Raw genomic sequence first — 69,000 nt, 5'->3', positions numbered from 1 at the left:
CTGGCTATGACAAACAAAGCTGCTATGAACATAGTTGAGCACATGTCCTTGTGGCACAATTGAGCAATCTTTGGATGTAGTGAGAGCTGTGGGCTGCTTTCCGCCTGACTCCCGGGCACCGGCTAGCTTATGCCCCAAAATAACAACACACAAACTGTATTCATTTAAACACTGCCTGGCCCATTAGTTTCAGCCTCTTACTCACATCTTGATTAACCCATATCTAATAATCTGTGTAACACCACTAAGTGGTGCTTTACCGGGAAGATTCTAGCATACGTCCATCTTGGGCCAGAGTTTCATCGCGTCTGGCTCAAAGAGGAGAGGTATGGCGATTTATTAACTTCCCTTCCCAGCATTCTGTTCTGTCTACTCTGCCCACCTAAGGGCTGGGCAATCAAATGGGCCAGGCAGTTTCTTTATGAACCAATGAAGTCAACTCAAACAGAAGACCCTCCCACATCATTTGGATATATACCCAAAAGTGGTATTGCTGGGTCTTGAGGAAGGTTGTTTCCTAATTTTCTGAGAAATCACCACACTGACATCCAAAGGGCTTGTACCAGCTTGCATTCCCACCAGCAATGCAGGAGTGTTCCCTTTCCCCACAACCTCTCCAGCATAAGTTGTCATCAGTGTTTTTGATCTTGGCCATTCTTACAGGTGTAAGATGGAATCTCAGAGTTATTTTGATTTGCATTTCTCTGATGCCTAAGGATGGTGAACATTTCCTTAAGTGTCTTTCAGCCATTTTAGATTCCTCTGTTGAGAGTTCTCTGTTTGGGTCTGTACTCCATTTTTTTTATTGGATTATGTGATCTTTTGGTGACCAATTTTTTAAGTTCTTTTTTTTTAAAGTTTATTTATTTATTATGTATACAACATTCCTTCCATGTATACCTGCAGGCTAGAAGAGGGCACCAGACCTCATTATAGATGGCTGTGAGCCACCATGTGGTTGCTGGGAATTGAACTCTGGACCTCTGGAAGAGCAGTCAGTGCTCTTAACCTCTGAGCCATCTCTCCAGCCCTTCTTAAGTTCTTTGTATATTTTGGAGATCAGACCTCTGTCTGATGTGGGTTTAGTGAAGATTCTTTCCCATTCTGTAGGCTGTGGTTTTGTCTTGTTGACCGTGTCCTTTGCTTTACAGAAGCTTTTCAGTTCCAGGAGGTCCCATTTATTAATTGTTTCTCTCAGTGTCTGTGTTGCTGGGGTTATTATTTAGGAAGTGGTCTCCTGTGCCAATGTGTTCAAGTGTACTTCCCACTTTCTCATCTATAAGATGGCTGGCTTTATGTTGAGGTCTTTGATCCATTTGGACTTGAGCTTTGTGTATGGTGATAGATAATGGGTCTATTTTCATTTTTCTGCATGTTGATATCCAGCTATGCAAGCACCACTTGTTAAATATGCTTTCCTTTATTCCATTTGATATTTTTTGTTTCTTTGTCAAAAATCAGGTGTTCAAAGGTGTATGGATTAATATCTGGGCCTTCGATTTGGTTCCATTGGTCCTTTTGTCTGTTTTTATGCCAATACCAGGCTGTTTTCAGTACTGTAGCTCTGTAGTAGAATTTGAAGTAAGGGATTGTGATGACTCCAGAAGTTCTTTTATTACCCAGGACTGTTTTGGCTATCCTGGATTTTTTGCTTTTCAGAATGAACTTGAGTATCATTCTTTCAAGGTCTGTGAAGAATTTTGCTGGGCATTGCATTGAATCGGTAGATTGCTTTCAGTAAGATTGCCATTTTTACTATGTTCATTCTGCCTACCCAAGAGCATGGGAGATCTTTCCATTTTCTGGTGTCTTCTTCAATTTCTTTTTTCAAAGATTTAAAGTTCTTGTCAAAGAAGTCTTTCACTTGTTTGGTTAGAATTATTCTGAGAGGGCTGGAGAGATGGCTCAGTGGTTAAGAGCATTGCCTGCTCTTCCAAAGGTCCTGAGTTCAATTCCCGGTAACCACATGGTGGCTCACAACCATCTGTAATGAGGTCTGGTGCACTCTTCTGGCCTGCAGACATACACACAGACAGAATATTGTATACATAATAAATAAATAAATATTTAAAAAAAGAATTATTCTGAGATATTTTATGTTAGTTGTGGCTATTGTGAAGGGTGTTATTTCTCTGATTTCTTTCCCAGCCCTTTTATCATCTGTGTACAGGAGGGCTACTGATTTTTTTTAGTTAAGCTTGTATCCTGCTACATTGCTGAAAGTGTTTATGAGTTGTATGATTTCCTTGGTAGAATTTTTGAGATCACTTATGTAAACTTATGTAAACAGCGAGAGTTTGACTTCTTCTTTTCCAATTTGTATCCCCTTGATCTCTTTTTGGTGTCTTATTGCTCTAGAACTATATTGAATAGATATGGAGAGAGTGGACAACCTTGTCTTGTTCCTGATTTCAGTGGAATCGCTGGGAGTTTCTCTCCATTTAGTTTGATGTTGGCTGTTGGCTTGCTGTATATTGCCTTCATTATGTTTAGGTATGTTCCTTGTATCCCTGCTCTCTCCAAGACCTTTATCATGAAGAGATGTTGTATTTTGTCAAATGCTTTTTTGGTATCTAATGAGTTGATTATGTGGTTTTTATTTTTCATCTTGTTTATATGGTGGATTACGTTGACAGATTTTCATATGTTGAACCATCCCTGCATCTGTGGGATGAAGCCAACTTGAACATGGTGGATGATGGTTCTGATGTGTTCTTGGATTTGATTTGCCAGTATTTTGTTGAGTATTTTTGCATTGATGTTCATGAGTGAGATTAGTTTATAATTCTCTTTCTTTGTAATGTCTTTCTATGGTTTGAGTATCATGGTAATTGTAGCCTCATAAAAAGAGTTTGGCAGGGCTGGAGAGATGGCTCAGAGGTTAAGAACACTGGTTATTCTTCCAGAGGACCTGAAATGACTGGCATTCACATGGTGGCTCACAACCATCTGTAATAAGATCTGGTGCCCTCTTCTGGCCTGCAGGCATACATGCAGACAGTACACTGTATACATAATAAATAAAGCTTTAAAAATATTTTAAAAATATTTTTTAAAAAAGAGTTTGGCAGTGTTCCTTCTGTTTCTATTGTGTGGAATAATTTGAGGAGTATTGGTATTAGTTCTTCTTTGAAAGTCCTGTAGAATTCTGAGCTGAAACCATCTGGTCCTGGGATTTTTTGGTTGGGAGACTTTTGATGACTGTTTCTATTTCTTCAGCAGTTCTGGGTCTGCTTAATTTGTTTATCTTATCTTTATTTAATTTTGGTAAGTGATATTTATCCAGAAAGTTGTCCATTTCCTTTAAGTTTTCCAATTTTGTGAAGTACAGGTTTTTGAAATATGACCTGATGATTCTCTGGATTTCCTCCGTGCTGTTGTTATGTCCCCCTTTTCATTTCTGATTTTGTTAATTTGGATATTCTCTCTCTGCCTTTTGGTTAGTTTGGATAAAGGTTTGTCTATTTTGTTGATTTTTCTCGAAGAACCAACTCTTTGTCTCATTGATTATTTTTGTATTGTTTTCTTTGTTTCTATTTTGTTGATTTCAGCTCTCAATTTGATTATTTCCTTCCATCTAGTTCTCTTAGGTGAGTTTGCTTCTTTTTGTTCTAAAGTTTTCAAATGTTCTGTTAATATACTAGTGTGAGATTCTTCCAGCTTCCTTATGTGGGCATTTAATGCTATGAGCTTTTCTCTTAACACTGATTTCATTGTGTCCCATAAATTTGGGTATTTTGTGTGGTCATTTTTATTGAATTTTAGGAAGTCTTTAATTTTCCCCTTTATTTCTTCCTTGACTCATTGATGATTCAGGTGAGCATTGTTTAGTTTCTATGTGATTGTGGGTTTTCTGGAATTAGTATTGCTGTTGACTTTGTAGTTTTAAATCATGGTGATCTGATAAGGTACATTGGTTTATTCCAAGTTTTTTGTATTTGTTGAGGTTTGTTTTGTTAACTGAGTATGTAGTCAGTTTTTGAGAAGGTTCCATGAGGTGCTGAGAAGAAGGTATATTCTTTCCTGTTTGGATGGAATATTCTATAGATGTCTGTTAAGTCCATTTGACTCATAACATCCATTAGTTCCCTTATTTCTCTGTTCATTTTTTGTCTGACTGACCTGTCCAGTGGTGAGATGGGAGTATTGAAGTCTCCCATTATTAGTGTGTGGGGTTTAATGTTTTATTTAAGCTTTAGAAGTGTTTTTTTTTTTTGACATATGAGGATGCCCTTGTATTTGGGGCATAGATGTTTAGTAGTGAGATTTCCTCTTGATGGATTTTTCCTTTGACTAATATGAAATGACCTTCTTAGTCTCTTTTGACTGATTTTAGCTTGAAGTCTATTTTGCTAGATATTAGGATAGCTACACCCACATTTTTCTTAGGTCCTTTGATTGGAATATTTTTTCCCAACACTTTACTTTGAGATGATATCTGTCTTTGAGGTTGAGATGTGTTTCTTGTATGCAGAAGGATGGATTCTGTTTTTGTATCCAATCTGTTAGCCTGTGCCTTTTTATAGGTGAGTTGAGTCCATTTATATTAATGGATATTAATGACCAGTGATTGCTATCTCCTGTTAATTTAGCTGTCACTGTTGGTGATGTTAATTTGTGCGTTTTTCCCTTCTTTGGGATTTGCTGCTATGAGACCATCAATTGTCTGTGTTTTGTTAGTGTAGCCAACTTCTTTGGGTTGGAGTTTTCCTTCTAGTATTTTGTGTAGGGCTGGGTTTGTGGCTAGGTATTGATTAAATCTAGTTTTATCGTGGAATATCTTGTTTTGTCCTTCTATGGTGATTGAAAGTTTTGGTGGGTATAGTAGTCTGGACTGCCATCCGTGGTCTCTTCATGTCTGTCTGCATTAACACTTGACCATGACCTTCTGGCTTTCATTGTCTCCAATTAGAAGTCAGATGTAATTCTGATAGGTCTACCTTTATATGGTAATTGGCCTTTTTCCTTTGCAGCTCTTAACATTCTTTTTTTACCCTCTATGTTTAGTATTTTGATTATTATTATTATTATAGGGGGACTTTTTTGCATCCAGTCTATTTGGTGTTCTGTAAGCTTCTTGTATCTTCATAGGCATATCTTTCTTTAGGTTGGAAAAGTTTTCTTCTATGGTTTTGCTAAATATATTTTCTGTGCTTTTGAGTTGAACTTTTCCTTCTTCTATACCTATTATTCTAAGATTTGGCCTTTTCATGGTGTTCCATATTTCCTGGATATTTTGGGTTAAGTTTTTGTTAGATTTAATGTTTTCTTTACCTGATGCGTCTATTTCCTGTATTGTATCTTCAGCGCTTGAGATTCTCCCTTCCATCTCTTGTATTCTGTGTTTATGCTTGTGTTTGTGGTTCCTAATCATTTTTTCATGATTTCGGTTTCTATGATTCCCTTGGCTTGTGTTTTCTTTATTGTCTATATTTCCGTTTTCAAGTCTGAATAGTTTCTTTAAAATGTTTGACTTCTTTTTCTTGGTTTTCTTTAAGGGATTTGCTGATGTCTTCTAATTTTTTGTTTGTTTTTTCTTCCATTTCTTTGAGAGAATTTTTTATTTCCTCTTTAAAAGTTTCAAACATACTCCTGAAGTTATTTTTTAGGTCAATTTCTTCTGCTTCATCTATATTTGGTTGTTTAGGTCTTGCTATTGTAGGGTCTTTAGATTTTACTTGTGTTGTGTTGCTCTTTGTGGTGTAGCGTGTGTTCTTACCTTTTCTACTCATCTTTTCCTCTAATAGGTGTGGCTGGTGCTGTCTGAGATTCTGTTGAATAATCATCTAGGTGCCAGTGAATCCAAAGCTCAGATGGTTGTTCCTCGTGGTATAGTCAGTGTCACAGTTCTAGTTACCCCGTTGGTTACTCCGTGTTCCTGGAGGTAGCCCAGTGCTCCTGGGCTATGCTCCACTCCCTTGGAGTTTGCTGTCTCGGGCCTACTTTGGTCTAGGTTACAGGCTTTGCCCTGTTTCTCTAAATCCTGGTCTGGATCCCCTCCTGCAGAGGTCCCTGGCTTGGAGTTGGTACTGCAAAGGTCTCTGGCTCTGGTCTACTGCTTCGGAGTTCCCAAGCTCGGGTGCGCCCAAAACCCCAGAGGACCTGGCTTAGCCTTACTCCCTCAGATGTCTCAGACTCGTGCTCGGACCGCAGAGGTTTCAGGTTCCTGCCTATTCCCTTTGATGTCCCAGACCAATGCCCAGACCCACAGAGGTCCTGGCTCAGACCTACTCCCTCTGTGGTCCCAGACTCACGCCTGGCCCTGCAGTGATCTCTGGTTCCTGTCTTTCCCTCAGAGGTCCCAGATTCATGCCCATACTCACAGGGGTCCTGGCTTAGGTTGATTCCCATGAAGGTCCCAGATTCACGTCTGGACCCTCAGCGGTCTCTGGCTCTGGCTCACTCGCTCAGCTGTTACTCGCCTGTACCTGTATGCTGTCTCCTGTCTGCTCTGGACCAGGTCGCTGGCTCAGTCCTTGGGTGTTTCATTTTGTAGTGCTGGGGCCTAAACCTAGTGTTTCATTCTTGTTAGGCAAGTGCTCACCCGTGCTAAATGTTTTTATTTCAGACTTGAGTAAAGTAGATACCATGTTTATAAGATTTATATATCATGAAAAGACTGAGAGATCTTGGGCTGGAGAGATGGCTCAGAGGTTAAGAGCATTGCCTGTTCCTTCAAAGGTCCTGAGTTCAATTCCCAGCAACCACATGGTGGCTCACAACCACCTATAATGAGGTCTGGTGCCCTCTTCTGGCCTGCAGTCATACACACAGACAGAATATTGTATACATAATAAATAAATAAATATATATATATATAAAAAAAAGACTGAGAGATCTTGATAGAGTAGGAGGGAAATTACTAGGTCTAGTGATATATCTGTAATCCCAGTACACAAAGAGTTCAGTCAGGAGGTCAAGATGTCAAAAACATGGCTGGAGAGATGGCTCAGCAGTTAAAAACACTGACTAAAACCCCACACTTTTAGCCAGGCATGGGGGTGAATGGGGGTGAACATCTTTTTTGGGGGGGGTTTCTCTGTGTAGCCCTGGCTGTCTTGGACTAAGCTGGCCTTGAACTCAGAGATCTGCCTGCCCCTGCCTCCAGAGTGCTGGGATCTGCTGTGCTTGTGGTGCACATCTTGAATTCCAGCACTCAGCTGAGGCAGGAGGATCTCTCTGTATTTGATGTCATCCTGGTCTACAGAGTGACTTCCAGAGCAGCCAGGGCTACACAGAGAAACCCTGTCTCGGAAAACTATGAAAAGAAAAAAAATAGTTTAAGGGCAACCTGGGCTGTGTAGTGACACAGAATTCAGAGCCAACCAGGCTGCTAGGTAGACAAGTCAATAAATAATAACAGATGGTACTTACACTCAACGTCTGCACCACATCGTAATTTATGCTGTGGATGCGTGTGTTAGAGAGTGCATGTGGAGGTCAGAGGACAATTTCAGGATGGGCACTCATCCTACCATGGGTTCCAGGGTTTAAACTCGGTGTTGACTGGCTTGGTAGCAGGTGCCTGTCCTCCCTGAAACATCTTGCAGACTCCCAGATGGATTTAATTGAGACAAAATGTAAAATTTTGCTTTAGTTTTTAAAAGTCAATCACAAAAGAGAGGAAAAGTACAGAGGAGGGGAAAGAAGAACAGCTCTAGTGAAGAGCTAGAATTGTAGGGGACAGTCCAATCTCACACGGGAAAGTGGCTCTCTAAACTGAAGAAGAGCGTAGATTATACAAGATACCCACATAGAGACGCTGACGTTCTCTTCACACTGAGTATGGCTCGGGACACTGTAAGGAAAGGTCTGAATGGCAAGGTTGCATCCCAGATGAAGATGACCAGGGGGGAACTTGGAATAATGTTTAATGGCTGAATCAAGTGTGTCTCAGGGCTGTGGCCAAACTCTAGACCTGAATATAGTGGCCACCAAGTACCATACATACTGTCCTGATTAGATTGTTTGTTTGCTTGGGGGGGTTGTTTGTTTGTTTTTATTGTTAGTTTTATTTGGTTAAGTTGACACAAGGATCATCTAGTAAGAAGGAATGAGGAATTACCTCCATCGGATTGGCCTGTAGGCAAGTCTGTGAGGGCAATTTCTATTCTTTGTTTTATTTTTGAGGCAGATCTTGCTATATAGCCATGGTTGAGCTGGAACTCACTATGTAGTCCAGGATCCAACTGCCTCTGCCAAGTGCTAGGATTTAAAGTGTGGCCCACAGAGGAGAGTGCCACACCTGGGCAGGTGATCCTGCGTTGTATAAAAAGGCAGCTAAGTGAGCCACGAGGAAGCAAGCCAGTAAGCAGTGGTCCTCCATGGCCTCTACTTCAATTCCTGCTTTGAATTTCTGCCCTGACTTTCCTCAGTGATGGAGCGAGACCTGGGAGTTATAAGATGAAATAACCCTTTCCTTTCCAAGTTGCTTTCTATGGTGGTTTGAAAGCAAGTGGCCCCCAAAGGGAGTGGCATTGTCAGGAAGTGTGACTTTGTTGGAGTAGATATGGCCTTGTTGGAAGAAATGTGTCACTGTGGGGGTGGGCTTTGAGGCCTCTTATCTGCTCAAGCTACATCCAGTACACAATCACTTCTGTTGCCTGTGGGTCAAGATATAGAACTCTCAGTTCCTTCTCCAGCACCATGTCTGCCTGCATGCCACCATGAAAACAATGGACTGAACCTCTGAACTGTAAGCCAGTCCCAATAAATGTTTTCCTTTATAAGAGTTGCTGTTGTCATGGTGTCTCTTCACAGCAACAGAGACCCTAACTAAGACGGTTATGGTGTGTAACAGAAACCTCACTAGGACGAACACCCTCAAAGAAGTTTCAGGCACATGAGGGAAGACTGGAAGCGTGAAGGGCCCGCAGTAGTGGCGCTGGGGCACAGAGTGACCGCTGGGTCAGGGGTCAAGGGTAGGCCAGCTATTGCTTTCCACACCTGCCCATAGGGTAGTGGAAAAAAAAAGAGAGTGGGCAATCTCCTATGGAAGGATTTCTCAGGCAGGCTGGTCTGGAGGACTCAAAGGCACAGGCTTGCTTCCCTGCCCCCTGGGCCTCACATCCCAAGAGAGAAGACTGCAGAGCAAGGGCCTCAACCCAGGAGGACTGCAGCCAAGAGAGACCAACCATAGTGTCAGGAGGGGGGAGGACCACCAAAGGGTAGTCAAAAGGCAGGAGAACCCTTCACAGAGTGAACCCAGCATTTACTCTGCCATCTCTTTCCCGGGGCCCAAGCCTTGACTAGAAAATAAAGAACTTTCTTTTATTTGTTTTATTTTTGAGACAAACTAACCTCTAACTCACTGTCCTCCTGCCTCAGCGTCCCTAGGGCTGGAACTACAAGGGTGCACATCACACCTGACTCTTGGGAAAGTGCTTCTGAATGGGACTGGAGACCGAGGGAGTTCTCTACATTTGTAGTGCGGGGAGCTCACACATGCTAAACCACTACACATTACTTTTCTATATTCCAAAGTGTCCAGAACGTTCTGAAAAATGCCAAGAATGATATCATGAGACAAGAGAAGGCAAAATAGCAGGGCATTATTGCAGGCAGTGAGAAGAGATGTCTGAACCTGGTATGACCTTATCCCTCCCCAGTGTTCAATCTCTCCACCTAAAAGTTACAGGGCTGGGGGCTCAGGAGAGGTGGCTGGTTCTTAAGAGCACTTGCTGCTTGGATTCAGTTCTCAGCACCCATGTAGCAATTCACAACTACCTGTAACTCCAGTGTCTCTAGAATTTGACTTGCAGGTAATTGTGAGCCAGTCACTATCTGGGGTGCTGGGAGTAGGACCCAAGAAGAGCAGCCAGGGCTCTTAACTGCTCCATCCCAGTTGATCTTTTTTAATTTGTTAGTATACAAAGAAATAGGTTTTGTTGAGAGATTTTGAAAAATATATATCATTATATTTTGTTCTCATTTGTGTGTTACACACACACACACACACACACACACACACACACACACACACTGCTCTCCTCCCTCTTGCCAGTGCTAACTTCATTAGCTTGATAGATGCTTGGGAATTAACTAACGCACTCTTCCAGGTGTGTCTGGGAAGAGGCTTGTACAAGAAAAGGACTGGGGCCAGGTGGTGGTGGCACACACCTTTAAACCCAGGCAGAGGCGGATGGATCTCTGTGAGTTCAAGGCCAGCCTCACCTACAAGAGCTAGTTCCAGGACAGGCTCCAAAGCTACAGAAAAACAAAGCTGTCTTGAAAAACAGAAAACAAAACAAAAAGACTGGGGGCTAGATGAGACAAAATGGGAAGGAGAAGGAAGCCTACTGAGCACTAAGTTCTATCATTTCTGTGTGGGTACCTTGGCTACACCTGTCACTCAAGTACATCAGCCTAGCTCCTCCTACCGTTCAACCTGGACGGTACCTACCATCTCTCTCTCTCTCTCTCTCTCTCTCTCTCTCTCTCTCTCTCTCTCTCTCTCTCTCTCTCTCTAGCTCTCTCTCTCTCTCGCTCTGTGTGTGTGTGTGTGTGTGTAATTTTTTCATGTGTATGAGTGTTTTGCCTGTATGTATGTCTGTGAACTATAAGCATGCCTGATGTCTGAGAGACCAGAAGAAGGCATTAGATCTGCTGGAACTGGAGTTGCAGATGGCCTTGAAACATCATGTGGAACCTGGAAATCCAACCCAAGTCTTCCGGAAGAGCAGCAAGTGCTCTTAACCAATGCGGCATTGATACTGGCCCTCTCTCACTGGTTTTTGTTTGTTCTTAGACTTGTTTGTTTGTTTGTATTTTGAGACAGGATCTCTGAGTTCCAGGGCAGCCAGACTACATCTAGCTCCCAGCTTTTTGGATAGTGCCTCCTTCCAGACAGACACACCTGGAAGTGTGCTTTAGTTAACTCCGAAGCATCTCTCAAGTTAAGGAATAGGGCTGGCAAGAGGGAGCAGTGGAGGTGGGGGCACGACAAATGAGAACAAAGTATAACGATATATCTGTGTTAAAATTCTCAATGAAACCTATTTCTTTGTATACTAACAAATTTAAAAAACAAAACAAAACAAAACAAAAACAAACAAACAAAAACCCAACTGTGCTTTAGAGAGCTGCCACCAGAGGGAGGGAGAAGCCTGTTTGGGAATCGGCTCAGGGAGCATGCATCTATCACGCCGGAAGACTGGAGATACTCTATTCTCTCTCTGTCCTGGTCCCGCCCTGGGCAATCCTCAGAGCGGGCTTTAGACCCCAGCAAGACTGGAAGCTGCAGAAAAAAAGCGGGCGGATAGCGAGGGATGAGCCGAGGGCTGCAGCCCGCACCCACCGGCCCCCAAGTCCCGGTGGTTTACTCTGTGGGCCTGCAGAGCCTAGCTCTATCTACTAGCTGGGAGACCCGAGGGCCGCTGGGTGCCGAGCAGCTGCGGAGAAGGGGTGTCCTAGTTACTTCCCGAGCTAATGGCATTTGGAATAAGTGAGGCCATGAGAAACCTAAACTCACGACTTTCCAGGCCCGGGAGGGGCCAGCAGTTGGGACTGTGCCCTAACCCGCAGCGGCTGTTGTGGGTCCCCACCGCGGGGTGGGAAGAAGGAGGGAAGACCGGAGTCGGCAGGAACAATGCTGGCTCTCTGCCAGGAGCAGTGAATTGAAGGGGGATTAAGGAAAGAGCAGGGCTGGGAAAGAGAAGACAAAGAGAAAAGGGAAAGTGGAGAAAATAATCGTCTGCACGCCTTTCTTCCCGGTCCTCCCTTCATCCCGCTGAGGAGCTGAACCTTTGAACTAAAGTTAGCCTTTAGAAAGGACTGCAAATTTTTTTGGAAATTTCAAAAACTTTGGAAGGCGGTGGAAAGTCCTAGGCATCGGCTGAGCTATGGGGCTTGTTCTTGCCCCAAGATGGAGTGCTAGGCCTGACTGGGCCTTTCCGTCTGATTCCACAGTTCTTGCTCATCTCGGAGAGTCCGGGTCTGTTAATGAGAAAGATTCCTGAAGAATGGTCTCAGTGAAAGACTTAGCCTCTATCCGCCGCTGTGAGGAAGGGGCAGAACGAGAGTCAGGCAAGCATGGCACGGGGAACTTATCAGAGGCTGGCAGCGCAGAGAGGGGGCTCTCCCTTCAGCAGCACCAGGTGCACGCCCAGCAGGCCCTCGGGAGCCATTATTTCACGGGGTAGAGAGGAAGCCGAGTCAGCAGGTACCCGATCTGACACCAGAGCGTCAGGCTAGTCTTCCCCAGTCGTCCCTCTCAGGCAGGGCCAGGGAAAGGTGGCCTTTGCTTAGCAGAAGTCAGTGCCAGCTTCAGAGTCCTGAATCATCGGCTGGGTGATTTCCACTTCAGCACAGGACCTGCTGAGAATGGAAAGGACCTGGGAGTGACCAACATGCCTTTCCACCCCACAAAAAAAGTCCTCCCCTTGTTGGAGGGAAAGGAGATGGAGGGGGGTGAACACTGCATCTTTGGACCAAGCTGATTTGTTCTGAACCATGTAATATCCCATGTGACCCAGGGTTTCCCTGACATCTGAGTGACCCCACCACACACTGGCTGTCTCCTTACTCTTTTTTTTTTTTTTTTTTTTTTTTCCACATAAAGGAAAAGTAGAATCCCGGGATCCCTTTCTTCTGGGACTCTGTTCTCTGGTTCTATGACCCCACTGCTGGGAACAGGATCAGCCCAGGACAGCCCAACTGTGGGCTGCTGGGATCTGAGTCACCAGCTGGAGCCCTAGCCTAGCCTGACACACTGGCTTACCTCAAGGGGTGGAGTTGGGACCTGGCTAGTCACTCTGCTCAACACCTAACACCCCCAGATGCTTCCAGAGCATCCTCTGTCTGCTGCTCTAGTACTCCCCCCCCCCCATGATGGTCAGATCCCTAAGGGAAGTTGGGAGAGGAACAAGGGAGGGTTTCAGGTGCCTGACAAAGTCAGGGGCTAGAGAGATTTTTGACGAGGAAGAAGAAAACTGGAGCTGACCTTTAGTCTTTTCCCTGAGGAGTGAGGGGTGGTGTTCCAAAGGCTAAGAGGCCAGGGTGTCATGGGAAATGAATGGCTCATGAAGAGACTGGGGGGGGGGGGGGAGGCGGGGGTTAAGTGAGGTCAACTCTTCAGGCCAGCGGCTGTGCAAGGCACCCTGCCTGCTCAGGAGAGCAGTTGATTGGAGCAGCTGTGGGGAGCTGGGACGGGGCTATAAGGAGGTCAAGCAGCTAATGAGGAAAAGGGTAGCCAGAAGCAGTGCCAGAAGCAGCTTCTGGGCATTCAAGGGAAAGCCGAGGGAGGGTGCTGCCTTTTTCCACCTGCTGGAAGAGGCTAGGTAGACACCAGGAGGTACTTTTACCCTGAGCAGGGCACTGTGGGTAAGGTGAAGTAAGAGAGCCACTGTTGGGTGGAGTGTGGGGTTCTCTCAGCTGTAGGGTGCTGTCACAGGTGTAGTTGACCTGACTGGTTTCCGTGGTGGCCTGGGGAGCCAAGATCCTTATCCAGGCAGGAACAGAACTGGTTTCTCGACTAGCAGCGCCAACAGGGAAAAAGCAAGAGGAAGCCAGGAGGTCAGAAGGGCAGTGCCAGGCCCAAAGGAGGCTGAGAAGACCTGTACAGGGCACCCTTTCCAGTAGCCTCTGCAGGGGCCTCTCTCTGCCTTGTTGGCCCCTGCTTCCTATAATTGAATACTTTCTCTGTGGCCACACCCTCCACCCTGTCCCATCTGTCCTGCTCAAGCAGAACAGCTGGCCCAGCCTGGAGAAATACCTGGTTGGACTCAGCCCATTCCCCAATTCTCACCAACACTAAAGCACCTTCAGAGAAAGAAAGAACACCTCCACCTCCACCCCTTCTGGACCTCCTGAGAGCAGTGCCCTTTCTTCTATACCACAAAGGCTCTGGCATCCAGGCCCATCCATCTTGGCTAATAAGGGCCATAAGCTCTTTGTCAGCCCTGGGGTCATAGGACCTGGCCCTTTCTTCCCCCGCCTGCCCCTCTGAAAAGTCTCAGGTCTCTGCAGGCCACATCCACTACTTTCTCTCACCCTCATCTTCCTGTCAAATCTTCTCTCTTATTCTTTGTCTTTTTCTCCCTCTCCTTCTATTTTCTGCTTCCCCTTCTAGGTCATGTGTACATGTATGTGTGTATATGTGCATGTGTATGTGTGCATGTGTGTGTATGTGCACACTATTCTTCCTATACTTCTCCCACCCTGTAGTGTGAGCTGCGGGCAGGCCTGTTTCTCATCCCGCCCGGCTTCCGCACGGCTAGCTTTACACTGGAAATAACAACACACAAACTGTATTCATTTAAACACTGCCTGGCCCATTAGTTTCAGCCTTTTACTCACATCTTGATTAACCCATATCTAATAATCTGTGTAGCACCACGAAGTGGTACCTTACCGGGAAGATTCTAGGGTATGTCTGTAGTGTGAAGCGGCGGGGCTGTGTTCCCGCCGCCCAGTTCCCAGCAACCAGCTAATCCGCCGCCGGCTAGCTTTACCCAAAATAATTACACGGAAACTTTATTCTTTTAAATACTGCCTGGCCCATTATCTGTAGCCTCTTATTAGTTAATTCTCACATCTTCCTTTAACCCATATTTAGTAATTTGGGTAGCACCACGAGTTGTGGCTTACCAGGAGAGATCTTAACCTGCGTCCATCTCGGAGAGGAGCAGCATGGAGACTCACCACGCGACTGCCTGAAGCGTCTCTCCAACTCTACTTCCTTGTTCCCACAATTCTGTTCTGTCTACTCCACCTACCTAACTCTCTGTCTCTTAAAGGGCCAAGGCAGTTTTCTTTATTAATTAACCAATGAAAGAAACATAGACAGATAACTCTCCTCCATCATTTCCCCTTTTTCTGTTTTAACAAAAAAGGCTTCAACTTTAACATAGCAAAATTACATATAACAAAACAGTTATCAAGCAAGTATTACAGTTACAATATTTAAATCTATTTTATCTTTTATCATAACTAAGGAAAGCTATAACTATCTATTTATTCTTCAACTCCATCAAAGACTCCAGAAGGATATAATGCTACCTAAGTAAATAAGAAATAAGTAACTTATAAAACTCTAGAAATGACAGAGACAACTCGCTGCCTGGACAGTCACCCAAAGTTCCTCTGTACCGTTGGGGCATCCATCTTCAGCCTTCAGGCCCATAGTGTCCAGCAGACTTTTTCATGAAGCAGGAAATTCCAAAGACAGTTCAGTCACTTTCTGCTGTGTCCTGCAGAACGTCTCGCAGACTCTTTCATGAATCAGGAACCCCGAAAGACCATCTCACCTTTAGGCAAGTTCAGCAGTCCTCTTTCTGTGGGTTCCTTGTGTCCAGTTTATGCAACAGTCCAGGCAAGAGCATTTTCTTGCCCAAATGGCTAACAAACTCCATAAGTAGCCTCTTCGATGCCCATCTTCCTCTCGAAGTAGATTGGTGCTGCCGGGAGCAGACGTGTCTCATTGTCATGAAAAACCCTAAGTTATTAAAACATTAAATGCCATATTCTGCAGTCTTTGAAAGATATGAAGAATATCTATCTAACTGAAATATATCTCTACATATCTAGAAAATCTAATAACATGACTACAAGCTTAACTATTATCAATGATTATCCATTAACAACCTATATTTCCTAATTATACATTACAATTTTTAAAATGAACTACACAATCAAAATAGCTTAATCAAAATCAGAAATACATATACATATAACAAATTGACCTTAAAATCCATACCAATGCAAATTATTCATATCTATATCATATCCCCCTTTAAATGTAAAAGAACATTTATAAACAATATTTGGGAATGTGGGCGCAGTTATTTCTCTCCAAACTGCTTCCTGCTGAGTGGGGGCATTGTTATTTAGGTCTTTCATGGTATAACCTGTGTGCTAGGTTCCTCTCAGTTGGCAGTTGAGTGAAGTAATTTTTTGAAGATGTTCACAGCAACCTTTCAGGAGGGCGTGGTCTATCATACCATATTGGGATAGAAGCAATCCACAGAGTCTCGTCCTCTGTGAAAACAAAAGAAGAAACTCTTTTCCAAAGCATCATGTTCTTAGATACAAATCCTGAAGTCATACCATTAAAATGTCCATTCTGGTCTAGACTGGCAGCCCATATAATGAAATGTCTCTCTGTATTTAGCTCCTTTACAGTCAAAAAAATCAAAGAAAACACAACAAAATACATAATCCAGACTCTCTGTGAATTTTCCATTTTTACGTGGCTTATTTTTACTCTATCACTTTACTTCTTTTAATCTATAACTATCTGTACTCTGTCTCTTTAAAGACTTTAACCTTTTTTTTTTAAGCATTAACTTTATTTTTTATATTTTCTTCTCTCTCTCTCAAGCCTACATACATTCATCCAACACTGTGACTCATTTAAAAGTCTTTTATGTCTGAATCTGTCCTATTGTGAATCTGTAATTTTTTTACTGTCGAGAAACTTGTTTGATTTGAGCCTTTACATTGCTAAGCGCTTAAGACTCTAAGCTGTGACATTCCTAGGTCAAAAAACAGGTACTGTGAGCTTGCCACGCCCAGTCCAACATAGCTGAGCCGCTTGTGACTCTGAATCGGTTGCAGCTCTGAGCTGCAGAGCTGCGGGCTGCTCCGGATGTTGGCTCCACCTCTCTCCAATTTCAAAATGGAGAATGTACCATTTTCTACTAGCTCTGGGGCCGCCAGGTAGGAGCCGCACTCAGCACTTTAACTCTGAGACTGAGCGTGCAGCACAAAAACTCTTTTAATCCAAGTTACAGCCAAATCAGATGCGCAGAGCACTGCGCAGACTGAAAACACCTCTCTCTCTATGGCGGCGGCAGGAATCCGCAAACGCTGTCCCGCTCGCCTAAGCCTGATTCCGCCATCTGCCCAGGTGCAGGCAGGGAGCAGTGAGCCATTGGCATGGTCTCAGAGAACTTTCTTTCCGATACCAAGCGGGCAAGGTTTTTAAGTGGATTTAGTGACCACGTTGGAGCGCCAATCTGTAGTGTGAAGCGGCGGGGCTGTGTTCCCGCCGCCCAGTTCCCAGCAACCAGCTAATCCGCCGCCGGCTAGCTTTACCCAAAATAATTACACGGAAACTTTATTCTTTTAAATACTGCCTGGCCCATTATCTGTAGCCTCTTATTAGTTAATTCTCACATCTTCCTTTAACCCATATTTAGTAATTTGGGTAGCACCACGAGTTGTGGCTTACCAGGAGAGATCTTAACCTGCGTCCATCTCGGAGAGGAGCAGCATGGAGACTCACCACGCGACTGCCTGAAGCGTCTCTCCAACTCTACTTCCTTGTTCCCACAATTCTGTTCTGTCTACTCCACCTACCTAACTCTCTGTCTCTTAAAGGGCCAAGGCAGTTTTCTTTATTAATTAACCAATGAAAGAAACATAGACAGATAACTCTCCTCCATCATATGTCCATCTTGGGCCGGAGCTTCATCGCGTCTGTCTCAGAGAGGAGAGGCATGGCATCTGACTAACTTCCCAGCATTCTGTTCTGTCTACTCCACCCACCTAAGGGCAGGCCTATCAAATGAGCCAGGCAGTTTCTTTATTAACCAATGAAATCAACTCAAACAGAAGACCCTCCCACATCACCACCCTACCACTTTTTTTTTTTTTTTTTTTTTTTTTTTTTTTTTTTTTTTTTTTTGGTTTTTCGAGACAGGGTTTCTCTTATAGCTTTGGAGCCTGTCCTGGAACTAGCTCTTGTAGACCAGGCTGGTCTCAAACTCACAGAGATCCACCTACCTCTGCCTCCCAAGTGCTGGGCTTAAAGGCGTGCGCCACAACTGCCCGGCAGCCTGCCACTCTTTATTTCTCATGACTCCCTGACTCTAGCTCCGCTTTCCTGCCTGCGGGCTTGTCTACCTTGGTCATCAATATCACATGTGATATTGGTGTCTGGTGTTGTATGGTGCTGGGGACCTAAGAGGCCCCCCAAGCCCTGTTCTGGATCTTCATCTGTGTCCACGATCTCCGAGTTTTGTCATTAATGGAGCCCTTCCTTAATTTCAAGCTCCTGTCTCTTGGAGGGCAGAAATAAGAAGGGTTTGGTTCCACTTCTCGCCTGACTGCCAGTGCCCGGCAGTACCCCTGCCATCTTCTTTCCCTTCCCTTGTCTCTGTCCATTCTCTTTCTGGCTTCCTGGATGCCATTTTGTTTGAGGCACTCTGCTATCTTGGTCCTCCTATGGTTAAAGTCTTGGAAATTTGGGGTTCAGAGAGAAAAGGCCCTACCAGAATCTCATCTCAGGGATGTGGTAGTGGAGGGCCCCTTTGAGGGCCTTGTTCCCAGCAGCTCTGTTGACTAAGGAAGACTTATTTAGGTAAGGTGGAGAAAAGAGGCTCTGCAGCTGCAGCAGGGCAGGAAGCTGGAGCCTCAGGGGGAACACCCTAACCAGGACTGTAACTTCCCTGTGTCCCTAGCTATGACAGAGCCCAGGGAAGGGGCCAGAGGGACAAACTGCATAGCTCTCAGTAAGTACATGACCCTGAGGAGCCTATAATCAGACTGAGGAGCTCAAATCCACTGAGCTCCAGACCCCGGAACCAATGACAGGCAGAGGAGAGGCCATGTTGAAGGCTGAGGACAGACAAGGTAGGAAGAAAGAAAGAAACTAAAGCTTGGAGCTGAGCTGTGAACTCCAGCAAGAAACCAGAGGGAGAAGGACCCTGTTTATTTATTTATTTATTTAGGTTGGTTGGTTGGTTGGTTGGTTGGTTGGTTTTTGAGACAGGGTTTCTCTGTACAGTCCTGGCTGTCTTGGAACTCACTCTGTAGACCAAGCTGGCCTCGAGCTCACAGAGATCCCCCTGCATCTACCTCCTGAGTGCTGGGAGAGAAAAACCCTTTTTGCAGCCAGTCCTCAACAGAATTTTTTTTTTCAATTTGGGAAAACACCAAAGGCAGGTGTCCCAAGGCCAACTCAGTAAACACACCTCTCCAGTTCATCCCGTCTGCAGAGAGGATCCACATTCTCTACCATACTTTCCTCTACCTTGGGCCCAAACATCGCACTAGGCTCCTGCCTGCCCTTCAATTACTCTTCCATTTCTCTAACCCAATTCCTCCTAGGAGCCAAATCAAACACCTAAAACCCCTTTCAAAGCCTGTACCTGGCCCCAAATCACCCTGACCTTCTAGGAAAGGAAGCAATGGAGATTAAAATGACAATACCAACTGAGAGGAAGGCTGTTGTACTACCCAGAGCCAAGCTAGGGAGACACACAGAGGGATTACAGGTGGATAAGATTACAAGCCTTCTTGAAGGAGCTGAATGCAGAAAGGGTAAGGGCCACTTAAAGGTCATCTAATACTGGTTTATATTTCCTTTTGGACATGAAGAGGTAGCTACGGTAATTATTGTTTTATTTTGTCTGATTTGTTTCTGGCTCTGGAATGCTGGTGATGGAAACCTAGGCTTTGTTTTTTTTAATATTTATTTATTTATTATGTATACAATATTCTGTCTGCGTGTATTCCTGCAGGCCAGAAGAGGGCACCAGGCCTAATTACAAATGGTTGTGAGCCACCATGTGGTTGCTGGGAATTGAACTCAGGACCTTTGGAAGAGCAGGCAATGCTCTTAACCACTGAGCCATCTCTCCAGCCCGAAACCTAGGCTTTGTACATGCTGAATATGTGCTCTGTTGCTGACCTGCATCCACCCAAACCCTTGCTAAAATAATAACTTTTGAAGATTTCCATAGAATTATGCAGAGTGAATCAGAGAAGTAGAAACCCCCTCTTTTGATGTTCTGAAAAATATGATATACTTCATTTCAGTGTTAGTGTATGGGTTGGCCAAAAGAGCAGTTTTTGGTGTATTTATTATTGTGTATAGTGTGAGCGAGGGTTTGAGCATCCCATGACACACATATGAAGGTCAGAGGACAACATTCAGAAGTTGATTCTTCCACTGTGGGTTCCAGGGACCAAACTCGGGTTGCCAAGTCTTCACAGCGATCGTTTTCACCTGTTGAGCTTTCTCATTAGCTATTTTTGTTTTGGAACGTTTTTGAGACAGAGTCATTCTGTGTAGCCCCGGCTGTTCTGGAATTCCCAATGTAGACTGCTGGCCTTGAACTCACAGAAGTCAACCTGTCCCTTCTTCCTAAGCATTGGGATTAAAGGTGTAGACCAACATGCCTGGCCTTTTTTTTCCCCCAGTGTTTTTGAGCCAAGTTTCCCTATGTAGAGCAGGATGGCCTCTGACTTGGAGTCATTGCTTCTGCCTTAGCTTCCCATATGCCAGGAACTCAGGTGTGCATTGTTAAGCTTAGCTGAACTCATCATTTTTGGTTTAGTTTTATTATGGCCGAGTTTCAAGTATCCTAAGCTGGCTTCAAACCCCTGATCTTCCTGCCGGCATCTCCAGCACCATCAGGCCCAGCTCTAAACCATCAATTTTTTTAAAACTTCCCATTGCTAAGTGCTTCATGAGATTTTTTTTATACATTTTATTGATATTTATTGAGCTTTACATTTTTCTCTGCTCCCCTCCCCCCTTCAACCCTCCCCCAAGGTCCCCATGCTCCCAGTTTACTCAGGAGATCTTGTCTTTTTCTACTTTCTACTTCCCATACAGATTAGATCTATGTAAGTCTCTCTTAGTGTCCTCATTGTTGTCTAGGTTCTCTGGTATTGTCGTTTGTAGGCTGGTTTTCTTTGCTTTATGTTTAAAAACCATCTATGAGTGAGTACATGTGATAATTGTCTTTCTGTGTCTGGGTTACCTCACTCAAAATAATGTTTTTTAGCTCCATCCATTTTCCTGTAAAATTCAAGCTGCCGTTATTTTTTTCTGCTGTGTAGTACTCCATTGTGTAAATGTACCACATTTTCCTTATTCATTCTCCAGTCGAAGGGCATTTAGGTTGTTTCCAGTTTCTGGCTATGACAAACAAAGCTGCTATGAACCTAGTTGAGCACATGTCCTTGTGGCACAATTGAGCATCCTTTGGATATATACCCAAAAGTGATATGGCTGGGTCTTGAGGAAGGTTGTTTCCTAATTTTCTGAGAAATTGCCATACTGATATCCAAAGGGGCTGTACCAGCTTGCATTCCCACCAGCAATGCAGAAGTGTTCCCTTTCCCCCACAACCTCTCTAGCATAAGTTGTCATCAGTGTTTTTGATTTTGGCCATTCTTACAGGTGTAAGATGGAATCTCAGAGTTGTTTTGATTTTCTTTAACTTTAGCACCTTGTGAGTGTTTATAAACACTGCTTTGTGAATTAAAAACTGTGGAATCATAGTGACCTTCTTCATTGAAAAAAAATGCCTTTCTACCCTTCGGGTTTCTGAGGAATGATCAGTGTTCCACCTGTTCCTTGGCCGTGTGTGATTCGGGTCCAGCTATGACCCACACTAGACCTGTGCCCTGTTGAGAGCGACTGCCCCAGGACAGTCCTGCAGTCTAATCAGAGCCTCAAGGCTTCCGATGTGAAGAGATGAACCCAGGTAGAGAATGTCTCTGTCGGTGTCCCAGGCTGTAACTTTGTAAGCTTGGCTGCATAGGGAGCTCATTTTGATGAGGACAGGTGCATGATGAGGTCAAGGTTGAATGTGGACAGTGCAAAAACTCAAGAGATGAGCAAGATGAGCAAGGGATAAGAGGCAGTGACAGTCTTTGAGACTTTGGACCCAGGAAGAATTTACTAGTACATAAGCCAGACATCATGCGAGTTTGTGGGGTTTGGTTTGGGTTTGTGGTGGTAGGGGTGGAACTCCAGGCCTAGCACATGCTAGCCAAGTGTTCTGCCACTAAACTACAGCACCAACCTCAAGTGTACTGGGGATAAAACTCAGGGCATACACACTATGCAAGCTATGTCCAGTCCTGAGTTGTTTTTGTTTTGGTGGCGGTGGTGATATATGTTTGTTTGTGTTTGAGCATGTGTGTCTGCACACGTGTGTATGAAAACAGACACATACCATGTCACAAGTGGAGGTCAGAAGATAACCTCAGGTGTCGGTTCTTGCCTTCCGCTTTGTTTGAAATAGGTTCTCTTGTTCATCACTCTGTCCACCAGTCTAGCCCATGAGCTTCCAGGGAAGCTTTTGTCTCTGCCTCCTACCTCCCTGAAGGAATGCTACTACATCTAGCTATACCATCCCCAGCTATGCCATGTGAGTTCTAAGGATCCAAACTTGAGTACCCATGCTTGCATAGCAAGCACTTACCCACTAAGCCATCTCCCCAGCTCTGTTATTGTTCTTTTGAGATGGGAGTCACACTGTATACTAGGCTGGCTTTGAACTCACTGACTGCTCCAGTCTCCCACATGCTGGGATTAAAAGTACAAGCCACCATGCTTTAAGATAGTTTTGTGTTCTAAAAACAAAAGAGGCCCACAGATGTTTGAGTAACTTGCTTATGACCACACTTTTGGAACACTTGAGTATGTACTCTGCAGGCTCAGGAACACCTAAGGAGATTGGGAGATGGGGAAGCCAGGAGCAGAAAGGGTATGTGGGATATCTGGAGGTGTAGAGGAAGGACACTGGCAGATACAGGGTGCTGACTGGCAGGAGAGCCCTCTCTGAGAGATGTAGGCAAGAGCAAGGTCAGCCTGGATGTTAATTGGCTCATCTGAAACCATGTGGGAAGCCGGTGCATGTTGCCACTATGAAAAACAGGTGGAGAGAGTGGGAGTCAGTGCCCTAGAAGTCTGATTAGGAAACCAGGGCTGGGGAAGAGAACAGAGGAGACAGGCAAGTGAGACACACTGCACATGGCTGACCTGCTGGGACAGCACCCTCTCCCTCTGCACTTCAGAAAGGGAAACAGGGCCCCTTGTTGCCACTGCCCAGGGAACCACCGGATTTTACTTTTTAAAACAGTTTAATAAAATCAACAAATAAATATTCTAAACCATACAGACTACAAGGATAAAGAGCAGAGGCCAGAGAGACGGTCTTCTCCAGGAAGGACCCTGGATGGAACTGAGCCTGCTGACCTGGGAAGGCCACAGGCGGTGGAAGGGGTTTCGAGCTTTTGTAGTCAACTCCGCTCTGGCACAGAGGAGGCAGAGGACAAAAGCCTGGAGGAAGGGAGGAAGAGTGACCTTCAGGAGTAAGGGGAGAGCTAGCTGGTAAGATAGACAAGGGAGGGAGCTTAGCGACCTGTGGAGGGAGGGGAAGAAGTTTCTGGCAGCTCTTGGACGATAGGCACTCACTCTCGGACATAGACCCTGGTGCACACAACGTCTTCTGCCGTCATGGTCTGGAAGGATAGAGGTAGTTAGCTGGTGAGGCACCTGGAGTCTTGGTTTTGTAAGGGAGGGTTGAGAAGTGGACAGCTTTACTTCCAAGCCCAAACAGGTAAGAGCAGATGCAAGAATGCTTGGGCATCATTGCTAGGGATCAAGCAGAAACCCACTTCCTCCTGAGTCTAGAAGCAGTCAGGATAGCCTGTTGGAAAACTGTGAACTCCCGTGGGCACACCTTTGTTGTACAAAAAGGGTTAGCATTTCCAAACAGCCCCATCAGGGGGCTGAGGAAAGTGACCATGGTCACTTTTGAACCAGCTGCAGTGTGGAGCCTGACAGAGAAGGCTGAAGGCAGCAGGGGTCTTCCAGGGGATGGGTGGGGTGGGGCTCACCAGGATCAGCTCTCCATCATTGGTCAGTTCTCTGGTCCAGGAGGTCTTGGGGCCCTCTCCCTTCAGAAGTCTCTGGTCACACACCATTTTGTTTTCACTCTCCCATTTTACCAAACTCTGGAAGGGATCAGAGGCCAAATGAGTTGAGCTCACAGTAAGTGCTAATGCAAATGAAAGGGAGACTAGAGACCCCTTTCCAGTACCCTACACTTCCTAGAGACTCTCTGAGGAGAGTCTAGGGAAACTGGACACTGAGAAGCATAAGTAGGTACTGGGATGGGGGGCAGGGCTCCCTCTTCCTCACCTTACAGGCTCTCCCATCCACAGTCTGCTCCTCGAATTCCTCCCCAATCTTGAAGTTAATCTCTGTGGTTCGTACAGTGGTGGAGGTTTTGATGTAGAAAGAGTCACCCTCCTGTTTGATTTCTACTGTTGGCTTGGATGCTGCAGCCACGGCAATCTTCCGCAGCATGACGTTCACCCCTGCAGGGAGAGAAGAGTGGCCCCGTCACACCCTGCCCGAGACAGTGAGCCCTGATGGTGTGGGGGAGGTAGGTGAGGGGGTTGGGGATGGTGATAGAGGTGGCAGTGGTGAGAGGCTAGAGGTTGAGGAGAGGGAGGAGAGGTAGAGAATACTACCTGGGCTATGGCCAGTAGTGGATGGGACTCACCAAGTCCCAGCATCCTTAGGGCAGCTTCCCCCATGGGCTTTCTGACAAGAATTCAACTTACCACACTCTGCCTTTCACCACCAGGCTCGAGAGACCGGCCAAGGTCGTCTGATCAGAGTTACTAAATGCCCTGTGCCCACTTGCAGGGTAAACTAGGCAAGCAAGGTTACTTTCCTCTCTGTCCCAGCTGTCCACCCTGTTTGGCATGAGGTTAGGTCCTCATTTGTACAGTCTCTACCCCTCCCAAAAATGAGGAACAGATTCTCAACTGAGAAAGATACTTCTCTCTGTAGAAAGTCAGAGGCTTGAGGAGTAAGTTCCAGAAGCTGAGATACTCCCCACTCCAAGCTGAGTGACTTTGAGCAGAGAGCTTAACTTTCTTCAGCTTCACACCCCTTAGCTATCAAATGGAGACAGCAGCTTCTTCAAAAGGTCCTATGGCTCCGTGTTTAAGAATTTAGGATTCACAAGGTCAGGTACACATTCATGTTTTCTGATAATATTATTGTATATAAAAGCAAATAAAATGAAAAAAATCAAGACAAAGGTGGTGATGACACACGTCTTTGATCCTGGCACTTGGAAGGCAGAGCAAGGCCTCAGTCTCTGAGACTGAGACCAGCCTGGTCTCCAGAGAAAGAAGACAGCCAAGGCTATACAGAGAAACCCTGTTCCAAAAGAAAGAAAGAAAGAAAGAAAAAAAGAAAGAAAGAAAGAAGCCAGAACATAGTGAAACCCATTATTTTGTGCAAGTAATATATGCAAACAAACAAAAAGTCGAAACTAGGCTTGGACAAGGGTCCCTGCGCCAGACAGCCTCTGGGGCTTCTGTGACATTTCCAGGTCTTCAAAGGAATACTCTGCTGTCTTGAGAAGAGGAAGGGGGAAGAAAAGGGTAGTGTCCCCTTCCTCACTCTGCGGTCTCAAGCCCCATGATCCTCTAGGCCTTCCCACTTGGCTTCTGTATATTCAGGGTCTCTGTGTTTTCTTTTCTTTTCTTTTTTTAAAAGATTTTATTTATTACATATACAATACAGTGTTCTGTCTCCATGTCAGAAGAGGGCACCATATGTCATTGTAGATGGTTGTGAGCCACCATGTGGTTGTTGGGAATTGAACTCAGGACCTCTGGAAGAGCAGTCAATGTCCTTAACCTCTGAGCCATCTCTCCAGCCCCTCTCTGTGTCTTCATATACTGTCCCTTCCTTGTCCCCAGTTATGAAGAGGCCTGTGTAGATGGAGAATACCCCTCTGCAGACACAACCAGAAGGTAGGGGCACCAACACAAGGCTCTACCCCAACCTCTCCAACTCTGTTGGTGAAGGAGAACCAGCCCTTCAAGGGTAGACCATTGCTATCACACACATACTCATGCATTCCATAGCTCTGCAATAGTTTCTTTTTTTAAAAAAAAGATTTATTTTATATACAACATTCCTTCAGAAGAGAGCACCAGATTTCATTACAGATGACTATGAGCCACCATGTGGTTGCTGGGAATTGAACTCAGGATCTCTGGAAGAGCAGTCAGTGCTCTTAACCTCTCAGCCATCTCTCCAGCCCCTCTGCAACAGTTTCTGAGCGGAAAGCTGACCCTGCACTCAGTCCCAAGGCCAATTCACAAGTCTTAACACAAGACCTGCTGTGTTGCCCTGACTACCATGGTGAACCAGGAGCCTCCTCCATAATATCCACTATTGAATAGAATTGCCAGGTGGTGGTGGCACACGTCTTTAATCCCAGCACTGGGAGGCAGAGGCAGTTGGATCTCTATGAGTTCCAGGCCAGCATGGTCTGAAGAGCAAGTTCCAGGACAGGCTCCATAGCTGCTGAGAAACCCTGTCTGGAAAAACCAAAGCGGGGAACAAAAGAGCAGAAACTGGGGAGTCTGCAGAGCCTGGGTTCAGAAGACACGGCCCTCCACCCAATCCTTGGTGCCTGCAGAGCTGGGGGCCTGGCTCAGATGACCTGGGCTGACACAGGACAGTTTGTATAACAGGTCTGTTTTCAATCTGCCCCCTAGCAAGTCGCGTGGCTCTAAGAGACCCTACAGGGAGGACAAACAATCTGAAGGCAGATAACAGGGTTGGGTCTTTCTCTCTGCTGGAACCTGGGGGTGATGCCAGGCTCCCACATCCACCAGGGAGGGGGTCCAGAATTCAAAGCAAATGGGGAGGAAATGGAAATAGATTTTCTGAAAAGAAAATTTCTGTCCTTTGATCTTTAATTCCAGCAAAGGAGGAGCAAGAAAAATGGGTATGACTCTAAGAAACATTGCGGTTAGCTGACACAAAGAGCTGACTAACAGTAAAGAAAGACGAGAACTGGGGCCCTGCTGCCCTCCCCTCCCCTCCCCTCCCTCGCGACATTCCTTTTAGCCCCAGACTTGCTCTTGTATAGTCCCTAACTCTTCAAAGGGTGTCGTGTCCTACCCCCCCCCCCCCCCCCCCGCTTCCCAGCCCAACCGGGATTCCTCTCCAGTCCAGAAATGGAAGGCTCTGGAGCTGTTTCCACTCCCTGGGGTGGCTAACTCCATCTCCCCTCAGAAGCCTCTCCTTTCCTTCACCTTCCAGGCCAGTCCCATCCTGGAGGGCAGCAGAAGTGGGCAGGTTAGGTCCGAAGGGCCGGTCTAGTGGAGTCTGTGTTCCCACCCTTGGCTAACAGCCCAGCTGCTCGGGGTACAGCTGGTCCCTGACTAAGAGGAACTTTCGGAAATGGGGATTGGTGTTTCACACGATGACATTTGTTGAAATCTAAGAAAGTGGTAATTGTCCAGAGCGATTTTAGGGCTTTGGAGCCGTTTGCTGTAGGAAAATATTTGTCTCACAGGTGGGGGTGGGGTCGGGAAAATAGTGGAAAGTGCAAGCAAGTGGGGGAGGGTCAGGGAGCTTGAGCGGTGGACCACCTGGTGGGCGGGGCCAAGTGTTGGGAGTCAGGGACCTGTCGCGGGGATTGGGTTACTGTTAGAGGACGTGGAAAGAGCTTGGAATGTCTCCTAGGGCTCCCTGCCTGTATACCGGATTCTCAGAGCTGGGCCAGGTGCCCTCCCTAGTCAGCAGGTCAAGGCGGCGAGACTAGCCATCGCCCCTCCCCAACACAATCTAATCTCGTGCTTCTGGTTTCTACTTGATTCACAGCCTCTGAGTCACTGTTGAAGCTGGCACTGGTGGGCGCCCAGCCTCAGAAAATAGGATTTCAGAGTCCCGGGCCTGATGCCCCAGACCCTGGGTATCCGACACGCCCCTTTTCTGGGACGCAGACTCCCAAGCACCCACCTCTGATTAGTCCTCCTTTTCTTTGAGGCCTTCACTTCCTCAGCTTCAAGGACTCCAACGCCCTTCTTGCCCCTTTCCCAGCGCTCGAAAACCTCCTTACCCAGAGCTTTGAGTAATTCCTCAAAGTTTTCCGATCGGATGATCTTCCAGTTGCCAGAAAAGTTAGGCATAGTGGCAGCAAGGTGGCTTTCTCTTTAGATCCTCAGCTGGAATACTGGACGCTGCGTTCTTTAGCCCAAAGATACTTCTCTGTCCCCTTTACAAAATTAATCCTCCCACTCGGGGTCCGAGCCGCGCGGAAGACAATCGCACAGCCGCTGGGCGCGGGCGCTCTAGGCTTTTATACCCAGCTGGTGCATAAGGCGGCCCCGCCCCCGTCCCGCCCTCCACCCCACCTGGGGGCCCTGCTCTGTGGCCACCTCATCCCCATCCATTCCCGAATCCGCCTGTTTCTAGAACTGTGGGTGGGTCTGTGGTTCTCTAAGGGCCAAGATACCCTTCTCCCTCATCAGTAGGCGGACGGGGAAGCGTCAGAAGACAAGCACAGGGTTTATGCTATGGCAAGAACAGGGAACGCCTCGCCTAGTCATGGATGCTCCGCTCTCACGGCCTGAAGGACAAACACGGGTCCCGTTTTGCCAGTTCCTATTAGCCCTCTACAAACTCGGTGCTCTGGACAGTTCGGCGCCAGACATCTGGAGACCCCACTTGAGCAGAAACTGGGGCCCAGCAACTGGCAGTCAAACTTGGACCCCACTGAAGCCTGAACTGGATCAGGCTTAGAATTCAGGCGTTCCTTTGGGTGACTGGGAGGTGCCGCTCTCTCCTCCACCCCGACTCAGCTCTGGGTTCGAGTAGTACCTGGTAACGCCTGAAGTGAGCACAAGGCAATTCATTCATTCCTCCTCAAGCACTGGGCGGACAACGAAGGGTTAAACTGGAGCCCCCGGGCGCGAGGCTAGGAGGGCAGAGGTCACAGCCAATCACTTGACACGACTTTTTATTAAGGAGCTTTCTCTATGGCTCCGCTCCCCCGGCCCCCTGGACCACGAGGAGGCGGAGGAGGACGCGGAGGCGCCTGTGCTCGGAGATGCCACTGGGGTTGGGGGAAGGCTGGCTGCGCAGGGAGGGGGTGGGTCTCGGTGTGCAACGTCCCCACACTGAACTGAAAGCGAGGCGGGCCTGGCCCCTCTGCGGGTGGTTATTAAGTGGGTGAAGCCCCAGTGGAAAGGCCTAGAGATCAGGAAGCAGAGACAGGCAGGGCCTGGAGGCATTCGGGAAGCTCTCGCCATTGCTTCAGAGTCAGTCCACTATTAGCCTCCCGGGATCCTTCCTACATGCACCCCCTGCCCCCAGGATCTTAAACAAGGTCCCTGCCTGGCCCCTCCTTGTCAGCGTGGCCAAGACTGGACCCGGTGAACCGGAGACTAGCAGACTTTCGAGGGAATCAAATTGAGCTTTGTACTGGGCCTGGAGGATTAACCTCAAAGCCAGGCCAGACGGTGTCAAGCCACTCAGGCCCACATCGAGACAATCCCCCAAATAATGGTGTTGAAAACTTGGGAGGACGAGGAAGAGAGGCTGCCTCTCAGAAGGGCTTCTGGACCGCCCCCGCCCCCGAAATTAACCACCACCCAGAAGGGAGTGGGACACTAGCCTGAGTCTCAGGCTACAGATTTTAAAAAAGGGAGAGCTCATTGGGGACGGAGGGGATGACATAGGGGGCATAGACTTCTGGAAGAAAGAGGACACCAGGTCGAGCAGTTTCACCGCAGACAGCTGCAGAGCTTGAGAGAAAGGGGGACATTCTGAGTGCAGGCAGGAGCGCGCGCACACACACACACACACACACACACACACACACACACACACACACTGTGCGCCCTGACCCCAGTGTCGCCTTGCTGTAGGCACAATGAAGGAATTTTAGGTTCTGACAGTGAACCCGACATTTCTCTAACCCGAGAAATGAGGAGAGAACAAGGCAGAAAACGGGAGCCTGCTGCCCTCCCCTCCAGTGTCCCTACCTCTTCTACCGGTCATTGTGTTCATCTCCAGACTCCTGGAGCCCATAGGCAGGAGAGCCCATTCTCCTATTTGGGTGGCATTCTCCCTCATGCAAAAGAAAAGGGCAGGGCAAGCCCTCACTCTTTCCAGGAGCCTTGAGAACCTTATGGCTGGCCACCAGGGTCAAGACACCTAGCTAACCTAGGAAAGAGGCCTGGGATAGTTCTGAGGATCACAGGCCAGATGAAGAAGTGCCACAGAAGCCAGAGCTTGGGAGTAGGAGCCCTGGGCCCACTCCCTATACTTCTCCCCCCCCCCCCCACTCCCTCCTCTAGCAACTGGCAAGGATTTCCAGAGACAGAAGTAAGACAAAGGGAAGTGGGACTGGGCGGGGAATTCTTTCCAGATGTGTTTGTGGTTTGGCAGCTTAGGGCCAGAGCTCCAAGCACCCCAACTTTGCTGAAGGAGAGTGAGGATGGGGACAATATGCCGACTAAGTAGGGCTGGGGGTTTCAGTCTCCAACAGCCCTTTTATTCCAGGGGAATAGCTGGGGTGCTTAAGAGAGCAGCCGGGGAATGAAGGGGTCTGGAAGGCACTAGGAGGAGGGCTGGCAGAGATGGATGGGGGATTTAACCGACAAGGGGCAGGGGCTAGGGCTCCAGAGCAGTTGGATGGGAGGAGCTGCAGCCAATAAGAGTTCCATGCCCCACTACTGGCTTTAATTTCCCACTGGGATCAATAAGGAAAGGAATTTCCCAGTGCCTCTGGCTTTTCAATTATAACCAAATCTGCTGTGGCTCTGCCCCAGGTGACCCCATTCTCATGATTACACCCCTCTTGGGGCTCCCTCTCCCTCCAGGAGTTTGGAGATACACTAGGAAAGCAGGAGCAAGCTGAGGGTGAAGTGGGGGAAGAAACAGGCAAGTTCGGAGAGTGAAGGAATATTCTGTTGCTTTGTTCCATTGTGTGGCTAGGAGGAAGGAGCGGAGAAGGGCTGAGATGGCAGCAGGGACAAGTACAGGTCCGGTAGACTGTGCTGGGGACTGCAGTGTGGGGCTTGGAACAGGAGACACCTCTGCCTGCTGCATCTCTTCCCACGAGGCCATGGCTGACTGGGAATAGGTGGGGCAGGAAAGTCACGAAATCCCTACACTCGCCCCAACCAGGACCACAGAGATTCTCTGCAGGGTTAGTGCTGGTGGATGACTTCACTCAGAGCCGCTACAAACGAAAGTCAGCCGGGCTGGGCTGGGCACCGCACTTGTACAGCGGTGGTGGTGGGGTTCTGTGCCAGAAGAGAGGTTGTGACTCCTGAGCCCTTGCACCCTCAGGACTCCACTGCACAGAGAACTTAGATCCAGCATCCTCCTTTCCATTAGAGTCCTCCATGCAAAAGGGACTCTTGTGCCTGCTGTCTCCTGGCTTAGAGACCAAGCCTTTGTCATTGTAGCAGAATGGAGAGCAATACTGCCCCAAAGCTGAAAGATAGGGTCAGGAACCTAGGAAGGAAGTAATTCACCTCCCAGAAACATTTGGGTGCAGGAGGGAACTCCCTGAGAGCTAGGAAAGGACGACAGAGGACCCTGAGAAAACTGAGGTTAAGGGAAGGTCCCGCCCAAAGGCAGAGGATGCAATGACTTGTGGGGCCAGCCTGGGGTCTGGCAAAGGGAGGAAAATAGGGCCAGGAGGACAACACAGGAGCCTGAGAGGAAACAACAGGAAGGGCTCGGGCAGAAGGAGGGGCTACCCTAAGCCAGAAGAGGGTCTGTGCAGCACCCAGGCGGGGCCTCTATTGTTCTTGGCTCTGCCATGCTTTTCCCAGTTCCAGCTGCCAACGCTCTCCGCAGGGCTGGGCTGGGTTGGGCTGGCTGAGCCAGGAAGACAAGAGGGTGGGGTAGGGATGCACTGGCTGAGGACATGTCCAGACTGAGTCTCAGTCCCCTGCATGGAGACTGACCTGCAGTTACACTTGGGTTGGCCCTGAGGGCTGGTTCCTAGTACGGTATCCGCCTGCACTAACACTGTCCTGCACCCAGTCCTAGCAGCCAGGGTAGGAGGATGGGGCTATAGCCATGAGCAAGTCAAACAGGTAGGGTGGTTGGGTTTTATGGCATTTGGGGGAAGTGGCCTGTTCTGAAAAGGACACACAACTCTGGACAGGTCAGCCTCCTCCAACTCTGCCACTTTGCCCAAGAGAACCCCAATCCTGTCACTTCCTGGTGCTGCAGCACCTGCCCTCTGGAAGTAGGAAACAGAAAAAGAGCTGGGACCCGGGACCCTCCTCTGATTTCCTGTACTCTGAAATTATCTGGTTCCTGGAGGCTCCTCCTCCCACCCTTGAAATCTTGGACAAGCAGAGATTAGCAGGGTTACCAGACTTTAGTCTGGGCATGGAGATGGCTAAGAGCACCTAGATTTGATTCCTAGCACCCACATGGTGGCTCAAACTGTTCTAACTCTAGGTCTAGTGGATCTGATAATCCTCTTCTGACCTTCCTGGGTACCAGGCATGCACAATATACATGCAGCCAAGCACATACACATAAATTAAGTAATAATAAAGGTTCAGATTTAAAAAATAGTATTCAGAGTCTGGTTCCTTAGCCAGGCCAGAGCCTTGCTCTTCACCTGACCTGCACTCCTATCCCTTCTGAGAGCAAAGTCAGAGAGCTGGTAAGTAGGCAGGGGTGGCGAGGAGGCTCCATACTGACCTAGATCTAATAGTTTATTCTGGTCAGCCTGAACAAGATGGGGAAAAGATGTTTGAAGTGGCAAGTTCTGATTTTCCTCTCTGTTGGTACCAGTTTTGGAAATGCCAGCTGTCAAAGAAAAACTAAACTGCGCCAGAACCAGCCCTACCTCATCTGGTCTGTCAGGACCCGGGGTGCCTCACTCCCAGAGGGCATTGGCCTGAGGCCTGTGAACTTGTTAGCCTAGCAGAGCAGTATGCTGTCCAAATGATGTCCTGGCTGCCACTCCCCTACTGACCTGGGCCAAACCATCTAAGCGGGAGCTCTGGAACTTGGGGATTGGCAAGAACATGTCCCTGGGGAATCAAAGAGGCCAGTATTTTCTGGATTTCATAGTTGCTAGCTGTTATGGTTTAAGTAAAATGCTGCAGGTACCCGAAAGGGCGGCAGGCTGCCGGTCCGGAGAGCCGCCAGTCCCAGACAGGGATAGCGCATTTCTCCAAATGGCTGCAGTGGTCCACGAGAGGGAGGGAGTCCCAAGCAGCGAGCCGCATGGTGGGTGAGAGACCTCATTGGGGCAGCCAGTCCCAGGAGGAGAGACAGATGGGCCACGCAACGAGACCATACCGCAGGTCTCCGAAGGGCAGAAGAACAGAAAGAGAGAGAGAGGCAGAGAGACAGAAGCGGGTGTTATGATCTGTCCTCTCCCCTGCCTGCTGCTTGCCCTTGCTCGGGGACCTGCGGCATGGTCTCATGGCCCGTGGCCTGCTGCAGTCACTCGGGCAACTGCACCAGTCCCTGCTCTTGGAACTCACTGCCCACTGCCGCCGCTTTACATGCAGCGTTTCTGCTGCTGCAGCCGCCGTGGATCCACAGCATTTTTAATCAGTCCATTTCAAAGCCTGTAAAGCATTTTCTTAACTAATGATTGACAGTGGAAGGCCCAGCCCATTGTTAGTGGGGCCAGGCCTGGGCTGGTTGCCCTGGGTTCTATAAAAAAGCAGACTGTGGTCAGGTAGTGGTAGGACATGCACTTGATCTAAGCAATTGGGAGGCAGAGGCAGGAGGATTTCCAAGTTCTAGGCCAGCTTAGCTTACAGAGTGAGTTCAGGACAGTCAGGGCTATACAGAGAAATCCTGTCTCAAAAAACAAAACAAGCAGGCTGAGCAAGTCATGGAGAGGAAGTCAGGAAGCAGCACTCCTCCATGGCTTCTGTATCAGCTCTTGCTTACAGGTTCTTGTCCTAACTTCCTTCAGTGGTGGACTATGGATATAGAAATATAATGCAAATAAGCTGGGTGGTGGTGGCGCTGCCTTTAATCCTGGCACTCAGGAGGCAGAGACAGGGAGATCTTTGTGAGTTCAAGGCCAGCCTGGTTTACAGAGTGAGTTCTTGGACAAGCTCCTTGTGGAGGCCGGGAAATGTGAGCCTGTTTCCACACTAACCAAAGGTCAGAGAGCTTGGAACTTTCTAGTTCCTTTAAGGTTAGTGTGCTTTTACCTCTAAACAAAGGTCCCACCTAATGTTGAGCAGAGTTCTGCTCTCAAGGTTATTGTCAACAGGTGGGGCTAATTGCCAGATCTTACGCTCCAGGAATAGAGTAGATCTGTTCCTACCTCAAACAAAAGTCTAAGGATCCAACTAAGTTCCAGTTCCCTTTATGGAGATAACCTTGCCTTCCATGCAGGGAGTGGTTTGCCTACAGAATGTTTTGGTCTAGGGTGTGAGTGTGACTTGTTTTGTTCTAGCAACAGAATGTTTAACTGTGAATGTAACCCGTGATCTTAAATTTGTATGTTTATTTCCTTGTATCACATTAATGCAGTTTTTTGCCTTACCTTTTGGGGTCAGAGGTATTTTAAGAAGTGGGAAATTAAACACAGGCAAATTTTCAGTACTCACAGAACTCCCTCCCGATACTATCCTATGTATTTCTCCATTTTATTATTTTCATTCGTGTCTTCATATCTTTACTATATTTCTAAATCCCTATGCCCTTACCCTGGGGAAAGGTATTTTTGTTGTGGCTGGTCCCCAACAGCTCCAAAGCTACAGAGAAACCCTGCGGGGTGTGTGTGTGTGAAAGTCAAATAAACCCTTTCCTCCCCAATTTGCTTTTGGCCGTGGTGTTTTATCTTAGCAGTAATAACTCAAACTGAGACAGCAACGAGCAGGATTCTGTTGTGGAAAATTTAACTAGGCAAAGATGTGTTGCATTTGAGTTAGTAAAATTAAACTGAGCTCAGAGATGCGGGTCAGCAACTAGTTGACAGTCAATAGCAGGGAGGAGCTTAGGTGGATTTTTTCGTCGGGCAGTGTGGAAGGAGAGAGGCTTCTAAAGACACCAGTAAAGAAAATGTTAGCCAGTTGCTACTTTAACTCTTCTTCTTTTTTGTTTTTTTTTTTTTGTTGTTGTTGTTGTTGTTTTTCGAGACAGGATTTCTTTGTAGACCAGGCTGGCCTCGAACTCACAGAGATCCGCCTGTCTCTGCCTCCTGAGTGCTGGTATTAAAGGCGTGCGCCACCACCGCCCAGCTACTTTTAACTCTTTGAGCCAGCAAGTTTTCACCCTAGACTTTGAGTCTTGAGTTTTGTTAGAACAATAGAGATTTCGTTAAAGCTACAGAGCCAGTCTGGGGAACAGAAAACCCCAGGCTATGATGGCCTTAGAGCCAGTCCACTAGCATTTTATTTATTTATTTATTTATTTATTTATTTATTTATTTTTTGGTTTTTCGAGACAGGGTTTCTCTGTGGCTTTGGAGCCTGTCCTGGAACTAGCTCTTGTAGACCAGGCTGGTCTCGAACTCACAGAGATCCGCCTGCCTCTGCCTCCTGAGTGCTGGGATTAAAGGCGTGTGCCACCACCGCCCGGCTCCACTAGCATTTTAAAGTGTGGCCACTGAGACAAAGGTAGAACAGCACAGCCACACAAACTGTCTGCAGCATCCACAGCAGGCGGCTGCCACTTGCCAGGACTCCTGAGAAGTCAGCAGATTTGGTGAGATACCTGGGAAATCCTTTAGGAGATCTTTCCCACGTTAAGAATGGCGACCATCACAATGCAAGGTGACAGTACCCTGTGTAAGTGCTACCATGGGTGTTTGATGGAAGATGTAAAATTGAGGATAAATGACCTGGCTTGGGTTGACCTAATATTGACTGGAATTACTATCAGTTTGGTCATTAATATTTTCTTCTTAAAAAAGTGGTTTGATGACTGTCAATATAATTTGATTGATAACAAGCCTTATAAAGACCTACTAATGAAAAAAACAAAAATATTCACACAGACAGGAATTTAGAGTAGAACATACCACAATATTGCATTATGAAATTGAAGAGGAGTGGCCTAAGGGTATTAGAATACCAACCTGAATATAACTGGATATATTGTACAAGAACCACCACCAGATGATAGGAACCCTTAAGGCTATGTAGAAGTTAATTGGAATCCTGTAGAAATGCTAGATTTGAGAAGATTTAAGGAAGGAGTCATTTCATATAATATGCAAAATGGAATTCAGAAAATGTATTGCATGGGGAAGAGATGGTTTTTGTTTGCATAGGAAATGAAAGGCCGTGGAGTCCTTCAAGATTAACAGATATTAGTTTGATCGGAGAGACCTCCTGAAAGTCTTGGCTGCAGACATAAGAAATACAGCAAGAACTACAAGACAGGTGACATACATACTGTTCCCTCTGCATGGGAACGACTCTGAGACTGACAATGGTACAACTAGTTTTCCCAGGACTTGACCATTGTCTCAATTTTCTCAGGGTCTCCTGAGATGGTATAGCCCTCAGACAACAAAAAGCAGTCTAGAGAACACAAGGCCCACATTCCCAAGACATGGGGTGGGTGGTTTTTCATCATTCAATGGGTTATAGATATTTATCATCATTTAGGGAGATATAGGAATATAAGATAAAAAGACAATTATTAACATCAAATATATTGGTATGTATATATATATATATATATATATATATAGTTCTTTTTGTTACATTGTATATATGTTTCTTTTGTGGTATTGTGCTTTTGAAGCTCACTTAAAAATGGAATGTACAATTGAATGTAGGTTAGTAGTTAGTCATCTATAATAATCAAGCTTGTAGTCATGTTAGGTATGTTTTCAAGGTTAAATAGATATATTTTAAATCGATCTTTAAACACTTCAGAGACCTAAAGAATATGGCCTTTTAGATGTTTAATAATGTAAGGCTTTTCGTAACAGTGAGACATGTCTGCTCCTGGCACCAACTTATTTCATAAAAGGATGATGGATGGAGATCAAAGAACCTCGATAGGGAGCTTGCTTGCATTGTGGCAAAGCTAGCCATTTGAGCAAGAAGCTGCTCGTCTTTACTACTGACAATACGCTGTACAAACTGGACATGTAGGACACAGAGGAAAAAGACCGCTGAACTTTGCCAAGACAAGATGGGATAGTCCTTCAAAATTCCTGCTTCATAAAAAAGTCTGACAGATATTCTAGGCCTGTAGGCCAAAGGTGGATGCCCCAATGTTGCAGAGGAATCTTGGGTAACTATCCAGGCAGCTAGATGTCTTTGCCATTTCTATAGTTTTGGAAGTTGCTTGCTCTGCACTTCCTGTTTACTTGGGTAATATTATTTCTGACTCTGGTCTGATGGAGTTGAAGACTAGATAGTTATAGTTAACAGTTTTCTTTAGTTAATATAGAAAGTAAAGGCCTACCTTTAGTAGCAGCAACTGAACCACTGTCTGAGGGAACAGTACTCCTCAGGCTATGGCCTGAGCACCTTGCTGCTGGCAGTTTAAGCACATTCACTGTGAGGTTGACAGCAGGGTTCCACATGGTGTAAGAGTAAATTATGCTTTTGGGGAATTAGAAACTCTGGCCCAGGTGCACTGTGCTGCTTGCTACTCAGAAGGGTTGGGTCCTATTCTGAGAGCTCTTACTCTAGGGTGACAGTGCACAGTCTTCCAGAAAATGTCATGGATCTGTCTACCCTAAAGTATAGTCAGACTTTGTTGGTTCCCCAATAATGACAGAAACTTTTACTAATTATGAAAGCTCAACTGATAGCTTACACTTGTTTCTAACAAGTTTTTTTGTTTTGTTTTCTGAGACAGGGTTTCTCTGTGTAGCTTTGGTGCCTGTCCTGGAACTAGCTCTTGTAGACCAGGCTGACCTTGAACTCACGGTGATCCACCTGCCTCTGCCTCCCAAATACTAGGTTTCCTCATCCCAACATTGCCCGTGCTTCTTTCTCTGTGTCTTCAGTGTCTCCCTTTCTTCTCAGCATCCTCCATGCCCAGGAATCCTGCCTAGCTTTTTATTAAACCAGAGTGACTTATCTTCACAGTATAGAAAAAGATTATTCCACAACACTACAGCATCATTCTGGTGTGCTGAAGGATTATGTGGGGCCCAGACACTGAACTTCTATGCAGTTCTTGTGTATGTGCATGCACATGTTCATGGTGTATATGCCTGTCCATGTTTGGGGGCCACAGGTCAATCACGGGTATTTCTGTTTTTGAGACAAGGATCTGTTTCTACATAACCCTGTCCTGAACTGTGTAGATCAGACTGGCCTCGAACTCAGAGATCTGCCTGCTCTGCTTCCTGAGTCTAGGATTACCGGCATGTGCTACCACACCCAGCTTTACCTTATTTTTGAGACAGGATCTCATACTGAAACTGGCTCTCACTGATTCAGCTAGGCAGGCTGACTGTACAGTGAGCTCCAAGAAACCTGTCTCTGCCAACATTGACTACAGGCATATGCTGCCACACCTATCTTTTACATTGCTGCCAGAGATCCTAATGCTTGTATGGCGTGTGTCTCGCCAATGTGCTATGTACCCTCTCTGGAAATCCTTGGCATTCTGTGCACCTTCTCAAAAGGGCATGGGATGACAATGTCCCTAACCAGCCCAATGGCTTGGCCCTGTTGCTGTCACTTACTGTAGTACTCTCTTCAGGTCCTCACCTCTTGGCCTCTCCACAATCTGGCTTCCATGCAGCAGCCAGCTTGGTCTTCCAGAAACCCAGATCTGTTCACATTACTAACCAGCATGGTACATTGAGGAATCCTGGCTCTTCTCAGCCAAAGACAAAACCATTTCCAGTGTCTAACACACTGCCTGGTACAGAACAGACCCCAGCCAAGGATGTCCTGTCAGATACCACTCAGATGCTAACACAAGGGCAGGGCCTTCAGGCCTACTCAGCAAATCTGGAGCCAATGCTACCATCCTCTAACATTCGGCCTGGGGAAATTTCTTACCTTTTTGGTTAACCTCAGCCTCAACTGCTGAGACTGCTGCAATGGCGGAGCAGTTAACCCTGGCCGCTCCTGCAGAGAACTAGGGTTTGAGTCACAGCACCCACATGACAACTCACAACTATCTGTAAACCTGGTTCCAGGGGAGCTGATACACTCTAATGGCCTCCCGCACCGTCAGCCACCCCATATTTTCTTTTATAGTTTATGAGCTCACCAGACACATAAGCAGTGCACAAACATACATGTAGGCAAAACACCCATAAACTTAAAAACAAACAAAAACCCCACCCAGCTTCCTGTGACATGGTGTACCTCAAAGGCTCAGTATAGTGCAGGTGCGGTGTGGTTTTACCGTAACTACAAATACCACCCCTTAAAAGTCAAGAGTAGAACTCAGGCTGTGGGACAAAAACCATTAAAGCACCAAGAATCAAAGTAACTTCACTGCCACAAATAAATAGCAAAATGAAACCATGAAGATACGAAGCAATGTCGGGCGGTGATGGTGCACGCCTTTAATCCCAGCACTCGGGAGGCAGAGGCAGGCGGATCTCTGAGTTTGAGGTTACCCTGGTCTACAAGAGCTAGTTCCAGGACAGGCTTCAAAGCTAGAGAAACCCTATCTCAAAAAACCAAAAGATATGGAGAGATGGCTCTGAAGATTAGGGACAGTAAGGCTGGACAGACCAAGACTCACCTTTTAGAGATGAGGGTTGTGTACGACTAAGGACGAGCTGGCAGCAGCTGCCTGGCTGGCATCACCAAGCACCCTTCCTCCCCCACTGTCCTCCTTTATGCCCCCAGATTCATTCCACCTCACTCCTCTGGTCACACATCCTCTCCATGAGGGTGCTGCCTGGCTTAGGCTGTCACTTCAGGTGTGACTGCTGGATTGATAGGAAACACAAGGCACTGTCTGTGTCACAGAGGCTTATAGAGCTTCAGACAACCCAACAAACAAGGTCTCCAGTGACCCTAGAAACCCTCTTATACAACTATATAACCCTCTACACTTTGTGGAGTTATTTAATGTGACGCCAAAAGGAGCTGGAGAAATGGCTCTTTTCAGAGGATCCCAGCTTGATTTCCAGTACCCATTTTCCAGAAACTGACAATATCTAGAACTTCAGTTCCAGAGGCTCTGACACCCTCTCCTGAACCCTTAAAGACCACGCATGTATGTTGTGGAATAGAATTTTTTAAAAACAAAACAATGGGAGGTGACTTATGTCACAAACTGAGCAAAAAAAAAAAAAAAAAAAAGATGTGTTAAAATTATTTAACATTTGTTAATGTTGCAGAATTGTTTTTTTTTCTTTTTTCTTTTTTTGGTTTTTCGAGACAGGGTTTCTCTGTAGCTTTTTTAGAGCCTGTCCTGGAACTAGCTCTTGTAGACCAGGCTGGCCTTGAACTCACAAGAGATCCTCCTGCCTCTGCCTCCCGAGTGCTGGGATTAAAGGCGTGCGCCACCACTGCCCGGCCAGAATAATTGTTTAACTATGAAAGATGCGTTGCTGTTTTACCTTTCCTGCCCAAGGCACCTGGCTGATCTAATAAAAAACGGAATGGCCAATAGCTAGGCAGAGTAGGCGGGGCTGGTGGGCAGAGAGAAAGAGAGGAGGGAGAAAGAGAAGGTGATGCCTGGGGCCAGCCAGGCAGACAGACATGAAGGAAGCAGGAAAGGAGGGCATATAGAATGAAAGAAAGGTAAAAAGTTCCAAGGCAAAACACAGATGAACAGGTTAAATTAAGTTGTAAAAGCTACTGGGACAAGCACAATCTAAGACCAACCATTCATAACTTAGTAAATCTCTGTATTTTGATTTTTGGAGCTGGTTGGTGGTCCAAGAAAGTCTGCTACACATACACATGAATAAAATAAAAATAATCTTTATGAAAAAACCCACTAGTTTTCTATTATAAAAATTCATAAAAAGAATCATTTGAATTTTTAAAAGGTTCCATTTGCAAGGTGAAAGACTGAAAGACTATTAAAACAATGTAAATCCTTTGTCAACTAACCAGAACCTAAATTAAGTAAACTCTTATTCTGTGCTATGTAATGTGGCTATACAATTTAGCATCCGGCCACACAATCCATTTCTTCTCTACTTCTATGAGCCAGAGCTTTTCTATGTATTGAGACTGGCCTTGAACTTTTGATCTTCCTGCTTTGGCTTCCAGAGTCCTGGGATTACAGCCCACCATGCCTACCTCCACAGGACACTTCTGAAGTGAAAGGATATTATTAATTACTTTATAACAAAAAACATAAAATTCAAAGAACCAGGCACAGAGGTGAACACTCATGTCCCAGTTACTCAGGGGCTGAGGAAGAAGTCCTTTGAGCACAACTGTTTGAGGCCAACCTTGGCAATACAAGAACCCCTTTAGTCCGCTCCCCACCGAAGGGAGACACATCTATGTTATGTGTCCCACAGATAAAATAATGTGAGAATCTGTACTCTATGGTGTGCCTTGCTTCCTCAAAGTCAAGAAAGCTGATGGGCACAAGCACTCTGGGACATGTGGTTAGCACTATTAAAAAAGTAAGCCATCTGTGATACATCACGTCCTATTCCATCCTTCCCGCCCTCTCCTACTCCCCTGCTGGATACTGAACCTTGTGTATGCTAGGTACATGCTCTAGCACTAAGCTTTACTCCTGACCCTCTTTTTTATGTTAGGATATCTTGAACTAATTTTGTAGCCCAGGCTGACCTTAAATTTAAAACCTGTCTCAACCTCCCAAGTATCTGAGATGACAGGCCTGTGCCACCTGACTGGCCCAGAGGTGGGCTTCCCTTCCATCAGGCACTTAACACACAGCGACCACAGCAGCTGAGATGAAATTTCAATGGGTATTAAGTCTCTGGTGAAGTCCCTCTCTTCAACAATTCTAATTTCTGCAGATGTGCAGCTGGCAGAACTGTGGAATGGGCTACTGCGTGTGTCTCCCTGGGATTGCTAATTTTCTGGAGGATTCTGGGCCAGGTGCTGTTCCCATTCAACTTCAACCAACTTGTACAGCTCCATGGTGGCCTGGGCATCTTCCACTGAGGAATGTCCACTTTTTCCAGCCTAAAAAGGAAAAGAACATGAAGAAATAAGAACTATTTTTTTCTTTTCCCAGTCAACTCTCTCTCTCTCTTTTCAAGACAAGAAACTTGCTCTGTAGACCAGGCTGGCCTCAAACTCACAGAGATCAGTCTGACTCTGCCTCCCAAGTGCTGGGATTAAAGGTGTGCCACCACTGCCTGGCTAATCCACTCATTCCTGTAGCAATGTATATGTATCATATTCTGCAGAGGCAGGACATTCCAGATCACAGATAGGCCTTCTGAGTCTTGTTTCTTAGATATTCTCCATGTGACATGTACCCACAACTCTGTCTTCTGTGGCCACTGTCCTTGACTGCCAAGCATGTAGCTTGCGCAGTCTTCTGTCCTCACTGTACCACCGGTAGTCTATGAGGTACACAGAAATTATTATTTCTCCTTACTGGCAGAGACTACTGGGACCTGAACTGTGTGTGGTGGGTGCACTTATAGAGAAGTTACCTGGATGTCCCGATGCAGCAGTTTCTTGGTGAGGTGCTTCAATGACAAAGTGACATTCTCTGGGCAGCCAGCCTTCTGGTTGAGGAGCGGTATTTGGGAAGTGTCTCGGGTGAGGGACTTGGGATGAAAGTACTGTAGGGCTTTGTAGTCATTGTGGATGGCATGTCCGATCACTATCTTCCCCTTGAGTATCTTCAAGATCTGGAATGAGCACATAGAAGGTAATGAGAGGGATGTTCAAGGTGGAGCTCCTTATATACGGCAGGCCCAACACGGCCATCAGCACCCCGCTCCACCCTTTTGAAATGCCCTCTTGCACAAGTGTTCCTCTTTCAGAAAGCCACCTCCTCTCCCTGGAGAACTGCTGTGTGTAATCACCAGAGGGTCCTCACATGTTTATTATTCTCCCCCGCCTCCAGAGCCTGAGACCTTGTACATGTCAGGCAGTGTTCTAACACTGACCTCTACCCCTAGTTGCTTCCTTCAGTCTTCGACGGCACATACATTAAAAATGCTGGTCATGGGGCTGAAGAGATGACTCAGCAGTTAAGAGTGTGTACTGGTCCAAAGAACCAGTGTTTGGCTCCTGGTACCCGTCCTTGTAGGGTGACTCATCAATGCCTAAGTTCCCAGTTTCAGAGGATTTGACACCCTCTTCTGGTCTCTGCAGGCACTGCACTCACATATAAAAATGCATATACACATAATTAAAAATAAATCTTTACCAAAAAAATTAGTTACTAGGCAAGGTTGTATAAACCTACAATTCCAACACACAGAAAGCTGAGGCAGGTGAACTGTAAGGCACAGCAGAGACTGAGCCACATGAGACCCTGTCTCAACAAACAGTGTTGGATCTAGGGGCTTGGCTCACAGTGCTTGCCCAGCATGCACAAAACCTGGGTTGGAACCCCAGCACTACAATAGTTGGGCATGTTGGCAAAGGCCTGTAATCCCCATACCTGGAAGATGAAGGTAGGAAGAACCAAAGTTAAAGGTCATCCTTGGCTCCATAGTAGTTTTGAGGTTGGCCTGGGCTGACACCTGCCTCATGGTGGGGGGTGGGGCAGGGGACGACGACAGTGAGATGACTCAGAAGGGAAAGGGTCTTGTCACCAAGCTTGATGATCTGAGTTTGATCCCTGAGACCCAACTCCCACACATGCCATGACACACCACTATCTTCACAGAATGAGAAAAAAAAAATAACCATTTAAAAGTAAAGTTGAAGATGGGGTTTTCTGTTTACTCGTCTTGAAACCAACTAACGTCTCAGCATTTAAAACCTTCAAGACCGCCAGGTGGTGGCGGCAGTGTATGCCTTTAATCTCAGCACTTGGGAGGCACAGACCTCAAATTGCAAAGCAGATCAAGGGTGTCCTCTGGTGGCCTCCCAGCACCAGCGGGCTCCTCTCAATTTCCTCCCTTCATTTCTCTCACCCTGCCCTCTACTCCAGTTTATTATTAGTTGTGCTCTCTAGCTTGGGCCTAGAACGAGTAGCTTTGCTAAGGGAGGGATGAGAACCCCTTACAATCATGTATCTTTTATGTCTTTTACTACAGGCCACCTGGATGCTCCCCAACCAATACAGCTTTAAAACAAATTGTTTTTTATTTTATATGTATGTATACCACATGTGTGTTTGATGCCCAAGGAGGCCAGAAGAGCATCCCTGGAACTGGAGTTACAGTTGAAGAATTGTCACATAGGTACTTGGAATGGAACCCAGGTCCCCTGCAAGAACAGCAAGTGATCTTTACTGCTGAGCCATCTCTCCAGGCCATTTTTATTTTGTTGTTGTAAAAGTTCTGTCTCCAACACTCAGCACTGCCCTAAGCAACTCTCACACCTGCTGTTCAGCCCACTTCTGTCACACGGCTGGCTGTTAATTCTTGAGGGCGACTCCACCACACACTTAAAGTGGATCTCAACTAGTAAAATTACCTTCACCACCTAGTTGTGGCTACCTGTCTTTAGCATTCCTACGGGGTTAATCTTGTCAGTCTGACAAGATCTAGAATCACAGAGACAAACTTCTGGCCAGATCTGTGAGGGAGGGAGGTCCTAGACTAGTTAAGTGAGGTAGAAGATCCACCCTAAATGGTAGTAACCAACTAACTCACACTCCATGCCATGATGTACTAAACCTTCACACTTACCAAGATAAACCCTTTCCTCCTCAAACTGTTTTGTCACAGCAATAAGTACCTAAGACAGAAGAACGGTAACGAGGGGAGGCTCTGCTGTGATAAACCTGACTGTGGTGGCCACCATTTGCTCATATGTTTAAACGCTTAGTCCCTAGTTGGTGGGCTATATAGAAAGGATTAGGAGGTGTGGTCTTGGTGGGTGGGTGGGCTCTGAGGTTTCAAAAGCCCCATGCCAAACCCAGTGTCTGTCTCTGCCTGCTGTCTGTAGGTCGAGATGTAAAGCTCTCAGCTACTGCTCCAGTACCATGTCTGTCTGCTTCCAGCCATGATGGTTATAGACTCACCCTCTAAAACTGTGAGTAAGTTCCCAGTTAAAGGCTTTCTTTATGCGCTGCCTTGGTCACGGTCTCTTCAAAGCAACAGAACAGTAACTTAGACACTGACCATGTGATTCTCAGGCCTTTGAACTGGTTTTAGAGGAATGTGGGAGTACAGAACTGAGGGTTACAGAGCCCAGTAGACGGTTCTGGTGGACTCCTAGAAGAGAATGCAAGAGAAATGCCAGCGATGGAAGCCAGGCTAAAAAGAGTCCAGAGAACTTGAGTGAGGCTGAATTAAAAGGTAATGGACTAATTTGTATGGCAGAGGATATTTCTACAAAGGTTGTGTGAAGACGACTGCTTAATGTTCTTATCTAGATCTACCATGAAATAGGCAAATAGGACATTAAAATATGAAAAGAAAAATACAGTTTAGTGGAGGAAAGGACCATACATTTAAAGTTACAGGCTACAAAATATGATACTTGCATCGGGATAAGGGGAAAGTTAAGGGCAAGGCCCCATCCACAAAAAGCTCCAAACTGTGAAAACACATTCATTTGAATGGAAAAAGCCGAACCGAGGATCCTGCTAAAAAACAGCACTTAGGAAAGAGTTTTGTGATGTGGAATGTCCTTCTGTATAAGTGTTGCTTTTATTGGTGAATGAATAAAAGCTCTTTCGACCAGTGGCTTACCAGAGTAAAGCCAGGCAGGAAATCCGAACAGAGATATAGAGAAAGAGTAGGCAGAGTCAGGGAGATGCCATGCAGCTGACGAAGGAGAAAAGCACTGCTGGAACCTTACTGGTAGGTCACAGTCTCACAGCGATACACATATTAATAGAAACAGGTTAATTTAAGATTTAAGAGCTAGCTAGAAATACGCCTCAACTATTGGTCAAACAGTGTTGTAATTAACTGTTTCTGTGTGATTATTCAGGTCTGGGTGGCAGGGAAACAAACAAGCAATCTCCACTTAACAGTTTTCAACTACGCTCTCATCAAAGCATACAGCTTTACTTTAGGGAACTAGACTACATTTTGAGTTGGAAGAAAAACTTTGCAATATGTACTGAAAACAGCCTGGTATTGGCATAAGAACAGACAGGAGGTCCAATGGCCCGAATAGAAGACCCGGATATCAATCCACACATCTTCAAACATCTGATTTTTGACAAGGAAGCAAAAAATATCAAATGGAAAAAAAGAAAGCCTATTTAACAAGTGGTGCTGGCATAACTGGATATCAGCATGTAGAAGAATGAAAATAGACCCATATCTATCACCATGCACAAAACTCAAGTCCAAATAGATCAAAGACCTCAACATAAAGCCAGCCACACTGAACCTTACAGAAGAGAAAGTGGGAAGTACACTTGAACCCATTGGCACAGAGAACCACTTCCTAAATATAACCCCAGCAGCACAGACACTGAAAGAAGCAATTATTAAATGGGACCTCTTGAAACTGAAAAGCTTCTGTAAAGCAAAGGACACGGTCAACAAGACAAAACGAAGCCTACAGAATGGGAAAAGATCTTCACTAACCCCACATCAAACAGAGGTCTGATCTCTAAAATATTCAAAGAACTCAAGAAATTGGACACTAAAAGATCACATAATCCAATAAAAAAATGGAGTAAGACCTAAACAGAGAACTTTCAAATCTAAAATGGCTGAAATTAAGGAAATGTTCAACATCCTTAGTCATCAGAGAAATGCAAATCAAAACAACTCTGAGATTCTATCTTACATCTGTAAGAACGGCCAAAATCAAGAACACTGATGACAGTTTATGCTGGAGAGGTTGTGGGAAAAAGCTGGTATAACCCCTTTGGATGTCAGTGTGGTGATGTCTCAGAAAATTAGAAAACAACCTTCCTCAAGACCCAATAATACCACTTTTGGGTATATATCCAAAGGATGCTCAATCATGCCACAAGGACATGTGCTCAACTATGTTCATAGCAGCTTTGTTTGTCATAGGCGGAACCTGGAAACAACCTAAATGCCCCTCGACCAAAGAATGGATAAGGAAAATGTGGTACATTTACACAATGGAGTACTACACAGCAGAAAAAAATAACGGCAGTTTGAATTTTACAGGAAAATGGATGGAGCTAGAAAACATTATTTTGAGTGAGGTAACCCAGACACAATTATCACATGTAACTCACTCATAGATGGTTTTTTAACATAAAGAAAGCCAGCCTGCAAACCACAATCCCAGAGAATTTAGACAACAATGCAGACCCTAAGACAGACTTACATAGATCTAATCTGTATGGGAAGTAGAAAGTAGAAAAAGACAAGATCTCCTGAGTAAATCGGGAGCATAGGGACCTTGGGGGAGGGCTGAAGGGAAGGGAGAGGCAGGGAGGGGAGCAGAGAAAAATGTAGAGTTCAATAAATATCAATAAAAAATTAAATAATAATAATAAAAATTCCTGAAGGCCATTTAGGGGCCAGGTCATATGTGTCAGGGTTGGTGTTCCTTCAAGGAGGCCCCCCGCACAAAGCTGTGAAGGTGAAACCTAAGTTATAATGGAGGATCTGGGATCTTGGAAATGCCAAAACCATGTTATAGTCAAGAAAAGCTGCAGGCACAGAGTAAAGCTAACCCAACAAAGGGCTCTGTGTGCTACAGGTAGCAGCCCTGTAAGGGCTGGGCTCTATGGCCCTGACAGTCCAGAGAATACCTTCACAAGTGCCTGAAGCTGGACTTGGAGCTGGAGGCCCTGGTGTCTGCCCTGCTGTGTTTCCATCTCCCTCTGGTTTAGTCTTTCCTTGCCATGTCCCTGGGCAGTTGGTTCCAGGAGCTATAAGCGAGCCAGGAGGGAGCAAGGCAGTAAGCAATTCCAAGGCCTCTTCTTCACTTCTTGTCTTGAATTCCTGCTCTGACTTACCTTCTCGCATTATAACTGTAAGCTTAAATAAACCCTTTCCTCCCCAAGTTTCAGTCAAGGTTCCCCCATGACCTTGGTTTTTCGAGATAGGGTTTCTCTGTAGCTTTGGAGCCTGGCTTGGCACTAGTTCTATGTAGACCAGGCTGGCCTCAAACCAGAGATCCACCTGCCTCTGCTTCCCAAGTGCTGGGATTAAAGGCGTGCGCCACCACTGCCCAGTTAGTCAAGGTGTTTTATCACAGCAATAGAAACTTTAAGACAGAAATTGATATCAGGTTGTGGGATATTGGTGGCATGTGTCTTTATTCTCAGCATTCAGGAGGCAGAGGCAGGAGGATCTCTGAATTCATGCTCTGCCTGATCTACATAGTGAATTTTAGGACAGCCAGAGCTATATAGTGAGATCCTGCCTTGGGGGGAAAAAGAGGAGGAAGAAGCACCACTCGAATGAACTCTTGCAAGTGCTTCCCCAAGGTCAGCACAGATGTGCTTCAGAGAGGGCCAAGGCTGCATCTCATATTGGCAGCCAAACCTGCTACCATGTAAGAATCACCCACCCACCCATGTGGTACTGCTGCTGAAGTCATGATGGGACCATGGAGAGGCATTGGTGAAGGTGCAGCTTTAGTTGCAGTAGAAGGCCCAAGATTGAAAGGATCATGGATAGAAGGTGTGGCTTGGCCACAGTCCCTGAAGGAAGTCCAGGAAAGGCTATTGGTGAAGGTGCCCAGTTGAAGTGGAGCCCCTGCATTTTGGAGATGCCAGTACCATGGGATGACCATGGAGAGCAGCAACTGTGGGGTGGAGAAAGCCTGAGCCTAGGAGAAAAGCTGTGTGCTGTGGCAAGCATTCTGGAGCCTGGAAGATCCTGAGTCTCAGAATATGACACTTAAGCTTCATACCATTGGATTTCAGCTCTGCTTTCCTTTGGTTGTAACGTGTCATGTCTCTTTCCTCTTGAAATAATAAAGTATTTAAACTTGGTTTTGATTTTTACAGGAATTCATAGTCATGAGACCTCAGAGAAACTCTGAAATTCTAAAGAGACTTTAGGTATTTTAAAGATATTAAACTTTTAAAGTAGGAATTTTTAAAGACTATGGGTTTCTAAAGTTTAGAATGTTTTATATTGTGATGTTGCTATTAATACGACATCTTGGGGACAGCAATAAAGAAAAAGCTATGATTTAACAATGATATGTTTTTATGTCAAAGTTGACAAGGGGTCAGTTGTGCTAACTAGTTTTATGTCATCTTGAGACATATATCTGGGAAGAGGGAATCTTATTTGAGAAAATGTCTCCACTGGATGGTGTGTAGGCATGTCTGTGGTGCATGTTTTTTTTAACGGCGACTGATGTGGGTGGTGCCACCCCCAGGCAGGTGCCTGGATGTTAAAAGAAAGCAGGCTAGGCAAGTCAGGTGGGAGTAAGCTAGTAAGCAGCATTCCTCCATGGACTCTGCTTCAGTTTCTGCCTTGACTTCCAGCTCTAACGTCCCTCGTGCTAGATTCTAACTTTAAGATGAAGTAAACGCTTTCCTCTTCGAGCTGCTTTTGTTTTATCACAAAGAAAACCTCTAGACAGGTGGGCTCTGGGAAGTCAGAATCTAGTCCTTGTGCTGCAAGCACTTTACACAATAAGCCACCTCTCCAACTCTAAATTTGTCTTTCAGACGGGGTCTTGCCATGTAACTCAAGCTGGCCTGGAACACACAGAGACCACCTATCTCTGCCTCCTGAGTACTGAGAATAAAGTGTGCTCTGCCACACTCAGCCTTTGCTTTTGATGTGGCAGGGCTCACAGTTAAGAGTCTGCCTATGTTTCAGAGACACTCTGGCCTTATATTTTTGGACAGTGTTTGGACTGTTACAGACTATGGAGACTTTTGAAGTTGAACTAACTCCATTTTGTATTATGAGATGGCTACGAGCTTATGAGAACCGCAGATGGAAGGTTATGGCTAAAAAGCGTTATGTTTGGGCATCAAATTGACAAGAGGTGGACTCATGATAGAACTGTCTACTTGAAAGAACCTAGAATTATCGAGAAGACAAATTTATGAGTGTGCCTATGAGCTTTTATGTTGGGTGAACTGAGGTGGGAAGAAACATAGTAAAGCAAAACAAACCTATTCATTCCATTAGCCAGAGTCCTACACTGAATAAGGAAATCAGAGAATCAGCATTCATTTCTCTCTGCTTCCCGATTATTCAGTAGCCACATCCTGCTCCTGCTGCCACAGTTTCTGTACCATGATGGAATGTATCCTCAAACTGGCAAATCAATCTATTAAATTCCCTTGGTCAGGTATTTTGTCGCAGCAAACAGAAAAACAATTCCTTACTGCAATAGGAAGCCTTCTTACTCATGTGACATTATTCTCCCTCCCTTCACACCCCTTTGACACCTCCCCAGAATAGCACACAATGAAAGTCCTCTCCCTGACCCCTCTCTGCCCATGCTCCTCACCTGACTCCGAGCAATCTTAAAGGGTGTAGCTTTAGCCATGTGGCACTTTCGGATGCCACTCCATCTGGTCCGGTAGTCCACGATATGGCAGGGGGGGAGGACGTAGTCATCATAAAGCACATCTCCATTGTAGTTCACAATGCTGCATCGGGCCAAGGAACTAACATGCCCCTTGGGTCCTGTGCCCACCATTTCACAGTCAACTGCCACCATCTTCCCTGGCGAGTTTTGGGAGACTTTAAGGCACTTGTCCTCTGAACGAGCGTCGGGGGATTTCTGCGCTGCACTTTTCTTCGAGGACTTCTTCTTCTTCTTCTTGGAGCCTTTATTCTCCAGAGGAGCTTGGGTGGAGTTCTGTGCAGCACTCTTCTGTGCGGGCTTCTTGGAGCCCTTACTCTCTGAAGAAGTTTGGGTGGAATTCTCTGTGGCATCTTTCTTCAAGGGCTTCTTCTTGGAGCCCTTCTTCTGAGCGTGAGCTGAGCGACTCTTAATCTTTGGAAGGGCACTCTGAAACTCCCCTAGCAAATCGATTTTAGCCACAACAGAATCAGTGTTCTTTGAAGGAGGAGGGGTCAGCCAAGACAATGATGCTTTCTTGTCTGTGGACTGCTCTGACTCCCTCTTGGAGGCAGCTGCCTCCTTCTTTTTTGGGCATGGAAGGATCTTCAAAATGCCATCTACTTTTGAAGACGCTTCCCTTTTCTTTAGAGGTTCTGAGTGCAATTTAGACACCTTGCTAGGGGGTTGGTTATTTCTCTTCAGAAATCCTCTCTGTTCCAAGAACCGTCGCTTCTTCACAAAACGTTGGTGCTTGGCATTTCCTCCAAACGCCTTTTTTGGAGGTTCCCCAAAGTCCAAATTCAGGAGTATGGTAGACATGAGGACAGCGGATGGTAGGAGAGCAGCTGGGAAGAACGGCTTACTGATGGAAGAAGACTGGGAGGCTCATTCTCTATGGAATCCCATGGTCCAACATGTGGAGGTCTGCAATTAGCCCTGGGGACAAAAGTAATCCTGATACCTGCATCATCGGCCTGGGGTGAGGGCAGGGTAAAATAAGACCAGTTCTAGAGGGCTACAAGCCCAAAGCCTGAGTACTAATGAAGCCTTAGAAGTCACCTTTGGGTGGATCTTAAAAAGGATGTTTCCACTCTCCAGATCTCAGTATCTTCTTAAAAAAATGATAGCTCCAGGACATGCTCCAAAGCCACAGAGAAACCCTGTCTTGAAAAACCAAAAAAAAAAAAAAAAAAAAAAAAAAAAAAAAAAAAAAAAAAAAAAAAAAAAAAAAATGATAGAGGCTGGAGAGATGTCTTAATTAAGAGCACTTGTTGCTCTTGCAGAGGCCCAGGGTTCAGTTCCCAGCACGCATGTGGCAGCTCACATGTGTAACACGTTTCAGGGGGATCAGATGCCTTCTGATCTCTGCAGACCTCAAGCACTTACATTGTGCATATATATATACATGCAGGCAAAGTACTCGCACAAATACGTGAAAAGGCTGAAGCTGGGGTAAAAAGGGGTTGTTGAGACCACGGAGTTCTAACTCTGCCAAGTCTATGAAGTGAAAACAAAGGTGTTGTGAGAGCAGCAGAGAAGTAGAACTCCTAAGTACTAAACGTTTGCTAGCGGTGAGAGGACACAGCACAGATGTCTGTAGGATTACCCAGGCATCCTCAGCGTGGCGCCAGAAATGAAGAGCAAATCCAGGCACCGCTCTCCCTAGGCTCCACGTGGGGGGAGGGCAGTCTTCTCACACACCTCACCTGTGGCGTCGTGGTCCCCTTCCCCGCCTAGCAAGGACCTGGGACTCCAGACATCACCAGAGGATCTGAGTGGTGGAAACTCAAGAAGCCAAGCGGCCCACCTCGTCCAGCACACTCTGACGGTCCACGAGGCGCAGGCCATCCCCGAACACCCCACCAACCTACCTCCAGGTTGGGTCGTACTAAGATTGCAAGCGTCCGGAGCCGGATGCGGACGCAGGTGCGCGCCGACGTACACCGGGACGGCAGGAGCGCGGGTGGCAGCGCGAAGGCGGCCGGCGCACACGCGCCTGCAGCGCCCCCGCCTCAGGCAGCGAGGCCAGAGACTCGGAGTGCGTGAGCAGCGGCAGCGGCGGCGGCGGCGGCGGTGGCGTGGGTGGGGGCGGGGGCGGGATGCGCTCCCCGGCCCCTCGGGCGCCGTGGAGGTACAACTCGAAGGTGGTGGGCCGCCGGAAGCGGAGCAGCGCGCGCCGGATCCGTGGCCCCACTTCCGGGAGGAAAGGCGGGACCTGCAGCTGGCCGCCCGGCGTTGAGCGGTTACTGGGCGCGCATCTGTGACGTCACCGAGACCCCTTGAGTCTCTGACGGTCATGGCTTTCCTCGGCGGAAGCTGTGCCATTTGACAAGTGCGCCCGGTCATTTCATGCTGGACGAGACTGCGGAAAGAGGTGTTGCCGGGCGAGCTCGGAGAGCTCGCTTCGCGTTGGGCCAACAGAGTTGAGCCCTGCTCGGGTCTCACGCCCTCGTGGTAGCGAACTTGGATCTCTTCATCTTCTCCCCTCCCTTGCACCGCCAGTCTGGCGGCAAGATGCCGGGCGTCTCAGTCCGTGGCCTGTCGCATGATAAGAGAAGGCAACTGGCTGTGAACCTCACCCGCGTCCTAGCGCTCTACCGTTCCATCCTGGACGCCTACATCATCGTGAGGCCACTGGGTTGAGGGCGGGGTGCTTCTGGCGGTTGGGGTGGTTAGGAGGCTACTGTAGAGGAATTCTGGAGACGGCTTTTATCCCCACTAAAAGGCAGTAATAAAGAGCATATTGATGAAGAGGAAGTGCTTGGCCAGATGTGGTGCAGACCTGTAATCCCAGCACCTCAGACTAGCCTGGACTGGACTATATTACTTGAAAAGATGAAAAAGCAGGTCAAGCATGGGTAATGGTTCCTGCCTGTCATCCTACCTCAAAAGACAGGCAGATGAATTGCCCTGATTTGCCGCCAGCTCAGACTAGTGCTGAGATTCCTCTCATTTCTCCCCCCACCCCACACACAGAGATAATCACCTGCTTGGTGGTGGGGAGCTGTAACTTTAGAGCAGTGTCTCTCAACTGTGGTGATACTTTGTGCTCTAACAAAACTTGCCTGAAGATCGGGGGTGGAGGCGAGGCAGTGGTGACACACACCTTTGAACCCTACACTTTGGCTCTCATGCCTTTGATTCTAGTACTTGGGAGGTACAGGCCTTTAATCCCAGAGCTAGGGAGGTGGAGACAGGGTTATAAAGTGGGTGGAGACGGGATCTCAGCTACCTTCAGTCGGCCTTTAATCTGAGAATTGGATAGAGGTAAAAAGTCTCTCTAGTCACTGGCTCTCTTATTTCTCTGACCTTTCAGCATTTATCCTACTATCTGACTGGGTTTTTATTATTAAAAACAATTAAAATTTGTGCTGCGTGCACCTTTTAATGCTGTGACTCATATATATATATATATATATATGAGGAATATATATATATATATATATATATATATATATGTTCCTCATGCTGTGGTGACCCCAGCCATTATTTCCTTACTACTTCATAACAAATTTTGCTATTGTTAGGAATGATAATGTAAATATCTGATATGCAGGATATCTGATACGTGACCCCCAAGGGGTCGCAACCCACAGATTCAGTACTGCTGCTCTTTGGTAAATGCTTGTCTAGAGCTAGAGAGATGGCACTTTGGTTTTACTGTGCTGGGCGGTGGTGGTGCACGCCTTTAATCCCAGCACTTGGGAGGCAGAGGCAGGCGGATCTCTGTGAGTTTGAGGCCAGCCTGGTCTACAGAGCGAGTTCCAGGACTACCAGGACTACACAGAGAAACCCTGTCTTGAAAAACCAAAGGGAAAAAAAGAAGTCATGGAGTGCTTTTTCCAAGCCAGTTCTGCAGCCAGCACTTACATAACGGTGCTCACATCATATTTAACTCCACTTTCAGGTATTGATGTGCTGCGGGCAGCAGCATTCACATGCACAGACCCGTCCACAGAGGACATACACATACAAATTAATAGTGAAAGTACTTTGTCAAAATTTTGTCTAGCTTGTATGAGACCCTGGGTTAACTCCCTAAGTGCTGCCAACATTTTTGTCAACTGGAGGGGTTGTGGTTGCAGCACTGTAATTGCAGCGCTTGGATTGCAGAGGCGGGCAGTCTCTTGAGTCCCAAGCTAGTGAAAGCTACATAGTGAGACATGTCTCAAAAACAACAGCAAAAAAAGTCTTCCAAACTAAAAAAGTAAATAAATGCTTAAGTGTTTTCAGAATAGTGAAAGTATGAGTACTTTTACTTGTATTTTCTTTACATGACATTTTTTTTCTGTGGAGTTTAAAGTAGTTGTCCTTTAAGCTCTCTGTTAAATAGTTTTCATGAACATTTTATCGAATGTAGTATTTATGTTAGCTGAAATCATTATTTGCATTAGTTTGCAATGCTGGGGATGGAACCCAAGATCTCATGCATGCTCATCAAGCACTCTTTTTTTGTTGTTTGTTTGCTGTAGCCCAGGCTGTCCTGGAACTCACTCTGTAGCCCAGGCTGGCCTGGAACTCACAGAGACCCACCTGCCTCTGCCTCCTCAGTGCTGGGATTAAAGGCGTGCGCCACCACTGCCTGGCTCATCAAGCACTCTTAACATTGAGTTAAACCTCTGTTACTGAATTTTATTTTGCAAAGTAAACTCTACACGTACAAGACTCTTGTCTCTCTGAGTTTAGAATAGATTTTAGTGAATAAATAAAACCTCAAAAATTATTATTTTTTAGATGAACTTTGGCTATCCTGGAACACTATATAGACCAGGCTGACCTTGAATTCATAGAGATCTTCCTGCCTCTGCCTCCTGATGCTGGGAAAAGGTGTGCACCACCTTGCCAGTCTGGAGGCCATTACCAGAAGATAGGATAGGTGGTTTTGGCATCAGGGTTGTGGAGATCAGAGTCTGATTCACTGGCAGGTAACTTCCCTAACAACTAAGGCTTTTTGTTTGTTTGTTTTTGTTTTTGTTTGTTTGTTTGTTTTTCGAGACAGGGTTTCTCTGTGGCTTTGGAGCCTGTCCTGGCACTACCACTTGTAGACCAGGCTGGCCTCGAACTCACAGAGATCCGCCTGCCTCTGCCTCCCAAGTGCTAGGACTAAAGGCGTGCGCCACCACTGGGCAGCTACATCTACGGCTTTTTAATTTTTTTTTCTTAGTTGATTATTTTCCGAAGGGGTCTCACTATGTAAAAGAAGATGACCTTAAACTCACAGAGATATTCCTGCCTCTGCCACCTGAGTGTTGGAATCCTTTGGTGTTCACCACCACTCCTGGCTCCCAAAGCCCCAGAATTTAAAAAGAACAAATGAAAATGAGTTAATACACAGCTGTCTGTATCATAAAATAACAGGTTACTTAATGGCTACATGTTAATGCTGTGTGTCAGTCACTGATCATGCTAGGGATACAGATTTGGAAAAAATTGGTCAAGCCAGGCATTATGGTGTATGCCTTGGGGCAGAGGCAGATTTCTACACAGTTCAGTTTCAGGATGCCAGGGCCACGTAGAGAGACCCTGTCTCAAAAACAAACAAGCCAGGTATGATGGGATTAAAGGTGTCTATAGAACAAGTTCCAGGATACCCATGGCTACAGAGAGAAACCTTGTCTCGAAACAAACAAACAAACAAACAAACCAGAAAAGAAATTGAATGGAGAAAGGAGGCACAAATAAGGGGACATTAATAAAACGAAGTGTGTTCAGAAAGCATCTCTGTGCCACCTTGGCACTGGTGGAGGCTGGGAGCAGACTGGAGCTGATACAGATGAACAGGAGAGACCTGCTGGTGGCATCTGGTGGCCTTGGGCACTAGTGCCAGAAGAAAGCAGGAGATGAGGTAGAGAGTTAAGATGGGGCTGAGAAAGTGACTGTTTGGCTTCTTCTGCAGGAATTTTTCACCGACAGCCTGTGGGGCACACTCCCCAGCTCATGGCAAGAAGCACTGGATGGACTAAAGCCACCACAGCTGGCCACCCTACTGCTGGGGATGCCCAGGGAAGGGGAGGAGATTAGGTATGTGCAAACAGAGGAGCCCTTTGTTGGGGAATGAGCCCGGAGCCATTTACTGAACCTTATGTAGACAGTCTCGTTGCATCTTCCTGGGCTTATACACTCAGGATGCGATTGTGGGCTATTCACTGGCAGCCTGGGCTGGACTGTCTCAGGTACAGGTCCGTGTGGCCACTCACCCTGCTGGCCCTGAAGTCCACAGCCTGTGCCCTCGCCTTTACCCGGACACCTGGCTTTCAGACCCCCTCAGAGTTCCTGGAGAACCCCAGCCAAAGCTCCCGACTAGCAGCGCCTTTTCGGAAACATGTCAAGCCCAAAAAGCAGCATGAGATCCGGAGACTGGGAGAGGTGAGACAGTCTGAGAGCCGTGTGTGGCCCGTACTGTAGGAACCAGCAAGTGCAGAAGTCCCCTTCCTTAGCAGACATACTAGCATCCTGTCTTGGTGCTGGGAGACTTTCCCGCATGTTTCCGGAGTTGACCGGCAGCTGTGTGGGGCGACTATTATATTCACTGTGGTCAGTTTTCAGTTTCACAGCCTACAGGGTTCTTGCTCCTGCATCATTGACTTAAGGGGCAAGCGGACTAGGCTAGACACCTGCCATCACCTCAGCTCTGGTTTGACATCTGACATCTCTGTGGCAACCTCAGTGCTTCTCTGTCGCCTTGGCTTCTCTACCATCCTTATGACTTCAGGAGTCAGGAGCCAGTGCCAAGAAGAGACTTTTGTCTCCTCTTCTTTCAGTTGGTGAAGAAGCTGAGTGATCTCACTGGCTGCACCCAGGTTGTGGATGTGGGCTCAGGCCAGGTAAGCCAGACTCTCAACATATTGTCTATTTGAGTTATGAGAATAGGCCACTGGGGAAGGCAGATGAGCAGGCCTAATGCCCACGGAAGCAGGCGCTGAGAAGTGGGGTGGGAGAGGGAGACTTTAGTGGAGCCCAGGACCCAGTTGTCTACACCACTGATAGGGTGACAGTCTTTAGGGCATTGAACAATGCTGTCCTCCCTCATGACTCCAGGGCCATCTCTCCCGTTTCATGTCTCTCGGGCTGGGGCTGATGGTGAAGAGCCTTGAAGGAAATCAGAGGCTGGTAGAGAGAGCCCAGCGCCTCGACCAGGAGCTCCTACAGGCTCTAGACAAAATGGAGAAGAGGCACCCAAAAGTAAGCTACCCTTCTTGCAGCCTGCACTACAGGAACAGTGTGCTTGGCTGGAACTGCATATTAAAATTCATTTTCTACTTCCAAGTTTCTCAGTTAGAAATGGTTCCTATTTCTGCTACGTTTTGCCCCTTCCCCAAAGCATCCCCACATCTCAAACGCATTTTTAGTTTGTATAAGTGATTTCCACACTGGTATGTTCTCATAGTAAACTATGATGTGGCCAGATGGGTACTGTTATTTGCTGGGCTAGGGATGGAGCCCATTGCCACTGAGCTATATCCCTAACCCACACCCAGGTATTAGACTCATTACCAGCAAGAAATGAAAGGGCTTGGGCTGGAGAGATGGCTCAGTGGTTAAGAGCACTGCCTGCTCTTCTTAAAGGTCCTGAGTTCAACCACATGTTGACTCACAACCATCTGTAATGAAATCTGGTGCCCTCTTCTGACCTACAGGCATGCAGGCATGCAGTCATGCAGAATGAATGAATGAATGAATGAATGAATAAATAAATAAATCTTTAAAAAAATGAAATGAAATGTAGAGCTAGGATACAGCTCAGTGGTAGGACAGTTGCCTAAGCATTCATTAGGCTCTGGGTTCCATCCTCAGGTACATGCCTGTAATCCCAGCATGGACAGGATCTGCAGATTTGCTGGCTTGTTCAGCATATTGAGCTTTAGGTCAGAAAAGGCTGCAAAGACCTTGTGTCCCCCCCTCCCCCACCTGAAAGAAAAATGATAGAAATGAAAAGGTGAGCCAGGCGTTGGTGGCGCACACCTGTAATCCCAGCCCTCAGGAGGCAGAGGCAGGCAGATCTCTAGGCCAGCCTGGTCTACAAGAGCTAGTTCCAGGACAGGCTTCAAAAGCTTCATAGAAATCCTGTCTTGAAAAACAAAAAACAAACAAACAAAACCGAAAAGGTGTACTGTCTGAAATGATGGTCTCATCTGGTTCAGAGTCTCTAATGCCTGGCTTCTGACTCATAACTCTGAGGATGCCACCCAGCTTTGCATCTGCCTTTGCTTTTGCTCTCCCCACAGGTGGTACAAAGAGGCTCCCGCCACTCCCCCCACCACGTGGTTCAGTGGGTCAGCCCCACAGCACTGTGTGACGAGCTTCTGCTGCCTTTGGAGACACCATGCCAGGGTAGTACCCGCCTACTACTCACAGGCCTCCATGCTTGTGGGGATCTGAGTGTTTCCTTGCTGAGACACTTCTGCTGCTGTTCTGAAGTGGTAGCCTTGGCCTCAGTGGGCTGCTGCTACATGAAACTCAGTGAGCCTGGCAGCTACCCACTGAGTCAGTGGGTGGCTGGGTTGCCTGGCCATGAACTACCTTACAGGCTCCGGGAGGGGGCCTGCCACGCTCTTGAGGACTATGCAAAGAGGCTACAGAAGGCAGGCCCTGGCCTGCAAACACACTGCTTCCGTGCAGCACTGGAGACAGTCATCCGACGTGCCAGCCCTGAACTTCGGAGGCCTGGTGTGCAAGGAATCCCCAGGGTTCACGAACTCAAGATTGAAGAGTGAGGTCTGGGGAGGCTCCCCACATATTCCCACCTTTTTAGCACAGCCAAAGAAAATGTGTGGACCCAAAGAAATGGCATAAACTTCGCTAACCAGGGACACTGCTCCAAATTTCTCTGAAAGAAATTGTCCTCCTAGGACTAGGAATGTAACTCAATTGGTAGAATACTTTATATGTGCTTGAGCCTAGGTTCAGTTCCCAGCACTGTATAAATTGAAGGTGATGACATGGGTTACATCTATAACCTTACATCTGTAACCTTAGCTTGGGGAGATGGCAGGAGAATTGGGAGTTCAAGATTATCCCAAGTTCTTTGGTTTGTTTTTTTGAGCCAGGATTTCACTGTGTAACTGGCTTGGCTGTCCTGGAAACTAGTTCTGTAGACACACCTCTCCCCACCTTTAACTCAGAGATCTGCCTGCCTCTACCTCTGGAGTGCTGGAATTAAAGGCGTGCACCACCATTGCCCAAGTTCCATTATTTTTTTAAAGATTTATTTATTTATTATATATGCAGTGTTCTGCTTGCATGTATTGCATGTATACTTGCAGGCCAGAAGAGGGCACCAGATCTCATTACAGATGGTTGTGAGCCACCATGTGGTTGCTGAGAATTGAACTCAGGACCTCTGGAAGAGCAGTCAGTGCTCTTAACCTCTGAGCCATCTCTCCAGAGCCCCCCCCCCCCTTTTTTTTTTAACTCTGGAAATCATCAAATCCAGGGCTTTGTACATGCTAGATTAGCAATTCTACCACTAAGATAATTATCAGTCCAATAGTTTCTAATTGCTAAAAGTACGGCTAAATTGTATATAAGACTAAATGAGGATAAATTTGGGACCGTTTGCTATTGAACAGATAGCTCACAGACTAGGAAACATTAAAATGGATAGTGGCATGTCTGTGACAGCTTTCTGGCTCTGGAGTCGAGGAGGACTGTTTCCATGTTATTTTGAGGACAGCCTAGACTACATAGTGAGACTTTGTCTTAAAAACACAGGTAGGCATAGTGGCTCATACCTTTAATTCAAGAACTTGGGAAGCAAAGGCAGGCGGACCTCTTAAATTCAAGACCAGCCTGGTCTTCAGAGTGAGTTCCCAGACAGTCAAGACTGTATGTCTGGAAAAAACAAAAATAAAATGTATATTTAAACAAATTAAAGTAGGAATCAGCTTCTAGACAAAACGGTTAAGTGGCAGGTAGAAGTGTCTAGAACTAACTTGTCTTATGGCTGGTCTCATAGATACGTGCAACAAGGGTTACAACGAGTAGGTCTGGACCCCCAGCTGCCACTGGATCTGACTGCCCTTTGGGCCCAGCAGGCCCAAGAGAATCGTGTGGTGGCCTTCTTCAGCTTGGCCCTCCTGCTGGCCCCACTAGTGGAGACGCTGATTCTGCTAGACCGTCTGCTCTATCTCCAGGAGCAAGGTGAGTTCTTGTCCAATTTGTTGGGCCTGGACACCACCTGATGTGGGGGGCATTTGTTAGCAAATATGGGTTCCTAGCAGCACCTCCCACTAGACTGGTTTTGGTTTTAAGATTTGTGTGTTTATACATGTTTTTTGGGTGTTTAATTCTCTGGTACTGGAGTTGCAAGCAGTTGTGAGCCATGTGGGTGTTGGAAACCAAACCTGAGTGTACTGGAGGAGCAGCAAGTTCTTAACCTGAGCCCTGTCCAGCACCAGTGAGGCAGATTTTAAGCAAGCGTCTCAGGCACTGAGAAAGTCCGTGGACTGCTCTCAAGCTAGTGTCTTCCCTCTTTGGAATAAGGTGCTGTGCTACTGGACAGGCAGAAAGGGTCTGGGGTGAACTTGTTTCCCTTCTAACCAACACTGACTTTCTCCTAGGCTTCTATGCTGAGCTGTTACCCATCTTCAGCCCTGAACTCTCTCCCAGAAATCTGGTTCTGGTGGCCACCAAGACACCCCTGGGCCAGGCCTTCTCTGTTCTTGAGACTGAAGACAGCTGGCAGTCCAAAGCAACCAAGTGACCCTATGGCGAGTGCACCTCACCATTAGAGCCTGCGTCCTGCCTCTCCTTCCATATGTAATGTTCTGTGTCATTTTTATTTATTAAAACTTCAGATTTAACTCCTGCTGTGCAGTAGTGGCCATGCCTTTAACCCCAGCACCTGGAAGGCAGAGGCCAGCCTGGATTATAGAGTTAGTTCCAGGACAGGCCTGAAAGCTACAGAGAAACCCTGTCTCAAAAAAAAAAAAAAAAAAAAAAAAACCTGTTTCTGTAAATAGGGAAAAGGACAAGGGACCTCTTCCTTGTTTCTATCCCCAAACATTTTAGGACCTGCCCCTGGAAAGGCTACCATCGACCTGGTCTGTCCTGACAAGAAAAGCTGCACTATGCCTGGCCTCCACAAAATGGAAACACTTGAGGAAGAAAGAGGCGGGGCAGCAGCTACACTCATGGCTCTTTATTAGTGCTGGAGAAGAGGGCTCTCCACTCTCAAGGTGAAGACTGAGCAGGCAGCAGCTACACCCAGACTCAGTACCAATAAACCTTCTTGTGTCTTCGAGTTTCCTGGATCCCCATAGCCTCCATCACATCTTCTTCTAATGTCTTTAGCCGGGGCACGTACGTTCTTTCTAGAGCATCTTCCACTGATGTGTCCTTGGGGCCATCTGTTGAGTCAGAAGAAATGATAATTTGCCGACTATTTCTTGTAGTGTTGGGGATGGAAGCCATGACCTTGCACACAGCTAGGTGAGCGCTCCAAGCTACATCCCTAGCCCTACCAACTTTGCTTTTCCTCTCACACCTCACATCCCTGTCTTCTTCCTGCTCACCCCAGCTTACCAGTCCATGTTTCAGGGACAATGCCATCTGCTCTAGGAAACTCAGGTTTGGGGATAATTCTCCCAGATCTTGTAGAGACTCGAACCCGCTCTCCTGCCTCCGTAAATCTCCACTGGATCTCAGTGGGTTTCCTGGTAAATAGAAAAAAATGAGTCTAGAGCCAGATCCTTGTGCCACCCTCCAACCCAAAATTGAAGGCAGTCGTAACTTGGGTTACCACTTTTGTTTCTGTCATGGTTACTGACAATTGTGTGCAAGAAACAGACCCCACTGGGCAGTGGTGGTGCACTTTCAATCCTAGTACTCAGGGGGCAGAGGCAGGCAGATCTCTGAGTTCCAGGCCAGCATTGTAGCCAGGACAGCCAGGACTACACAGAGAAACCTTGTCTCAAACCTCTCTCTTCCCCCCCCCCCAAAAGAAATGGATTCCCCTGAGTTCCAGCATATCCAACAAACCATTCTCATGTGATAAATAACTCAAGTTAGAAACCCCTTGATCAGAGGCCCCTGTGCTTGCCTGTCCACAGGGTCCACTAGCTTGACCTGGTGATGAAGCAAGGGGGCTTCACTGGGGATCATGGTCCCTCGGTGATCCTTGGTTCTGCCAACATAACGGTAATGCTGTCCAGGAGAAGGCATTATCAGAAAGCAAAGTGTGTGAAGGGATTTACCTACTACTACTTAGCATATTCAGCCCAAGCCTGCATGTACAGTCTGCCCCTCAGCCAGTTTCCTGTCTCCCCATGCTGCTCTTAAGAAAAGAGAGACAGATGGGGAAGACTTCCCAATCCTCATCCTTTCACTCACCGTGTTCAACCCCTCCAGGACCACCCAGTTCCGCTGCCGAATGACTTGGACCACCTTGCCCTGCTTCCCAGCATCTTTGCCTTCTAAGATTTCCACCTGTAAGAAGATGAGAGGACAAAGGCAGGAGATTGTTGCCCACAAGCCTTCCCGTCGCTCTGTCTTGATGTTCTCACCATGTCTCCACAGAATAGGTGCCAGTCTTCATCAGAGATGGGCTCTACCACCACTGGGCGCCGCCTGCTCCATGGAGGATTCTTCCTCTTGTCTGAGAGGGAGCCTGGACGGCTCATCCCATAGCGGTAGTGGGGAGGGACGGTGGCTTTGGATGCCAAAGCCAGCAGGGCCGAAAGTCGCATGGTTAGATGTAAGAAATCTCACCAGTGAAAGAATCAAAAAGTTTCTTCATCAACTATGAGTCAAGAGAAACAGAATAAAAAGTTGAACTAAGGAAGGAACTTTTGTTTGTTTTTAATCTATTTTTGTTTTATGAGCATTGGTGTTTTGCATGCATGTATACCTAGGTGATGATGATGGGTCTCGTGGAACTGGAGTTACAGACAGTTGTGAGACACCATATGTGTGCTGGGAAATAAACCCAGGTCCTCTGGAAGAGCAGTCAATGTTCTTAACCACTGAGCCATCTCTCCAGCCCCTTGTTTGTTTTTTGAGGCAGGGTCTCACTATGTAGCTCTGGTTGACCTAGAATCCACTATGTAGACCAAGCAGGCCTTGAACTCTCAAATTCATCTGCTTCCCTAGTACCACCGTTCACAACCCAGGAATGTTATTAAAGCATACATAGACTCTCTTGCGCAGTGGACGTCATCTCTTCTCACAAGTTGTCTTTACAAATGAGAAAACAATGGGGTTATGTATTATCTACAGTGATAAAGCTACTATGGGGGCGGTATCAACATTCAAACCCCAGCTACTGACTTCAAAGTAAAAAATTCACTTTAGACTGCCAGGCAATGGTGGCACATGCCTTTAATCTCAGCACTTGGAAGGCAGAGGCAGGCAGATCTCTGAGTTTGAGGCCAGCCTGGTCTACAGAGCAACTTCCAGGACAGCCAGGGCAACAGAAAAACTGTTTCAAAAAAAAAAAAAAATTCCCTGAGTCCAGGAGCCACACTATCTAGCTCCTTGCATTGCTGTCTCAGGAGAACTTGGCACTTGAGATACTCAAGACAGTTATTTAGTGAATGCATGAACACAAGACAGGGGAGAAGCAGGTAATGAAAGAAAAAAAAGCCTGAAGGCAACCAGTCACAAGACAGTAAAGAGAGCCATAGCAAGGATACAAACAGCTTACAGTGTGCCCATGTAACAGGCCCCAGACCTTCACACAATTGACTCTATTCAGGCCATAAAACTCACCTCATACACAGCACCACCAATGAAAACAAAAACCCAATCCATCAAAGTCTGCGGTTCTGGGAAAGTCTCTACATGTATTAACCTTGCTTTTTGGTTTTATAGTTCTGCTTTTGGCTGTGTGTCAACCCAGGGTGTGTTTTTTTTTGTGCTTAAAACCTCCCCTTGAGAAATACTTGCGGATACACTGGGATCCCCAATACCCAATGCAGTTGCCAGCCAGCTAATAAGGACTTTTTATTGGCTTGAACCCATGTTCTGTCTTCTAACCTCACACAGGAAAGACTCACTGCTGTGGGACAATGATCTTGTACCCTGAAAAGACATGTCACTTGTATTGTTTTAATAAAACACTGACTGGCCAGTAGCTAGGCAGGAAGTATAGGCAGGGCAACCAGAACAGGAGAATTCTGGGAAGAGGAAAGGCTCTGCAGTCATCACCCAGATGCAGAGGAAGCAAGATGAGAATGCCTTGCTGGTAAAAGGCACCAAGCCATGTGGCTAACACAGACAAGAATTATGGGTTAATTTATGATGTAAGAGTAAGTTAATAAGCCTGAGCTAATAAGGCAACCAGTTTATAATTAATGTAGACCTCTCAGTGTGTTTCTTTGGAACTGAATGGCTGCGGGACCGGGTGGAACAGAAACCTCTGTCAACAGACTGTCAGCAACCCACTCCTCCCTAAGAATGGCTTTTCCTCTAAGACTTAAGGACCTCAAGACTCCTAGACTCCCAACTTGGGCAGTAGACTAAATTAACAGATTACTGAATTAACTGATAAAAAGTGCTTTAAGCCAGGTCTTCCAGCCCCTTGGGAGACTGTGGTGGTGGTGGTGGGGGGGGGCTAAAGAGAAGGCTCAGCACTTAAGAGCACTTGCTCCTTTCCAGGAGAACCTGCATTTGATTCCCAGCACCTACATGGTGTTTCACACTACCCGGAAAGCCAGTTCCAGGGGATCCAATGCCATCATCTGGCTTCTCTAGGCATCAGGCATGCAAAGAAATGCATATATATATATATAGGCAAAACACATTTAAAAAATTAATAAATTGGGCTGGAGCGATGGCTCAGACATTAGGAGCACTGCCTGTTCTTCTGAAGGTCCTGAGTTCAATTCCCAGCAACCACATGGTGGCTCACAACCATCTGTAATGAGATCTGGTGCCCTCTTCTGGCCTGCAGGCATACATGCAGCAGAATACAGCATATATAATAAATACATAAATCTTAAAAAAAGAAAAAAAATAATAAATCCAATTTGAAAAAATGGTAAAAGGAGCCAGATGTGACTGTGCACATCTGTAATGCTAACACTTGGCAAGTAAGAACAAAAAGACTAAGTGGGACTTGTGGCTGGGCTACATAGAAAAACCCTGACTTTTAAATATTTTTACTTTTTGAAAAGATTTATTTTATATATATGAATGCTCTATCTGCACATATGCCTTTGTGTCAGAAGAGGTGCCACTTTAGATCGTCGTGAGCCACCATATGGTTGCTGGGAATTGAACTCAGGACCTCTGGAAGAGCAGCCAGTGCTCTTAACTGCTGAGCCATCTCTCCAGCCCTCGACTTTTAAATATTTTTAATGGCGGGTGTGGGGGGGTGGGGGGGGAGCAAGGCTCTGCAGTTAAGAGCATGTGTTGCTCTTACAGAGGACCATCCATAACTCCAATTCCATACCCTATTTTGACCTTAGTGGGTCATACATGCCCACAAACACTTCTACACATTAAAAAAAAAATCTAAAAAATTTAAAAGGATCAACGATGAGTGCAAAAGGACAAACCTTTTATCCCAGCACTTGGGTGGCAGATCTCAGCGAGTTCAAGGCCAACCTAGTCTACACAGCAGTTCTGGGTCAGGTCCACACAGTGAGACCCTGTCTCAATAAAAACAAACAAAACAAAATGCTAAGTGAAGATGGCTCATGCCTTGAAGTCAGAAGCATTATAATTACCATGAGTTCAAGGTCAGCCTGTCCCACACAGCAAGCTACAGAACAGTCTGAGCTACAAGGTGAGACCTGCTCGAATCAAAACAACCAAGTCAAAAGGCCCAATGCAGAATGCTAGCCTAGCCTGCAGTGAGCTTTCTAACTAGCAGCTGCTAGCCTGGTACCATATTAAGTAGCATCTCACAGAAGCCTAAGAGCAGCGATGAAATTGCTCCTAATCTCATTGTTGTTTTTGTGGTGGGAGGAAGGGAGTACTGGTGATCAAACTCGGGGCTTCACATGTAATGGGCAAGTAATTCTGTATAAGTGGGGTACTCTTTCCTTCTTTATACACCTCAGGATAGGAGACGCGGGGGTTGAGGAGCCCGGTGTTATCCATGATACTAGATGAATACAAGGGCTTAAATATTTCTATTCAGATCCAACACACTGATTCTAAGCACCTGGCCAAGTCGAAAACTGAGGATTTCAACGTATTTGGTCTTCTCAGTATCCAGGATGTGTTGCAATTCTCATTAAGATCCTGTTCACTAATACGTAAAACGGGCCTGCGGCAGAGATTCGGAGAGGAGCGGAGAGAGAAGGGGGGGGGGGGGGGGGGGGGGGAGGGGGGAGGGGGAGAGGGGAGAGAGAGAGAGAGAGAGAGAGAGAGAGAGAGAGAGAGAGAGAGAGAGAGAGAGAGAGCTGTTTCAAGGTTCTGGGATGAGAAAGCAGGAGAACCGGGCACGCCCCCCTTCATCTTTTCCTTCGGTTCCCTACACAATCGGATACTGGTGCCACTTCCGCCGTAGGCTTTCTTCTCAATGCAAGCCCTCAGGTCAAGCCCTTCAAGCGCTTCCCCTGTCAGACTCACCCAGATCCGACGACAGCTCCAACCTCCTAGTAAAGAGAAACCCAAGGGGGGGGGGGACTGCCCCTCAGTTTAAGACTATTAAAAAGTCCCTTCCTTCGCGACGACCACCGGTGACCAGCAGCCTCACTTTTCCCAACCTTTCTTTGCACGTGGGTGCTATACACGGGCAGTCTGGGAGGTGTAGTCTAATTGCTGAGAGGACGCTTAAAAACGAAGCGAGCCTCTCAGCTTGCTGGGAACTGTAGTCCGTCGCTACGAAATGACCTGAAAACGGGAAATCTGGACAAAAGTAGGAAATCCCGGGTGTGAAAGGCATGTCGGGAATTGAAGGCGAAAGGTGGGCGGATTCGCTGGGTACTTTCCTGTAAGTGCTTTTCGTGGAGGCCACTGGGAGTTGTAGTTCACAGAGAACAAGGCTCCATTTTCTAGGTGGTTATGACTTGCTATTCAAAGCAAATGGATCCATTTCGAGGCGAGATTATAGCCAGTGTCCTGGCTCTTCTCTGCTTGAAGGACCAGTGCATAGCAAAAAACCACCCCACCTTTGTAGAGGAATGGGTAATCGTGGGTCCTTTCAATACTAAATGAGCTAAACAATCTATGTAAAGTGGAGCATACTGGGAAGTTTCCATCGTGGCCACCATCAGTGGACTGGCAGGCTTCTCTAGCAAAACCTAGCTGTGAGACATTGAGCAACTCGCTCTTTGGCCACTCACCTGCCTGCAAGTCTTGTGACCGAGAGAGCTTTGGGTAGGTCGGCTATCCCCTGTAACCCATCTGGTTTGTAATGCCAGGAACTTGGTTAGTGAACTAGTCAGTGTTTAGGAGAGCCTGAAGAAATGTCCTTTGTTCTTAGGATGTGTATACCTGAGGCCATCAGCACCAGATTTGTCATTGACCTCAAACTCCACCTCTGAGAAAGCACAGTTTGGTCATTTTAGGCCTGAGATGAAGGTAGGTCTGCCTGGCCCAACCTCTAAACCAGCCTCTCAGCAAGTTGGACTTGGCGTCTATCCTCTCAACTGTTGTTTTCTGAGTGTCTCATGTAGCCCAGGCTCACCTCAAACTTGCTAGTTTCTGCCCTCACTTCCTAGGTGCTGGGGTTCAGCAACAAGCCTGGTTTATGTGGTGCTCCAGACTGACTGGACCCCTAGGGTTCACTGCTCTTTCTTCTCAAGATTTTATTTATGTGTATGTACCTTCCTAATTTTTTCCTGAGACAGGATTTCTCTGTATAGCCCTTTCCCCTTCATTTTTTTTAATTTTTTTTTTTAAATTTCACGTGCTTTGGTTCTTTGCCTGCATGTATGTCTGTGTGAGGGTGTCGGGTCCCCTGGAACTGGAGTTACAAACAGTTGCAAGCTGCCATGTGGGTGCTGGAAATTGAACCCAGGTCCTCTGAAGAAGCAGTCAGTGCTCTTAACAGCTGAACCATCTCTCCAGCTGTCCTAGCCCTGGATATTTTGGAACTCATTCTGTAGACCAGGCTGGCCTCGAACTCTGAAAGACCTGGCACTCCCCACCACAGCATGCCATTGTAATTTTAAGTGTAGGAAATGTGTGCTGGTGCCTGTGATGGCCAGAAGGTGAAGGTATTGGGTGCCCTGAAACTGGAGTTACAGGTAGTTGTGAGCTGCCTGATAGAGTGCTGAGAGCCCAACCAGCGTCCTCTGCAACTGCCAAGCCATCTGCAGACCTTCAAGTGAACGCTGAAATTAAAAGTCATGAATTCAGTCGGGCAGTGGTGGCGCACACCTTTACCAGGAAGGCTCCAAAGCTACACAGAGAAACCCTGTCTCAAATATTCAAGGGAAAAATAAGTCATTAATTTTTGAGTTTGGGGCCAGCTGGTCTTCAAGTGAGTTTCAGGACAGCCAGGGCTGTTACACAGAGAAACTCTGTCAACCTTTTTGGGGAAAAAAGTGTTAACTCTTGCCTAGAAGCCTTGTTTTATTATTTAGACGGGGTCTCACGATGTAGCCCTGGCAGTCCCGGAACTCACTAGGTAGACCACGCTGGCCTTGTGCTGAGATCCCAGGTATGCACCACCATGCCTAGCTAATTCAAGGTGACACGTGGTTAGCAACCTAACTAGCATCAAATGGTTTAACTTATCCTCCGTAAACTGTGACTTGCTCTTGAAGGTCCAAGACTTTTCTAGAACCAACCAAACACTCACCTCTTCCAAGCACTTTAGAGACTAAAAGGATGAGTTTGAGACCAACAGGGAGACCCTCTTTCAAAAACAAAAACCAGAGGTGTCTAAGCAGACCTGAAATCTCAGCACTTAGAGATCACTTTAAGGTCATCCTCATCTATAGTTAAAATGTATCCTGGGGGGCTAGAGAGATGGCTCAGAGGTTAAGAGCACTGGCTGCTCTTCCGGAGGTCCTGAGTTCAATTCCTAGCAACCACATGGTGGCTCACAACCATCTGTAATGAGATCTGGTGCCCTCTTCTGGCCTGCAGGCATACATGGAGGCTGAACACTGTGTACATAATAAA

At 46.6% G+C, this 69,000-nt stretch overlaps 4 protein-coding genes across 9 annotated transcripts; 1 reads left to right on the top strand and 3 right to left on the bottom strand.

Annotated features, from left to right (window-relative positions):
* Positions 1-23,077: 23,077 nt before the first annotated feature.
* On the bottom strand, positions 23,078-27,699 carry Crabp2 (cellular retinoic acid binding protein 2). Of its 2 annotated transcripts, XM_038311935.1 has the most exons (4): positions 27,630-27,699; positions 23,888-24,066; positions 23,584-23,700; positions 23,078-23,205 (listed from the first exon to the last, which is right to left on the bottom strand). In XM_038311935.1, the coding sequence occupies exons 1-4, from the start codon at positions 27,697-27,699 to the stop codon at positions 23,155-23,157; spliced, it is 417 nt and encodes a 138-aa protein (XP_038167863.1). In that variant the 3' UTR covers positions 23,078-23,154. The 2 variants fall into 2 exon arrangements, with proteins under 2 accessions (XP_038167863.1, XP_038167864.1); XM_038311936.1 differs by lacking the exon at positions 23,584-23,700 and having other exon boundaries at positions 23,155-23,205.
* A 12,683-nt stretch (positions 27,700-40,382) lies between these two features.
* On the bottom strand, positions 40,383-52,084 carry Isg20l2 (interferon stimulated exonuclease gene 20 like 2). 3 transcript variants are annotated; one of them, XM_038310948.1, is made up of 4 exons: positions 51,849-52,084; positions 49,918-50,913; positions 42,069-42,269; positions 40,383-41,589 (listed from the first exon to the last, which is right to left on the bottom strand). In XM_038310948.1, exons 2-4 carry the CDS (start codon positions 50,794-50,796, stop codon positions 41,476-41,478), a joined length of 1,194 nt encoding a protein of 397 aa, XP_038166876.1. In that variant the 5' UTR covers positions 50,797-50,913; positions 51,849-52,084; the 3' UTR covers positions 40,383-41,475. The 3 variants fall into 3 exon arrangements, with proteins under 3 accessions (XP_038166876.1, XP_038166877.1, XP_041910083.1); XM_038310949.1 differs by lacking the exon at positions 51,849-52,084 and adding an exon at positions 51,684-51,842; XM_042054149.1 differs by lacking the exon at positions 51,849-52,084 and having other exon boundaries at positions 49,918-51,091.
* Positions 52,085-52,252: 168 nt separating this feature from the next.
* Positions 52,253-60,779, top strand: Mettl25b (methyltransferase like 25B). 2 transcript variants are annotated; one of them, XM_038310946.1, is made up of 8 exons: positions 52,253-52,602; positions 55,874-55,998; positions 56,151-56,343; positions 56,739-56,801; positions 57,016-57,159; positions 58,203-58,687; positions 59,933-60,117; positions 60,537-60,779. In XM_038310946.1, the coding sequence occupies exons 1-8, from the start codon at positions 52,492-52,494 to the stop codon at positions 60,677-60,679; spliced, it is 1,449 nt and encodes a 482-aa protein (XP_038166874.1). In that variant the 5' UTR covers positions 52,253-52,491; the 3' UTR covers positions 60,680-60,779. The 2 variants fall into 2 exon arrangements, with proteins under 2 accessions (XP_038166874.1, XP_038166875.1); XM_038310947.2 differs by lacking the exon at positions 58,203-58,687.
* Positions 60,780-61,102: 323 nt separating this feature from the next.
* Positions 61,103-66,735, bottom strand: Mrpl24 (mitochondrial ribosomal protein L24). 2 transcript variants are annotated; one of them, XM_038310951.2, is made up of 7 exons: positions 66,496-66,735; positions 65,475-65,567; positions 62,481-62,716; positions 62,308-62,403; positions 62,018-62,121; positions 61,501-61,631; positions 61,103-61,325 (listed from the first exon to the last, which is right to left on the bottom strand). In XM_038310951.2, the coding sequence occupies exons 3-7, from the start codon at positions 62,661-62,663 to the stop codon at positions 61,189-61,191; spliced, it is 651 nt and encodes a 216-aa protein (XP_038166879.1). In that variant the 5' UTR covers positions 62,664-62,716; positions 65,475-65,567; positions 66,496-66,735; the 3' UTR covers positions 61,103-61,188. The 2 variants fall into 2 exon arrangements, with proteins under 2 accessions (XP_038166879.1, XP_038166878.1); XM_038310950.2 differs by lacking the exon at positions 65,475-65,567 and having other exon boundaries at positions 66,496-66,732.
* Between the last annotated feature and the right edge of the window lie 2,265 nt (positions 66,736-69,000).

Source organism: Arvicola amphibius, chromosome 14 (assembly GCF_903992535.2).
Source record: "Arvicola amphibius chromosome 14, mArvAmp1.2, whole genome shotgun sequence".
Classification (NCBI taxonomy): domain Eukaryota; kingdom Metazoa; phylum Chordata; class Mammalia; order Rodentia; family Cricetidae; genus Arvicola; species Arvicola amphibius.
Note: the sequence above shows the minus strand (reverse complement) of the source record. Positions and strands in the feature narration are given on the sequence as shown.

Bases quoted from the DNA above. Each gene is read 5' to 3' on its own strand.
- Crabp2 (XM_038311935.1), bottom strand. From the start codon at position 27,699: ATGCCTAACTTTTCTGGCAACTGGAAGATCATCCGATCGGAAAACTTT. The intron at 24,067-27,629 runs GTAAGGAGGTTT...CTCTCCCTGCAG, and splicing joins GGAATTACTCAAAGCTCTGG to GGGTGAACGTCATGCTGCGG. The intron at 23,206-23,583 runs GTGAGCCCCACC...CTATCCTTCCAG, and splicing joins ATGATGGAGAGCTGATCCTG to ACCATGACGGCAGAAGACGT.
- Isg20l2 (XM_038310948.1), bottom strand. From the start codon at position 50,796: ATGTCTACCATACTCCTGAATTTGGACTTTGGGGAACCTCCAAAAAAG. The intron at 42,270-49,917 runs GTGAGGAGCATG...TGCTCATTCCAG, and splicing joins TTAAGATTGCTCGGAGTCAG to ATCTTGAAGATACTCAAGGG. The intron at 41,590-42,068 runs GTAACTTCTCTA...TTTCCTTTTTAG, and splicing joins TGCTGCATCGGGACATCCAG to GCTGGAAAAAGTGGACATTC.
- Mettl25b (XM_038310946.1), top strand. From the start codon at position 52,492: ATGCCGGGCGTCTCAGTCCGTGGCCTGTCGCATGATAAGAGAAGGCAA. The intron at 58,688-59,932 runs GTGAGGTCTGGG...CTGGTCTCATAG, and splicing joins CACGAACTCAAGATTGAAGA to ATACGTGCAACAAGGGTTAC. The intron at 60,118-60,536 runs GTGAGTTCTTGT...ACTTTCTCCTAG, and splicing joins GCTCTATCTCCAGGAGCAAG to GCTTCTATGCTGAGCTGTTA.
- Mrpl24 (XM_038310951.2), bottom strand. From the start codon at position 62,663: ATGCGACTTTCGGCCCTGCTGGCTTTGGCATCCAAAGCCACCGTCCCT. The intron at 62,122-62,307 runs GTGAGTGAAAGG...TCTCCTGGACAG, and splicing joins TCCTGGAGGGGTTGAACACG to CATTACCGTTATGTTGGCAG. The intron at 61,326-61,500 runs GTAAGCTGGGGT...CTGACTCAACAG, and splicing joins TGTCCCTGAAACATGGACTG to ATGGCCCCAAGGACACATCA.